The sequence below is a fragment of the Sprattus sprattus genome (assembly GCF_963457725.1).
Source record: "Sprattus sprattus genome assembly, chromosome: 5".
NCBI lineage: Eukaryota > Metazoa > Chordata > Actinopteri > Clupeiformes > Clupeidae > Sprattus > Sprattus sprattus.
In genome coordinates this window covers 46201796-46269650 of record NC_137924.1, presented here as the reverse complement: position 1 = coordinate 46269650, position 67855 = coordinate 46201796, and the positions used below count along the sequence as shown (strand labels likewise).

At 42.4% G+C, this 67855-nt stretch overlaps 1 protein-coding gene across 1 annotated transcript; it reads left to right on the top strand.

Annotated features, from left to right (window-relative positions):
* Window positions 1-24531: 24531 nt before the first annotated feature.
* On the top strand, window positions 24532-47814 carry LOC308366246 (protein NLRC3-like; the record flags this gene model as incomplete). The annotated part of the gene is made up of 8 exons (XM_080839881.1): window positions 24532-24539; window positions 24634-24750; window positions 25681-25797; window positions 34710-34824; window positions 38492-38690; window positions 44189-46112; window positions 47376-47473; window positions 47690-47814. 8 exons carry the CDS (start codon window positions 24532-24534, stop codon window positions 47812-47814), a joined length of 2703 nt encoding a protein of 900 aa, XP_080696007.1.
* Window positions 47815-67855: the final 20041 nt, after the last annotated feature.

Here is a 67855-nt window from a genome sequence, read left to right as displayed (position 1 = left end):
TTATAGTAATCCAAGAAGCGTATCGGAACATTAGGTTCTGATACGATGTTGATCATTATTTTTCTCCATGTATTGCTCTTGCTGTTTTTATTGATTTTATGTAAAGCACTTTGAACTACAACCCTTGTACGAAATGTGCTTCATTAATAAACTCTTACTTACTTACTTGCTGTCTTTGGCTGTGTGTGTTTGTGTGTGTGTGTGTGTATTAGAGCATGAAACGGACAGAATTTTTCTGTCCGAGCCCGGCCCACATCCGACAGAGTAGAAACCGAGCACGGGCCAAGTCCAACAGTCATTTAAAAAATTGTTTTCCGAACCCGAACGGATCCCGATGGAATCAATTTCTCAACTGTTCATACTAATGCCACATTTACGTATGTTTTTAATGAATAGCCTGGCTTTATTAAACTGGGCCAACAACAGATAAATGCTCGCTCACACAAGCAAGCGCTGTTGAACGCAGAAGCGTGCACAAGAAGGCCAATAAGCATATTTATATATAATGATTCACATTGCAAGAACGTGTTGTAAAATGGTGCGGCTCCTTTAAGAGGAGCACGTACAGGGTTGGTGACGTAGAGCTAGAGAGAACGTGATAGCCTACTTATGAATAGTTTTTATGTAGTAACCAAACTGTATGTGCTGTAACAGTGTTAACCAGTTTGTGAAGAGTAAATCAACAGAAAGAATACAGTGGCCATTCATTTACGCCGACCTTTGTTATAAAACTGTCTACATCCAACCATCAAGGTTTAATCGATGTTGTTGTGGAGAACGAGGATTGCATCAATCATATCTCATTAAAACTTCACACTTCTTACATTGGACATATCCACCAGCCTAATTAGAATCTGCATCGTCTACCAAGCAGAAATATCTCCATACAGTAGATTTTAAGTGTGTGTGTGTGTGTGTGTGTGTGTGTTTGTGTGTGTGTGTGTGTGTGTGTATCATATACCCAACAGCCTAATTATAATCTGTATCGACTACTAAGCAGACATGCTGTGGCAGGCTGCGTACTGAGGAACTGTGGTGACCAGCTGACAGAAGTTTTTACAGACATTTGGAACCACTCTCTAGTCCTTTCACGGCTCCAGTTTGGCTACAAAGAGAACAGGTCTACAGAGGATGCAGTGTGTGTGTGTGGTGTGTGTGTGTGTGTGTGTGTGTGTGTGTGTGTGTGTGAGTGCAGGTACGCCACTCTCTACGACACTCACAACAGGATCCCTGTGTACTCTGCCTACCTGTTCACTAGAGTGAGTGTGTGTGTGTGTGTGTGTGTACTCTGTCTACAAGTTCACTGGATACGCACCGTTGGATAGAAAAGACACCTTGCTGGAGCACCAGGAGCAGGAGCGCCAGGAGCAGGAACGCCAGGAGCAGGAACGCCAGGAGCAGGAGCGCCAGGAGCAGGAATGCCAGGAGCAGGAACGCCAGGAGCAGGAACGCCAGGAGCAGGAGCGCCAGGAGCAGGAACGCCAGGAGCAGGAGCGCCAGGAGCAGGAACGCCAGGAGCAGGAGCGGCAGGAGCAGGAACGCCGGCGGCTGCACGAGCACGAGGGAGCTGGAGAGGCAAAGAGATGAAGAGAGACGCAGGGAGATCGAGAGGAGAGAGGAGAGGAGGAGGAGGAGGGAGAGAGGGAGAGAGAGAGGAGAGGAGAGGAGAGGAGAGGAGAGGAGGAGGAGAGAGAGAGGGTGATGTGATGGGTAGAAGCGAAAAGAGGAGAGATGAAGAGAGACGCAGGGAGATCGAGAGGAGAGAGGTGAGGAGGAGGAGGAGGAGAGAGAGAGAGGGGTGGTGTGATGGGAGAGGAGAGGAGGAGGGAGAGAGAGAGGAGAGAAGTGAGGAGGAGGAGGAGGGAGAGAGAGAGGGGTGGTGTGATGGGTAGAAGCGAAAAGAAAAGAGGAGAGATGAAGAGAGACGAGAGGAGATCCCGAGGAGAGAGGAGAGGAGGAGGAGGAGGGAGAGAGAGAGGGGTGGTGTGATGGGAGAGGAGAGAGGTGAGGAGGAGAAGGGAGAGAGAGAGGAGAGAGGTGAGGAGGAGGAGGGAGAGAGAGAGGGGTGGTGTGATTGGAGAGGAGAGTGGTGAGGATGGGAGAGGAGAGGAGAGGAGGAGAGAGAGAGAGAGGGGTGGTGTGATGGGTAGAATCGAAAAGAGGAGAGATGAAGAAAGACGCAGGGAGATCGAGAGGAGAGAGGTGAGGAGGAGGAGGAGAGAGAGAGGGGTGGTGTGATGGGAGAGGAGAGAGTTGAGGAGGAGGAGGGAGAGAGAGAGGGGTGGTGTGATGGGAGAGGAGAGTGGTGAGGATGGGAGAGGAGAGGATCAGGTGGGTTTACTTTGCTCTCTGTCACTTATTTAGAATGTAAATGTGTGTGTGTGTGTGTGTGTGTGTGTGTGTGTGTGTGTGTGTGTGTGTGTTCATTAGCTCAATTAGAAAAGGCGTTTTGTGATGTGTGTGTATGTGTGTGTGTGTGTGTGTGTGTGTGTGTGTGTGTGTGTGTGAGTGTGTTCATTAGCTCAATTAGAAAAGGCGTTTTGTGATGTGTGTGTATGTGTGTGTGTGTGTGTGTGTGTGTGTGTGTTTGTGCACGTATTTGTCTATTTGTGTATGTGTGTGTGTAAGAGGTTGGATACCAAATACACATTTCTTTTGTCTGAGCTGTGATAATGTGATTACAGGCGGCAAACTGTCATCATGGAGGAAGGAGAGTTTAAAACAATACAAAACGAAGGGAAACTCTGCCTACCTGTACACTAGAGTGTGTGTCTATTTGTGTGTGTGTGTGTGTGTGTCTGTGTTAGAGGTTGGATACCAAAAATAAGTTCATGTCCTAGCTGTGATTCCAGGCAGGCCTACCAAACAACAACAAAGAAACTGAAAGATCAATTTTTACGTCGTTATATATTTTGCAGAAAAAGTCTGAGAACTTGATTAGATATGTGATATTATTAGATTTATTAGAAAGATGAACTTAGGTCTTCTTTTAACTTTAATTGAACGATTAATGAAAGGGAGCCCTGCATTTAAATAGGCTAATAGGCTACTAAGTACAAGGAAAAAGTGAGATGGACTCTTAAGTTAGACTTCTAATGTAGGCCTATGATTAATGCAAACTCAGACGTACAGCAGGTCGTTGTTGATGAATGAAAGGGAGCCCTGCATTTAAATAGGCTAATAGGCTACTAAGTACAAGGAAAAAGTGAGATGGACTCTTAAGTTAGACTTCTAATGTAGGCCTATGATTAATGCAAACTCAGACGTACAGCAGGTCGTTGTTGATGAATGAAAGGGAGCCCTGCATTTGCGACATTGGCGTGTGTGCTTCCCAGAATGCCTTGCGTGTGTGAATGTTATGTGTAAAATGTGTAGTTAGCAACATGGATATTAGTTAGGCTACTAGTTAGCGTGTGGTAATGGATGTAATCGTTACTGTAGTGTCTCTATTAGTAGCCTAACTCTCATGTGTTTACCCGATGTGTTTAAGTGAGATCACCCTTGTGGTGTGTTGCATCCGCATTAGGTAGTACCCTGTGTTTCTCAATAATTCTTACAATGATCATCAATATTCATCATAGAAATGATGGAACGTCTAAAGATTACGTAGGACACTGCGCCTGATTATCATCAGCTAATTTGTCCGTCATAGACCCAACCCGCCCGCCCGCAACTGCAACTGTTTAGAAAGAGTGATAATCATGGAACGTCTGACTCTCTGCTGCCCTCTTTTGTCTCCAGTCTGAACTGCAGCTTGATGATGAACACTGAGGCAAAGGCAGGCAGGCCAGTGGGTGGACATCAGGCTGTGAATGAGGACTACAAAAACTCCAGAGGTTACCAGAGGGGACACCTGTGTGTGTGTGTGTGTGTGTGTGTGTGTGTGTGTGTGTGCGCGCGCGCAGGTATGCGTGATTACACACCACCAAAGGGTCCCTGACCAGAGATGAAGAATGACGATGGATGGAAGGAGATTAACACACACACACACACACACACACACACACACACACACACACACACACACACACACACACACACACACATACAGGATGGGGCAAACATCAGGCTCAGGACCAATCAGACTCCACCTTCACCCCCACACCTGTGATCAGGACCAATCAGACTCCACCCCCACACCTGTGATCAGGACCAATCAGGCTCCACCTTCACCCCCACACCTGTGATCAGGACCAATCAGACTCCACCTTCACCCCCACACCTGTGATCAGGACCAATCAGACTCCACCTTCACCCCCACACCTGTGATCAGGACCAATCAGACTCCACCCCCACACCTGTGATCAGGACCAATCAGACTCCACCTTCACCCCCACACCTGTGATCAGGACCAATCAGACTCCACCTTCACCCCCACACCTGTGATCAGGACCAATCAGACTCCACCTTCACCCCCACACCTGTGATCAGGACCAATCAGACTCCACCCCCACACCTGTGATCAGGACCAATCAGACTCCACCTTCACCCCCACACCTGTGATCAGGACCAATCAGACTCCACCTTCACCCCCACACCTGTGATCAGGACCAATCAGACTCCACCCCCACACCTGTGATCAGGACCAATCAGACTCCACCCCCACACCTGTGATCAGGACCAATCAGACTCCACCCCCACACCTGTGATCAGGACCAATCAGACTCCACCCCCACACCTGTGATCAGGACCAATCAGACTCCACCCCCACACCTGTGATCAGGACCAATCAGACTCCACCTTCACCCCCACACCTGTGATCAGGACCAATCAGACTCCACCCCCACACCTGTGATCAGGACCAATCAGACTCCACCCCCACACCTGTGATCAGGACCAATCAGACTCCACCCCCACACCTGTGATCAGGACCAATCAGACTCCACCTTCAACCCCACACCTGTGATCAGCACCAATCAGACTCCACCCCCACACCTGTGATCAGGACCAATCAGACTCCACCTTCACCCCCACACCTGTGATCAGGACCAATGAGACTCCACCCCCACACCTGTGATCAGGACCAATCAGACTCCACCCCCACACCTGTGATCAGGACCAATCAGACTCCACCCCCACACCTGTGATCAAGGGTTAGGGTTAGGGTTACCCTAACCCTAACCCTTACATGACACTTACCTCTGCACACAGGCCTCTCTGATTGACCTTACATGACACTCGTCTCTGCACACAAATCAATGGAACTTTTTGCAAAGGCCTTGAGTTTGACACATGTGCCCTAACCCCTTAAACACACACACACAGACACACACTCACCCTGTGATGATGGTGATGATGAATATGGTGATGATGATGATGAAGGTTATGAAGACGATAATGAAGATGATGATGAAGACGACGAGGGGGATAGTGATAAAGGTGATGAAGAGGATAAAGATGTCGATGATGAAGATGCTGAGGAAGACGACGAGGGGGATAGTGATAAAGGAAATGAAGAGGATAAAGATGTCGATGATGAAGATGCTGATGAAGACAGCGAGGGGGATAGTGATAAAGGTGATGAAGAGGATAAAAATGTCTATGATGAAGATGCTGAGGAAGAGCTTGATGATGAAGATGAATCTGGATGAGAACGAAGCAGGTGAAGGTGACTCTGATGACTCAGAAGAAGTCCCACCAGCTTAAAAGGCTCCAGCCAAGTCCGCTGCCAAGGCAGCCCCTGCTAGAGAAGAGACGGGGGGGAAGACCACAGCGGTGACGAGGCAGATGACCCAGACGACAGTGCGCACACACACACACACACACACACACACACACACACACACACACACACACACACACACGCACACACACGCACACACACACACACACACACACAGACACACACACACACACACACACACACACACACACACACACACACACAGACACACACACACACACACACACACACACACACACACACACACACACACACGTGAGGCTGATGAAAGATGAATCATTTTCTAGAATCAGGAGGGTTTTTACAGTTAATGAGAATGGTTTTATGAGTTGTGTATAGTGTACAAATGACACACAGTGTGTGTGTGTGTGTGTGTGTGTGTGTGTGTGTGTGTGTGTGTGTGTGTTTAGTGTATACATGACCATGATACATGGTGTAATGAATCCCATGGCTTTATGAATTGTATAGAGTTTTCCAAAACAGTGTACAAAGGCACCAAATAAATATGTAAATAACGTCAAATGGGAAATGACTGCCCTCTTGTGTCCACACACTGAACTACAGCTTGCCAAGGATAGATAGGCCAAAGGGGTGTGTGTGTGTGTGTGTGTGTGTCATAAAAGTGAGTGGACAAAGCTAAGCTCAGGTTGTGTGTTTGTGTGTGTGTCATAAAAGTGAGTGGACAAAGCTAAGCTCAGGTTGTGTGTTTGTGTGTGTGTGTGTGTGTGTGTGTGTGTGTGTGTGTGTGTGTGTGTGTGTTTGTGTGTGTGTGTGTGTGTGTGTGTGTGTGTGAAGCTATTTTAAGATGGACAGTGACTCACCTGTGAGCTTCTCACGCACGGGCACACACACACACACACACACACACACACACACACACACACACACATGCAAGCACAAAGCTTTTTTCCAAGGAATTTGAGTGGGTGTACACACACATCCTGTTACATCCACCCACTTGTGGGCTTCATAAGTAATCTGTTCTCACACACACGCACACGCATTCCAGCCATGAATTCCAGCCATGTGTTTATTTCCTTCTAGCAACTTCGTTCCAGAGAATTGTCCCAGTTAAACCACAGAACAGACACGACACACACAGCTCACATACAAACACAGCCACATGATTTATGTACTAGAGTCATTTTCATTCTAGGTATAGATTTGAGAAAAATGGATCTTGACAAGGGAAAAAGGAAAATGTGCCTAGAAAGTGACTAGAAAGTGAATCTGACAACAACGCTCAATGATCAGAATGATCGACATCAATCAACCAAAGTCAGCAAGATGTAGTCACCACTGCCAGACCAACACCTAACAGCATTAATATCTGCAAGTTTAACCCAGAGAGAATACAAGACAGAAAAAGCTGACTTACCCACTGACGACTTCATGCTACGGTCAAAGCTAATTCCAAAAAACATCATTGTGCCACCGTCTCAGGTTTCAGCTTCATGTCTAAACACTCCTGACAAGAGACAGAATACTTCTACTGCTAGATAAGCCTTTTGGTACTTTGCTTGACTCATAATTACATTGGAATTATTGCAAAAGCCTCAGATGCAATACCTTTACCACAAAAACATATTAGTCTGAATTGTTAAAAGTAAATTAAGAAAGATAACATTTACAATAACTTCCAATGTTCTGTTTGTACATTATGTATATGTTTGTGTGTGTGTGTGTGTGTGTGTGTGTGTGTGTGTGTGTGTGTGTGTGTGTTTTTGATGTGTTCATGATTGCTACACACTTCACACCCACAAACATGTAAAGCAAAGAGTTTCCTTCAGGTGGTTTGGCTAGAAGCATTTGCTAAGAAAGGCCCGACCCAGAACATTCTGGGAGAACAGGTTCAGCCATGTTAGTCACGCTAACCTACTACACATGACTCTTGGTGCCTGTTTGTATTGTCTTCAACCTAATGTTTAAGTGTCCAAAAACATATTTAACGCCTTATTTATTCTCAGGGAGAGACTGCAAATGCTGATTAGAAGGATCTTTAATAACTGTTACGACCCCCTGCGCCCCTGCAGACATTGCAGTGGCCATGCATGACCTGCAGGCAACTGTGGGGAACGTAACGCCCACAACGGGTTAATAGCTTGATGATCCACACCTGGGGAGGCGTGGGAGTGTGTGTGTGCGTGTATTTATGTGTGTGTCCGCAGGACGTCATTGTTGTTATGGGCCTGGTATTTGTGTCTCTGTGTTATTGATTGTTTACCTACAGTATGTTTCTAGTCACCTTGGGGTCTCACTGTAATCACCAGTGATTAGCTGCAGGTGTATCGCTCCGTCCAAGGCTGATCCGCGGTCAAATCATGTCGTTAATTTGAACCAGACTAAATTCATTAGAGCAAATGGGCGTGCCCGTCCTACGTCAGAAGGGAGAAGCGTTTTTCTCCAAAACCATGATTTTCTGACCGTACAATGGCTACTTAACCCAAAGAAAGAGACACTTTTTTTCTCCGCTGGCGAGCAGGAGATGATCATGACAGCTTGTAACAGTTGTAGATTTATATTTATATATTATTCTGGAACGGACAAACATCCAATATAACACTAAACACAAGAATTCAGTTTTTGGTCCCGCATTTAAAGGTGACGTCAGAGTAGAGATGCCCAGGTCTTAGAGAAAAAATATTATTCCTCTCTCTCCATCTATCTCTCTCACTCTCTCCTCTACCTCTCTCCCTCTCCCTCTCTCTCTCTCTCTCCCTCTATCTCTCCCTCTCAAGTTCAAGTTCAAGTTCAAGATTGCTTTATTAGCATGAATGTCACCTCTCCCTCTCTTTCTCCCTCACTCTCTCTCTCCCTCTCTCTCTCCCCCTAACTCTCTCTCTCTTTCTCCCTCTATCTCTCTCTCACTATCTCCCCCTCTCCCTCTCTTTGTCCCTGTCTCTTTCACTCTCTTTCTCCCTCTCTCTCCCACCTCTCTTTCTCCCTCTTTCTCCCGCTATCTCTATCTCTCTCACTCTCTTTCTCCGTCACTATTTCTTTCTCTCTCCCTCTTTTTCTTCCTCTCTCTCCCTCTATATCCCTTTCTTTCTCCCTCACTCTCTCTCTCCCACTCTCTCTCCCCTATCTCCCTCTCTCTCCCTCTCTCTCTCCCTCTCTCTCTCCATCCATCTACCCTCCTCTATCTATCTCCCTCAATCATGTATATCCTGTAGGTGTGGGTTAGACAGCTGTGTGTGTGTGTGTGTGTGTGTGTGTGTGTGTGTGTGTTTGTGTGTGTGTGTGTGTGTGTGTGTGTGTGTGTGTGTGTGTGTGTCTGTGTGTGTGTGTGTGTGTGTGTGTGTGTTTGTGTATGAGTGTGTGTGTGTGTGTGTGTGTGCGTGTTGGTGTGTGAGTGTGTGTGTGTGTGTGCGTGTTGGTGTGTGTGTGTGTGTGTGTGTGTGTGTGTTAACTTGCGGGTTCTTGTTACTTCCCTATGAGGCAGGGTTGAAACACGTGTGTGTGTGTGTGTGTGTGTGTGTGTGTGTGTGTGTGAGTGTGTGCTTGTGTTTGTGTGTGTGTGTGTGTAAGTGTGTTTGTCGGGTGTGTGTGGGCGTTGCACAAGATAACACAAAGAGACTAGATATGGAGACGTGTTGACATACGTGTTGTATGTTATGCGTGAATGCATGTGTGTCAGAGTGTGTATGTGCGCGCATGTGTGTGTGTATGTGTGTGTCAGTGTGTGTGTGTTTGTATGTGTGTGTGTGTGTGTTTGTATGTGTGTGTGTGTGTGTGTATGTGTGTGTGTGTGTGTATATGTTGTTTTGGGCATGGTATTTGTTGCTCTGTGTTATTGATTGTCTATCTCTGTGTGTGGGTGTGTGTTTGTGTGTGTGTGTGTGTGTGTGTGTGTGTGTGTGTGTGTGTGTGTGTGTGTGAGTGTGTTTGTCTGTATGAGAGACACAGTCAAATCCTAATGCTTACAACATAATGACATCCTGTTAACAGTTGTGATATTCATATATGTATGTTTTAATTTTTTGAACGGAGAGATATCAAAGATAACAATGACCACCAGCATTCTGTCTTTACATCTCCCATTTAATCTCCAACATCTGAGGAGATATGCCTAGGTCTTACAGACAAAATGTTCTTTGCTTTCTCCCCCCCGGACTTGTCATTCCACCCCAACCTGTTGTCAAAGAGGAGAGGAGAGAAGAGAACATCCTCATCAGAATAGGGGGCAGGAAATCCTTATCCTTTCAGATCCAAAATCATATCTGTGTCATCATCAGATACACACTTCTTCCTGCTTACGCACAGACATGTGTGTGTGTGTGTGTGTGTGTGTGTGTGTATATCTGTGTCATCATCAGATACACACTTCTTCCTGCTTACGCCCAGACACACAGTATGTGTGTGAGACAGACATAGAGCTCGTGAGTGTGTGTGTGTGTGTGTGTGTGTGTGTGTGAGACAGACATAGAGCTCGTGAGTGTCTGTTTGTGTGTTTGATTTTGTTTGTCATCATACTCTGGATTCATTATGACCCACGTGTGTGTTTGAACAGGGTGGTAATCTTTTTAATCTTAAACACCAGCATCTGCAGTCTCTCCCTGTGAACGAATACGGCGCGTGTGTGTGTGTGTGTGTGTGTGTGTGTGTGTGTCTCTCCCTATGAACGAATATGGCTTTAAAAATGTTTGTGGACACTTGAAATTTACTGTGACTGACGTGACTGAACCTGTTCTCCCAGAATGCCCTGAGATTTGCATAATGACGTTTTACTTTTTTTTTACCTCTTCAGCTGACGTTAAATTCGAGTGATTGAACGAGCTCCACCAGTCTTGTGCTGTGGGTTTTCAGAGCAACGTTGGAACTAGCTTTGACTATAGCGTGAAGACGTCAGTCGGTGAGTAAGTGTTATCATGTGGTGAGAGTAAAGAGTGGTGGGTCTACAACTGGAGTCGGCAAATCAGCTGATTGTAACCTTGCAGATCAAAGTAATTGATATTCAATTAATTTCAATTTTATTTATAAACAATACAATTGTCTCTAGGCACTTTACAATTTATCTCTTTACACTTTACAAGAGACAATTGTCTCTGGGCGTTTTAAGCGCAAGCACAATGGCAACAGTGTGAGTATGTGTGTGTGTGTGTGTGTGTGTGTGTGTGTGTGTGTGTGTGTGTGTGTGTGTGTGTGTGTGTGTGTGTGTGTTTGTGTTTGTGTGTGCGTGTGTGACGTGCTATTTCCGTGGTATTTATCAAACCAGATCCACGCTGGGCAATCTGTGTTTACTCCGCTCTATAGGGCCTAATTTACTAACATTGCCACCGCAGCTTAATCTGCAGTCGCACATTTACGCAGTGTTTTTGCGTATTTTTCGTGGCATTTATTTAGGAAGAGAAAATGAAGGTTCAGCGAAGAGGAGATAGATATATTGGTTCACGTTCGCTCAATCACTGAACCTGATTCAATGTGTGCGCTGTTATATTGTTGTTCTGCCCGCATTCACCTACAGAAAGATGTTTAAAATGACACGATTATAAAGAATATGCTATTGGTGGCATTAATGCATAAACTGTCTATTACGACAATATAGATGTGTACATGGCGAGATTAACTTGTTACTGCTTTAACGCCCCCTAATGGACCCGCGGGCGGGCCCGTACTGGATAAATCGCCAAAACAAATCCTGAAAATTCTATTTCTGAAAATATCATTCAAACTCCCATTTAATATTTTTTTGTGGTAATCCAACTATGTGTAAACCGAATTTCAGTTGTCTACATGCATCCGTTACAAATAAATACAATTTTAAACACACCATGACACATCCTCATTTTTTACATATGGAGCAGCCTCCTCCCATAACTAAGCCATTTAAATGTGTTTCTGCATTATCCGTACCTTAAATAACGTTATAGAACATTCATTTACCTTCAAAACATCTAAAAAAACAGACTTGAACTGCATGGTTATGTCCATAAAGTTGTTTATTCACTTGCTCACGACATTGAGAAAAAACGTTCACTTTCTTGTATGTTTCTGATGACCTCCTTATTTTCTTAGAGAATAATCTTTTTTTTCTCAACATCTTTTCAAGTTGATTATAGGTGAACTGTAGGTACATTTTAGGTGGGAGTTTTTTTCTTCACTTCCCCAGCAGACGGGTTCTGCCTGGGGAGTAAAACCCTTCTGGCAAACAACGTGAGAAAGCAGGCTGTGTAGAAAAGGAAATGTGTGATGGGGCAATCACTGAGGACGACATTGAAGTGGCAATAAGCCTACTTAGTAGCGGACGGACTCCTGGTCTGGATGGGCTGCCTTCAGAGTTCTATAAAGCCGAGGACATGTTGTTTGCCCAGGGCAAGGCTCGGCCATTGCACAGCCGTGTCGTGCTGACCCCTGCGGATTCCTCAAATGTAGGCATCTCGACTGCACAATTTCTGGTAGTGGGCGACTGCGTTCGCGCTCTCCCCTGAGGTGATGGTTTAATGACAGACTAAAGTGCCGGCTTTGACTCGGAGGGCTGGAAGGCATGCCGATGATCTCCAGCAAGGACTATTTGAAGTGTGTGGAGGCTGCAATTGAAGGAGCATTGAGGACTATCTGAAATGTGGGGAGGCTGTTAATGAAGGAATATGGAAATGGCAATCTTTGGCAAGTTGTATGTCGTCTGAAATATGGATTCCTAAACTGGAAACGGCTTGTACGTTTGTCATGGAACGCTACTTAAGTCTAAAGAAGGAATTTGTTTGCCCAGGGCGATGCGCGGCTGATGGAGGTGACTTAGTCCTCTGCGCCAGCCTCCGCCTTACCTTCAGTCTTTTATTTTGGCCAATGTTCTGTTCACAGGCAAATCTATTCAAGTGCACCCCAGCTGACTGTATCCTTCATATCCCTGCATGGCCCTGGCAAAGGCTTTGAGGTGCTTGGGGTGCATTGGCAGCCTGCCTGAAAGTTGGAGGTGCCCCCACCGTCCCGGTGCTACCTGTGGCCAGGAAGTTCCAGCGCCAGCTTGGTCTTGTACAACTCATACTTACCTGGCAGGGTCGATACAATGATCAAGAAGGTTGTTTGCCCAGGGCTATCGGAGGATATATCGTGGATTATCGAGAGAGTGGAACAAGACGACGGTCATGGTCGTGTTTGGAGAGAGGAAGAATGCTGGCCGTTTCGAGCTGCTGGAAGACCTGGAAATGGACCGACTTCAATTCAGCCGTCAGATACTCCAGAAAGAACTTGGATTTACAACCAACCAATTGGATTATATTTTGCCTTTCCTGGTAAGAAGATTTTTGAAGTAGTTTTTACAAGCCTGAAGATTTTTGAGACCTGTTGTACCAGATTCAGTCAGAAGAAGAAGGAGAGTCAATCCTTTCAGAAGATATGTTTTACACCGCTTGCAGAGAGAGATTTAAAGATTGTGCATGTCATGATGTATTCTGAAAGAGTCAAAATGGAGGACATCACCACATGGCTCGGGAGATATTGTACTGTCCTGACGGGGACTGAAGCTAAAGATATTGATGGTGTTAAAACTGGTGAGAGAAGATTTCAAGTGCGGCTCCGTAGAGTTGGAGAGGAAGTTCAGCATTTAACTAACACCATACAGCCTAGTAATCATACCATACTAACCCTAACCCTAGCTGATAACATACATTGGACTCCCACCACAGCACAGACCATTTTCACACACTGGCAGACCTACCTAAATTTACACTAGCTCCAACCACAACCCTGGCTGCGCCACCAACTGCCGCCCCCTCACCACATCTCCCACCATCAACATCCACTCCCTTAAATGACCTTGTCCTGAATCTCTCCACCTCCTTCCACCTCACACCCTCACAGCAATCACTTTTGGACAAAGGCCTCACCTTCATACCCCACACCACACGCCAGAACCAGGAGGAACTTCGAAGGGACATTCACAACTTTCACCGCCGCCTCAAACTACACGACTACTTTGGCACAGACAACTCCCACACTCCCACTCCTTTCACTTATCCTTCCACCTGGGAACCACCCTCCTCCAAACTCAACACCTCTCTCCTCAAGCACCTCAAAACCGATAGGAAAACCCTCACTTTTCACCTTAGAAGGCCCCCTCCCCTTCCCACAGTCAACAACATCACTCCATCAGAAAAACAGGCCATCAAACAACTTTGCAATAACCCAAACATCATCATCAAGCCAGCTGACAAGGGATCCAAGATTGTCATCTTGGACACCCATCAGTACCTCACCGAAGCCATTAGACAACTCAACAATATCCAACACTACCGCCCCATCTCACAGTCCACCCAACCCTCAGCACAGTCCCAGATCCGTCACCACCTTTCCACCCTCTACCACTAAGGTTACATCAATCACAAACAGAAGATTTTCCTCTCCGGCCCAGACAACCCCCGCCCACGCCAATTCTATCTCCTCCCAAAAATTCACAAGCCCCCAGAAACCTGGACCATTCCCTTCGAAGTTCCTCCTGGTAGACCCATTGTCTCTGATTGCAACAGCTCCACATACAACATATCCATATTTATTGACGCACACCTCAACCCCATTTCCACCAAACATCCCTCTTACCTCAAAGACACCTACCACTTCCTCAGTAAGATCAGGTCCATGGTAGTCCCAAACAACACCCTTCTTTTCACCTTAGATGTAGACAGTTTATACACCAACATCGACACAACCACAGGCATCCAAGCCGTCCGCACCACCTTCAGTAAACACCCAGACCCAGACAGACCAGACAACATCCTCCTACAATTACTTCAACTCTGCCTCACCCATAACGATTTCCAATTTGACAATAAACTCTTTTTACAAATTCATGGGACTGCCATGGGCCAAAGATTTGCCCCCAGTTATGCAAATATATACATGAGTGAGTGGGAGCAAGCCGCCCTCGCCAAATGCCCCCTACAACCCACATTCTATTTCCGTTTTCTTGATGACATTATAGGAGCCTGGCCACACTCACTTTCGGATTTCGACACCTTTCTAGCCACCCTCAACTCCCATCACCAACACATCACACTCAAGGCCACAATTCACCCAGAACAGGTACATTTCTTAGACACCACCATCTTCTTCTCCCCCATCTCCCCCACACACAAAGCCATTAGTTCAAAAGTTGATTTCAAACCCACAGACACACACTCCCTTTTACATAAACACAGCAACCACCCCAAACACACATTTAGCTCAATCATTAAATCACAAATTATCCGTTTTCACCGCATTTGCTCATTCCCCTCAGACCTACACCACGCCATTAGAATTCTCTTTCAAGCCCTGCATACACGCCATTATTCAAAATGCTTCCTCCGATCCATCAAGAACGAAACACTGTCCGGTCTTGCTCCCACCCACTCAAACATCCCTCACACACAACATCCCAGCCACACACAGGCCCACTCAGACACCTTTCAAGTCATCCAGCCCTCCACACCTCCCAACTCACACCTTCCATCAAACACTGATTACATCCATCACCCACACCAAATTCCTGACCCTAACCTTGACCCACATCCAATTCCTGACCCTAACCTTGACCCACACCCAATTCCTGACCCTAACCTTGACCCACACCCAATTCCTAACCCTAACCTTGACCCACACCCAATTCCTAACCCTACCCAATTCCTAACCCTAACCTTAACCCTTTCCCAATTCCTAACCCTACCCCACCCTTTCACCCCAACTCTGATCTCAACTCTAGCCCAGCCGTACTATCACACCCTATACCAGACATCCTTCCTAACCCTAACCTTGACCCCCCTACAGACACACATATCCTACCCCTCATCACCACCTTCTCAAAACACACACAACATCTACACCACAAACTGAAACACAACTTCACCACATTACAAACAACACTCCCTGCATTCCAGAACACTACAATCATTTCCGCTTATAAACGCAATAAAAACCTCAAGGACTTACTCATCAGAACCACCTTCACCCGTCATCTCAAGCCCCCCACTCCCAAAGAAAACATTTATTTCAGGCCCCAGCACTTCATCACCAACATCCACAGCCACCTTTCAGCCCCCAACAACCCCCTTAATTTAGACACCCCCAACTTAGTATACGCCATCACCTGCACCATCTGCCACATCATTTATATTGGAGAAACCAAACACACACTCCGCATACGCCTCCGACAACATCTCAGAAATATACGCAACAATAAACTCCACACACACCTAGTCACCCACTTTCAAGCACACAACATTGCACATCTCAAGACTTGTGGTCTGGAGGGGAATCCAGGCTGGTCCACAGCCCAGAGAAAAAGAGCAGAGCGGCTGTGGATTTTAAAACTGAATACTCTTTTACCCACAGGGCTGAATGAGAAGTTGAATTAAAAAATAAAAAACTTTTTTACCCCCTTGTGTCTCCCTGTCGGTTTCCTTCCCTCCCCCTGTTAGTTTCCTTTTATAACTGTAAAAGTAATTATTAACTATTTATTAATTATTGACTATTTATTATTTATTTATTTAAACACTTATACTCTGTATGGTTTTAGTTTATTAGGACTGGTATCTTCTTATTTGTTTCGTTATTGTGTTTTTATCTTGTGTGTTTTTTACTACTTATGTGTTACCTTTTACTTCTTTTACCTAGCACTTATGTATATAACTTTATTTCACCTTTGCTTTGTGTGGTTTTATAGCACTTCACCTTTTAGCACTTACTTTTTAGCACTTTTACCAGTCCTTTTATACTATTATTCTACAAGATTGTATTTATTATGTATTTGTCTTAACCCACCCTACCCCACCCCAACCCTAACCCTAGGCAACCAACTTATGTTGAGCACCAACATAATTGTTTGCTAGCGTTAGCTAGCTGATTTGACCATAGGGTATAAACATGTTCATTCATCTGACACTAGGCTAAAGTGTTAGTGAAATCCCACTAGCCACAACTAACAGAATGTAACAGCATACAGAGTACTAGTAAAATCTTAATAATTAACAGGTCGATAGCTAGCTGGTTAGACCACAGATTTCCTTTTGACACCACTAGACTAGCAAGCGTCAGCGAAATCCCGTTAGCCACTATTAGCAAACTCAACTAACTATAATGCATTGTTTTTAAAAATAAATAAAAATTAAGTGGGAAACCAAGGGGGCATTTCCCTTTGTATATTGTGGGAAGGTAATATTGGTGATAGTTGAAAACATAAAAGTTAGCATATTTTTTTATCCTGCAATTAAGCATTTGACTTAATGAAGCACTATGCTAACCGAAATAAATAATATTCATAACTTAATAACTGTAATATTCACTTCTCACTCACTCTACTCTCACTCTTACTTCATGTGTGTCCTGCCTGCTCTAACAGTGCATTAATGACACCTCCGCAACAGAGTGCGGAGCCAGTCTGCTATCTGGGATAGAACGACTCTCAGACAGAGGCACCTCATGTCTAAAGTTCAGCTGTTCCACCCTTTACAAGAACTGCGTGACTGCCTATGCTTTATACTGTTAATGAAAATATCAACATAAATTCTAAGTATATGTTCATAACTTAAAAAAACAAAATCATATATATAAACATATGTGTGTATCAATATATAATTGATTTACTCATAATCATATTCTGTCTGCTGCTGTGTTGTTGTTGTGGGACTGGTTCTCTGTAATGTGGAACTCGATCTCTCTTGCCTGGTGGAACTCATCCTCTCACGCGCACATCTTCTGTTGCAAACTTAATGGACCTTTGACCTCTCATGTGGTGATTTGCTCTCCTGTGCACACCTTCAACATCTCTTGTGTACATTCGTTTCCTGACGCGTTAGTTTGGAGTTCAAAGTTAACAACACCCATTTCAACGGGACTTTTTTATCTGTGTAACATGAGCTGGCTTGTGTGCAATGTGAGCTAGCTTGCCACAATTGCACATTTTAGAATTAAAACAGCAGGCAACGCAACAGCAGGCAACGCAATTATTGATAACTAAAGGTCTTTAGTTACGGACTAGGGATCTGTACAAGTTAAATATATTTTGACATAAAAACCAAGTTCGTGCCCTCAGACGTGCTGTTCTTCCACTTCAGGTACTCTGTGAGTTACCTGAAAGACACGTCAACGAAGTTAATCTGGTGAAAAATCAGGGCTTGTTCGATGTGCTAATTCGCCTAGGGTCCGCAGTGGGATCCGCCCCTGAGTCTATTGCTACCCTGGGTAGGTAAACGGTGTAAAAGATAAAGTGACAAGAGTTCACAGAGTTACCACCATGGAGGCATCACGAGCAAATGAATGGGGTAAGGAGGATAATTTGCTTCAACAAATTCTACTTCAAAGAATGAAGTCTAAAACTGATGTTGCGTAGTTAAAGCCTACTTGTACTATGTAGTATACCGTTAGAGTCATGTCTGCCTATGCTGACATGAATCTGCAGCTTTAGGCTACATGTGCCTACATCTGTCAGCAGAGCCTACCATTATAAAAAAAAAATTAAACCTGAAAAGGACAAGACAACTAAATGTTTTGTTAAAATGATTGGACGTCTGATAGAATGATGCCTAATTGTTGTTTTGTGTCTTCGGGTTAACACATTTAATTTTCACTATTTTCGTAGAACCATCTCTTCCGCGTGCGAAAAGCTTTTGAAAAACGTTTTAAATAGGTTTTTGTGTGTCTTGATTGCGGCAAAAATAAAAAGTAAGACTATGGAGAGATGGATGGCGATATTTACCCAGTAATATAATTTGCTCCATTCCAATCAGAAACACCTTCAAAGTGTTTCGGATTGAGCCCAAGAAGCCACCTTTGTAGTCAGCTTGATGGTAATGTGTAAATTAAAATGAAGAGTGACTTGTTGGTTTTATTTAAAAAAATCTAAATTACATAGTCATTCTGCTCTGCTGAGTTAAATTATTAATATGTCCCCATCATAGGACAGACAACTGCAGCTTTAGGTTGTTTGAACCTTTGAGCTTGTAGACCTCTCACTATGCCAGGAGAACAAGCTCACCTGATAAGGACAGAAAAAGTAATCAATTCACAGATTTATCTTTTCACAAGCAGCCCCGCACACACGGGTACTCACATACATGCTCAAACTATGATCATATAAAACTATGATATTGTTTTGGACCTTGATCCCACTTTCCCCCAACTGTCATACCTTTTGGCAAAGTAAGCATATTAACTGTGTCTTTCTCTTATCTCCAGATAAAGACGTTTCTCTTGGCTGACCTTCAGATGCCTGTACATGACTGCAGTCACTCTGGTCTCTGAAACAATGTCAGGGCAGGGTGAGAGAAGCACTGCATCTGAGATGAGTCACTCCAAGAAGCATTCTGACACTGAAAGGTGAGATGTAGTCTAGAGTTGGGCACAGAATGGTTTTCTCTCCATCAGCAACATCTGTGCACCCCTATGCAATATAATAGTAACTGTACAAGCTTATAAAACAGCTTTAAGTACCGTCCATACAGGCCCCCAGACCTGCATAAACACACACATATTAATAAGGTATGGCCCAAATGGGTCAAATACAAGACCCACTCTTGGCCTTTTTCCTTACTTGGAGGATATTCAGTACAGGAAGCTCTGTTGCATCATATGTTATACTGGGTTAAGCCAAGACATTATAGGATTTTATGTAATTGGCACTGAATTCTCAGAGCTTAAACAGAGCATCGGCTTGACCAAACAATAAAGTAGCTTGTCGCTCCCATAACTGTTATTTCACAGCATTATAGTCACTGAGTTAAGACCACTGAACAACTCGACATTCTTCCATTTACTGTTCTTAACTCTTTGGTGACTGCCCCAAAATTGTCATTTTTTTGTGACTTTTTGTAAATCTTGGATATCTCTGCAGAAATTGCCTATCACACCATATATTATAAATCATTTTAAAGGGTGATGAATGTAGAATCAATTTAGAATAGATGTAACAAATATTTTTACTCAATTTAAATTATTAGAAAAGAATTTATGCTAATTTTCTGTATCTTGTTGAAACACCAATTTATTTGCCTAAATAGAAATAGAACATGACACTATAGAACTGATGGAACTGCAAAATAGCTATTCTACTGTTAATTTGTATCATTATCTATCTGCAACAGATATTGATGTTTCCTGCTCTGATTGGCTGTTGCATGTTTGTTATTGTGTGAGCATAAATGTGACCAGGCACGCGAAAAGGGGGAACAAGTCGGCTCAGACGATTTCGAGAAAAACACATTTGAAGTTTTTTTTTTCAAAATTAGTGATTTTCGGTTTTTTGCAGAATGTGCAAGTTGAAGTCATGAAGAAGCCACTCCATGTTTCAGATAACAGTATTGGTTACCTTAAAAGTATACATTTTGTCGTTGAAGTTGGTACAGTTTGGTTAAATTCTCCTTCACTCTCGTGGCGCTTGGGGGGGTGTTACCTAATTTCCATATGAACTGCTGGATCGCGCTTGTTATTTTTTTCGACCAATCAGCTGCACGTTACAAGCAATACACATGGCTACTTATACAGCATCATACTCCTCTACTCTTATCTAGATGGCAATCTGAATCTGAGAACATGCGTAGTCTCCAGCTGACCTTAGAAGAATCTTTCGGCCTCGCAGCAGAGGAGCTTGAGCGTGACATATCAGACGCTATCTCTACGGTAACTTTGACTGCAAATGCAACGCGAGAAGAAAGGAGAACTCTCTCCTCGGGAGATATTCGTGTAGCAACAAACTTTCTCCAGAGCCTATGTACAAGTTACGGAGTGATTCTCTAGCAGTTGAGAGAGAGTGGCAGGACATGCGAATCATTGGACATCTTGAGGCAAACAGACGTTCAGTAGTTACTTCGGAGATGACTACACATCCACCAAAAAGCCATCAGCAGACGTAAAGGAAAGGGAATTATTAACCCCGAAGTTAAAAACATGTAATCTACTTCGGCAGAGGAGCATTTTACTCCCCTGCAATCTCTACGTTCAGAGACAGACAGCAGGAAAGGTTAACAAACAGAATGAAATAGCTACACATTACACACGTTATGCTTTAATTAAACTCACGTTGTATGAGACACCAACAGAGGCTCAACAGACAAGTCTTACCATTGAAGATCTTTTTGTACATTAATTCACGTTCTGAAAACTATCCAACCAGCGAGGTTTATCTACGTTGTTGAGGAGAGCGAGAGTTGCATCAATCATATTTCATAAAAACTTCACACTTCTTACATGGGACATATCCACCAGCCTAATTACAATCTGCATTGTCTACTTAGCAGAAATATCTCCATACAGTAGATTTCCCTTCGTTTAGTATAATTTTAAACTTTCCAGATGACTGTATTGCCCCCGTACGTCAAGTGAAACGTGTCCAGAAACAAGGCTCCTTTGTCTGGATAGCCAGAGCTAGCATAACTGCCATTCAAATCCAATGGTAATGCTACCTAGCTAGGTATGCTAACTGTCGGTATCCATCGTTAACTCGTTAATCGTTAACCATCATGTCACTGGCTTTAATTTGGGAATGGCATGTTAGTAGTACATTTAGTAGTACATTTAATATCAGTACACTTGATTCATTACGGCTGATGTGTTACTTATGTTACTTATTAGCAGCTAGCTACCTAGCCACTATGTGTTCCAACTTCCAATGTGTTTTCAGTTAGTGTTAGCGGCAAGCTACATACAGTCAGGTGACGGTGTCTGTTAGCATGACCCATGATGTGAAACTTATTTGTTTCCCTTTTCAGAATTGGCAAAAACAACCTGACTAATATTATGACTATTAGCTTTAAACCTACACTTTTAGAATATGTGAATAACTCAAAATGTCTCTGGGGAGACTTGTGGCTGGTTTAGCCATGCCTGGTCACATATATGCTCATATAGGGGACTGATGGAACTGGAAATATTGCTATTCTGTTGTTGTAAGACATTGTATCTGCAACTCATTTAGGATGTGTACTGTGTCTGTCTCACTGAGATCCAAGCAATTGACATGTGCCCCCCCTCCCCCTCTTCCTGCTAGAATCCTTTGTGTCCTGGCATCAACCCCCTCCCCCCATAGGTGAACCCCTCACTGTCTCCCCCCTTCCTCTCACCTAAAGGGTGCGGCCCTCCCCTCTCCTTTTGTACTGTAACCTGAGTGAAATGTATAAATGCCAACACATTCTGCTATCAGGTAGGTCTTTCTCGAAGCAGCAGCTAAGAGGGGGACTCCACGCTGAATTAAACCTACAGAAACCTGACTTTGTCCTCCGGTGCCTTCATCAACTTAAGCGTGCTTATTAATATTCTGTCAGAACATTTAAACAACATGAGCAACATTGAACAACAATTATTTTATATGCCACATTGACATTTTTTCAGGTTACTTCAACAAACAAACAAGGCATGGAAGGTCAAGAGTGACTCATTTGTGGTAGCCCTTACTGTGCCAAACTTGAAAACTACAAAGCTATTTACGAGAAATAACAACACAAATGCAAGTATAGAAATATATAATCATTTATTTTGGTTGATCAAGATAAAAAACAAAAAAGAACTATGAGACAGAAGTGATAGCATTGTATAAAATAATTTGTATCGCGATCTAAATAAGGGACATATGACACGAACGAATCCATGAATGACACGTCATCCCACGTGGACCCAAAACACTGGAAATACATAGGCTATTTTCACGAAAACGTCTTATAACTTCCAATAACCTCTTCCAAATAATAATATAATGTTCAAACGTTTAGTGCTACTAAAAATATATGTATATATTGATGTCGCAAAAAAGCGGAAATAGTAGTGTAAGGATAAACAGCGTGTCATTTAGGAGTCAACATAGGCGCATCTCACCTCAATTCTTGATCAGAATCACAATCATTCATTAACAGATTGTCAAGACAGCCAACGTCTCTCAGTATAGTGGCAATTAAGATAGGCCTTAAGTGAGAAGGAGCGCGACGTCTTTTTAAAAAAAATTGAATATTTCTGTTAACTATTGGTTTCATTTTCACTCTTCATTAAATGTTTTGCTGCTAACATGTGAAAGAGGAAGAGAGACCCATTCTACTGGGCAGATTTACTGTGCACGTTACTAACTTCCATGAGAAAGAATGCATCCTAATGTATCAGGGTTTTTCCTGGGTCAAAATGGCTCTTCGGTGCTCCAAAAATAAAATTTGTGCGCTACGTGAGCACAGTCTGTGTTACCTATCTCCTTTTAACAGACATCTATGCCTTTTTTTACCATTTCATAAATAATGGAGGCTATGCTTGAGAATATCATTTTGCTTTCACTTTAAATCAAAATAGATAGGCTAATAGATTGACAATAGTCCAAGCCCCATTGTGCTATCATGTATGGTTCAAAGATTATCAAGGTTTGCCTCTTTACATATATGCAAGCTACTTAAATCTATATCAATAGAATCTAGAACTAAACAGTGGTCTATTATCTATTATCACTATTCATTTTTATTATACAAACCTACATACCATTCTTTTCACCAAAGGAGGGTGCGTTGAGAATCGATAATCAAAATGTTGTCAGCATTTTAAGTGGAAATTTCATTAGTACAGGTGTAGGCTATTCGTGCACGTCGGGCTGGCCCTCGTAGCAGAACGACAGTTTACAATGATCATATTAATATTATTATATTCGTGATGCAACACAAACGAGCTGAGTTTTCATTTAAAAACCAATGCTGTTGTCTGCCTCTCCCGAGGCCCCGCGTTCTACTGGTACTTGTCAAACGGGTAGACAAATCAAGTAATAGCCTTCACCTGCGTAAGTTCTCAACATAGCAGATATTTTAATACATTGAAAGCCATGAATACTGAAAATGGAATGTTATGCTCAAAATCACCGCCGACTGATGAAGTCAGGATGCATACGCAGGTTGAGTAATTGAGCGATTGTCAGATGGCCGCTCTGTCCATTCGCGTATTGATCAGACAAGAAGACACGCTTATCAACTCGATTACTATTGATCAAAGCAGAACGAGGGTTCGGCTATAGCCTACTTGTAACATACTATTCAGAACATATTTGCTGACATGCATTGCATACGTGATGAATTGCTTACAAATCTGCTTAAAACAACTAGTGAAGGTGTTTTAGAATAATATTAATGCCATATACAATAAGCGACTTAATTTAAGCGACTAAACACCACTAATTAATATTAGCTGTCTCATGCCAGCATTGCGCTAAATAATTAATCTACCGTAATTCAATTTTTAACTAAGGTAGCCTATTGAACTGCAAAATGTTGATCGCGACCTGTTTACAAATCTGGTTAAGAAGATATATATGAGCAGTTATTTATAGATAATAATTATTTCTCAGGCATGTAATGGCTTACAGCTACCTGTAGCATCTAAACGTACAGAGTAAGGGAGGTTGACTGCTAAATTGGCAGCCACCAGTCTTTGGATAGCTTTCATAAGTCAGTTATTGTATATGGCATTAATATTATTCTAACCATCACACATAGGATGTATAGGTTCACACACACTGCTTAATTAAAACTCTAAGCCTACTATCAAAGTATAATTTTTTTAAGATAATGTAGGCAACTGCTAGCTAGCTAGATAATGTATGCAACTGCTCGCTCGCTGCTTTATCAAATTCAAAGTAAGTCTTCTCTAAACTGGCAAGTTTGGAGCAGCCTCTGTTCAATGATTAGTGATTGGCTGAGGTGGTGGGAGGCGGAGTCTGCTGCTGCTGTCTTGAATTCGATGAGGGCTCGGTGAGGGCTCAAAACACCATTAAGCTGAATTGGATGACATTTAGTTTATTTGCCGACTTTGTTTTGCCTTAGGCACTCAGGATGTATCATAGGCGCTAGGGAAAACGTCTTTTCTCTCTATGCAGGAAAAACCCTGTGTATAGACCGCTTCCGAGTGTTATCTGCAGGGTTGCAGGAATGTGCAGGTAACGGCAGTTCGTTGCCCTTTGAAATGAGGGCCCTATGTCTTAACCCACTACAACACACTATGGCTCTCACATGGTTCTTTCTGTTCCTTAGTGTCACAGAGAAGAGACCAGTGTCCCCTACACAGAGCTGTGTGTCCATAAAGAGTGATGCATCAAAAGACGGCAACCTACCCAACTTCAGAGAGGGAGAGCTGCCCTCTGAGCAAAGGTATGTTGATCTACTCCTACTATTTCATCGTGCGGTGTTGTACTCCTTACTATTAGCTTTTAATATCACACATTAATATATGTTACAAAGTGTTCTTACAGCATTGCTTTAATTGAAGGTACCCTAAATAGGTCATTTTAGGGGCTGGCAACAAAGGGTTAAGGGTCGTTCATATTTGTAACCTATTTTTAAAGTAACACTATGTAACAATTCTACCGTAAAATAACAGCTTGAAAACAATTGTGCCGCTACGATTACTTTTAATATGGAGAATGGCCTCTCCGCAATTGCCATCGGGGGTCTGTATGGACATTTCTGCGGTCTGTACGTTTTTGAAGCCGCCCGGTCCTTTATGTCTGATCATGCGCGACTAGGATCGGGTAGCGAATTCTATTCAGAGCTAGCCATCTTTCTGCTGGATTAGTAAGTAGTTTATTTGCTGTCCTGCTTTGTCTTGTCTTGCACTTGCTTGATGTTTGACTGTGTTAGCAAAGTTGTTGACTTGCTAGTTTGTCATAAATGAGGAAAGCAAATTTCAATTGGTTTCGCCGCTAGGGGGAGCTCCAAGCCAAAAACTCCTTAGTGCTGCTTTAAGAAACGGAATAATTCCATAAAATATTGGTTTCATTTTCACTGTTCATTAAATGTTTTGCTGCTAACATGTGAAAGACAAAGGGAGACACATTCTACCTAGCAGAGTTACTGTGCACGTTACTAACTTCCAAGCTGGACAAATTGCACCCCTATGTTTAGATTGCTTCCGAGTGTTAACTGCAGGGCTGCAGAAATGTGACAGAACCAACGTATAAACCAAGGTTAATAGTCGCCAAATGACTGTAACGCACAGCTCATTGCCCTATGAAATGAGGGCCCTATGTCTTAACCCACCTAACACACTATGGCTCTCAAATGGTTCTTTCTGTTCCTTAGTGTCACAAAGAAGAGACCAGTGTCCCCTAAACAGAGCTGTGTGTCCATGAAGAGTGATGCATCAAAAGACGGCAACCTACCCAACTTCAGAGAGGGAGAGCTGCCCTCTGAGCAAAGGTATGTTGATCTACTCCTACTATCTCATCCCCCCATTAATGTATGTTCTACTGGTCATATTCTGACTGCATGTTCAATACAACAGAAACACAAAGACTTGGAATGAACTATCCAATGAATTTCTTCATCACATCACTAAGTGTTGTACAGTGTATCATTTAAGGCTTGCTTATGTCTGTAACCTATTTGTAAAATTTAAAAAGAGTGTCAGCTTGAGAAAATAATAAAGTCACTTGTTGCTGCCATACATTTTTAAAGCAGCTGCATTGGTGAGACACTCTGAAATCACCAGAACAGGGTCAACGGTGTAGCATTTCAGAAAAGTGTTTTCAGAGCAACTGAAGCTCCTTTACTCAACTCACTCAACAGAACAGACTGCCTCTACCTGTGGAGTGGGACTAGGGATGGGTATCGTTTTTTTATTCTTCTGATACCGGTACTTAACCGATACTTTTAAAACGATACCGGTGCCTAAACTTAGCCTGAACCGATACTTAAAAAAAAAGCTCAAAACGACGGTTGACGACATTAGAGAAAGACTTTTTTTATTGCAATTTTCTTTCTTCAAATTGAACAATATATTAACTGTTTAAGGTATACTATAAATAAATAGAAAACATTTGACTTCAAACTACAGCTTCAAACCTTTTAACTTCAAACTATGAAAAATTGACTGTTAACAGTTTACAGTAAACTTAAATAATAGAAAACAAATACAAAACACACACACTCTGATCATTTTCTGATTTGTTTATACCTATCTTTGCTACCTTGTTTATACTTTATCCTGTTATTTGAATCCACTGGATACGTGAATTTGTACTGCCCCTTTAAAAGACTAGGTGTAGTTTAGCTGGCATCTCCGTTTAGTCTTCAGTCCGCGGTTCCTGATCTGCCTTTGACTCTTGCCTTCTCTCCCCCCTTTACACGCAATTGTTTTGTTTTATTTGCTGCACCTCGCGTTGTTGTTTTTGTGAAAAATACAGACACACTTTTGACCATTTACCTTTCAGCATTTACTCTGTTAAATTGATGGCTAGCTCTGTGTGAGGGACCGACCGGTCACCCCACGTTTTTTGGGGATGTGGCGACTGGAAGGGGTGGTTAAGGGTTGAAGAACAGTGCAGGAGATGGTGGTTGTCATAAAAATATATATATTTATTTACACAGGGCTTTAAACCCCAACACCGTGCCCACAAAATAAACAAACAAAAACATTCAGGCCATACGCCGCGGAACTCAAATGCGTGGCACCCTGGGCACCTGCTTGGCCGATTAGGCCCAAAATAATGGCACCTTTTCAAGGCCCAAAGCCAGGCTCCAAACTAGGCCCAGGCACTAAGCCCGATGCTAGGTACATTGCTAGCCACCCAGAAAATAAACACATGAACTAAACACATTTAACAAGGCAAAGAAACTAGACATGAAAACAAGGCACAAAGACAATGTACAAAAACAGTATCCACACATCTAAATACGAAACCAACTTCACCTCACATCAGGGAAGTGGTTTCTTTGTTCAAACCTTTCACGGCCTCTCATGCCTGTCTCTTTTCATATGAAATGAGGCACCCTTCAAATAGGGCACAGCCACATTGTCTTGATTAGGTCCAACATTGGCATCAGGTGAGCCAGGAACCCACCATTATGGGGGAGGAGTCCAACAGTCTTAAAGGGCACCAATCCTTTTTGCCACGGTGAGGAGGGGGAGAATTCACACACATTCTCACACTCTGTTTTTGCTTGCTCTGTGAAATGCGGCCTGCTCTTCCCTGTCATAAGACTGTTGCTATGTAATCACCAATGAGCGAGAGCAACACAGGCCAAAGTTTACATTGGGAGATGGGGCAGTTTTAAATGTGCCAGACGAAATCTGCCTAGCAACCCAAAAAATTATTCATACAGATTGTACTCAGACAGATATACGCCACTAACGTTACTGCTAGCTAGCCCCTACCGTTAGATATCGCTAGTTTTGTAGTTTTGGATCCAGCCTCCGTGTTTCATGTTGCAGCCTGTTGCAGTCCTGTTGAAAAGACAACATTTTACGTAGGTTTTATTCATTTAGCTGCATGATTTCTTGCTGTTATTTAATTAAATCGGCTCAGGCACTGAAAGGAAGCACTGAAATCTGCGTTGCATGTCAGTCCAGGTAGGTACCGGTTGTATTGGAACCGGTGCCACACTGCAAGCGGCTCTCCTTCTTATATAGACATCCGTAGCTTTGAAGGGGAACGTTCTTCTACAATGTCAGTTGGTGAATTATTTGTTGGAGGTTACATGCCGTATGTGAGTCATTGGTCCCTAATTTGTTAGATGCGAACCGCAGGTTGTGATGTAATTTGGTCAGCTATTAGCTGGGATTCCAGCAGAACTCATTTGTGTATTTTAGGCACATTTATGAAAAATCCTAATCAAGAGCAGAGTCCTGAACAGCTGAAATCCTAATCAAGAGCAGAGTCCTGAACAGCTGAACAGCTGATATCCTAATCAAGAGCAGAGTCCTGAACAGCTGAAATCCGAATCAAGAGCAGAGTCCTGAACAGCTGAAATCCTAAACAAGAGCAGAGTCCTGAACAGCTGAAGTCCGAATCAAGAGCAGAGTCCTGAACAGCTGAAATCCGAATCAAGAGCAGAGTCCTGAACAGCTGAAATCCGAATCAAGTGCAGAGTCCTGAACAACTGAAATCCTAAACAAGAGCAGAGTCCTGAACAGCTGAAATCCTAAACAAGAGCAGAGTCCTGAACAGCTGTGGGTTCAAAACTAAGCGTCCTCATTGCAACTTTACTGGATGCTTCATAAAATCGACTGTGATTAAATGCAAAATAAACTTGTTATTATATAACCTATGCGAATCGAGAGTTAAGCCACCCCATTCTAGCGAATGACCAAGTTCATACAGGAAACGGGAGAGACGCCCCTAATTAGTGACAACACAACCTATCCAATCTCCTTCGCTCTCATACGCCCGCGCTAGTTTAAATCCTCCGGACCCCAGGCTCACTCAGCTCTTGAGTATGACGCCGCTTATTCGCTGGAAAGGTGTGGATGGCGGGGAACACACGGTCTTACCGTAGCCTGAAACCCATTTCACAGAAAGACTCCTGTTTTAATATGCAAACAGCACCTGGTAAAAAGGACTTATTTATGTACACTTCTGTAACTTTATATTTAACGGGAACACCACGCAAAGAGAGCTCATGCCTGGACAAAGATTTGCTACGCGTTGAGAACACTTGCCGTCCACACCGAGGCTTATAGGATAGCCTCCACACTGTAAGACATTTTCCTCATCGATGGATACGAATCGTGATTTGGATACGTTTGGATATTCGAAGGATTGTGTATTTCAATGGATTGCCAACCTGAAGCGGAGCTGTACGTCTTAATCGCAACTATGTAAGTCCTAACACCGTTGAATCCCTACTGCGAGCAGGCCGCAATCACGGAAGCTGGTGGGTAAACCATTATTTCTTGCCGATGGTATCGGGAAACCGGGGACTTGGAGATTGAAATGAAAGACTGTTCTAATAATGCTGGATTGTTAGGCCACTTGCTGTGCTGTTACATTAACTCGGAACATCTTAAGTGCTGTGCTGTGATGTGTCGTGCATGGGCTACTGTCGGATGTTGTGCCGTCTATTGAGCGCTTTGAACTTGACGCGTTTACACGCAAGGATGAGTTTAGAGGAAGTAAATAACAGCAAAGGGATTAACGATGTTAATTTTTTTCAAAGAATCGGAAATCGCAACTTGCTCAATATAATGGAATGAAGCAGGGAATCAACGGGCTCTTCTGGAGAATTACACCTCAAATTGTGTCTGACGTTAAGGAGCATTTAGTAAATACTCTACGTTATGCAAAGAGACTTAGAAACTCAAATTGCTTTGATGGAAATACCTATGCCAGATCTTGGATATGAAGCAACAAATAGGCTTGCACAGGAAACAAAGGAAAATGATACATTTGAGAATAACGTGAAGCAATGGTTGACTGAGGCTAGTTAAAAAGGGATGATAAAAATGTTGATATGCTAGTGTCCATGACTCATTCAGACATAAGACCCGAAGATAGTGTATCAATGTTTCAAGTAAAGGGTCCAAACATAGGCTGCTCTTCTGTCCAGTCAAGGGATTCCAGAGTTCTTCTGTATGTTTAAAGGCTAAAGCTAAATGGCTTCACTTACAGTCTGCAGCTGCTTGAAAAATAAATAAATAAAAATAATAATTAAAATAAATGCATGAGCTTGCGCTGAAGAAGATGCTCTTCAATAGAAAGTAAGCTGAAAAGGAGAAAGCTGAAAAGGAGAAAGGAACAGCTAGAGGTCGAGGCCAAGTGGGCAGCTGCTACAGCTGAATTATCTGTGTCTGGAATGGGGTGCAGTGGCGAAGATGGAGAGGACGAGGATAATGGAGAGGATGCCATGGAACGCCTATCTTCATGCTCATTTGAAGTCACAAACATCAAGTTGTTTAACTCAATTTTCTGCAATCGGTGTACGACCTAAAGGAAGGCTGCACAGTCTACAAGCCCAGTCTTCCCTAAAGGCTAGTAATCCTTGTCTTCAGTGTCTTCTGTGCCATCTCTCACAGGTCTGACATGCGGGGGAATGCCCTCGGACCCAGACCTACCAACGCTCCACCAGCTGGACTACAACCATCGATCTCACTAGGTTGGCCTTTCCACGTGCATGAGTCTGAAGTGCAGGGAGACGGCCCTGGATCCAGACTCGACAACGCTTCAACAGCAGGATTTCTGCCACTGATCTCTCAAGGGAGTACACGTATGCAATCACCGTTGCACCATCATTCTTCTCTTGACAATTTTCAACACGCCACTCTGTACGATCTTATGCAACAGCAAAACAACATCACTGATCAGTTAGTTCAGAACCAAGCCTTAGCCTCTCTTCCTCCACGAACTATCCCAGAGTTTGATGGTGATCCACTTAAATATGCTGCCTTTATCAGAGCCTTTGAGCAAGCTATTGAAAAGAAACAACAGATAAACAAGAGTGTCTTTATTATCTCGAGCAATACACCAGAGGGCAACCAAGAGAACTGGTTCGGAGTTGCTATAACATGGCTCGTGGGCAGGGCTATGAGCGAGCAAAAAATGTTTTGAAGGAACACTTGGGAATGAAGTGAGAATTGCTGTAGCTTTCATAGAGAGGGTGATGAAGTGGCCATCATGAGGGTTGACGACGCTAATGCTCTACAGTCATTTTCCATCCTTTTAAGGGACTGTTGTAATGTTATGGAATGTTTCAGCATAATGGAGGAGATGAATGTGCCAACCAGCTCTTGAGTATGACGCCGCTTATTTGCTTGCTTTCTCTTGTCGCTCATCGCCTAACCCGGAAGATTTCCCGGTACGGGCTCGCCGAGCAGTGGCTTGCGCTCAAACAACCAACGATCGCCGACTGGCCCGTGCCAAGATCCTGGAGGACCTCTTCCATCGTGGGATTTCCCCCCCACCAGCGATGTCCCATGAGGAGCTGTTCCGTTTTCATGTCCTCCTCTGATCCTTCTTTCCCCTCCTCTCCACATCAACCAACGCAGAGGGAAGCCAAGGCGAAAAGGAAGCACTCCACCCCAGCAGCGAAGCCTGGAACCAAGCAGAGCGGAAGAACCGGAGGACCTCGTCCTTCAAGCCATACTGGACATGAAGGAATCCCTCGTCTCTCTTAACAGCAGCATCTCCACCCTGGAAAGCACTTCAGTCCCCGCGACCGCAGCTGCTCCAAGCGCTTTAGTGCCGCTTCCGGAAACCAGCGGATATCAGCCTCGCAGGGCTATGCGTCAGCTCTGCCAATGGCCGCTCAGGAGCCTTCATTCCCTCTGCAGCAGCCGTTACACACGCGCTTCGCAGCCAGATAATCGCAGGTAATGATGTCAATCTTGTTAAGATTTGTTGTGCCTGAAGAAATACACTCCTCAATGTCAGGTTACTTCTTAATGACAAAGATGAAGTCCTGCAGCAATTCACAAAATAACAATATGAGCTACAACCAGTAGCCGAATTTCTACATGCACATATCTAACATAAATATCAGCAGGAACTTAATAATGATGATAAAAATTATAAATGATAATGATAACAAAGAACGATAATGGACTTACATGAATTATGTTAACATGCTTTATCCAACCTTTGTAACAGGAACTTCTGTAATGTCTACCATGCTTTGCTTCTACACTTCTTCTTCAATCTGGCGGACTCCTAACTTACGAGCCAGTCAGTGTCTTTACTGGGATATTACCCAAGATGATGATGAAGTTGCTAATGATTCTGTCCCTTATCTTCCATATCTCGCCTCCCGCCGTCTGCTGCCCCCGATGAGCCCCGGTCCTCACACCGGACGACAAGCCATGACCAGAGCCTGGTTCTCTGAAAAACTGAAGTCCATTTGCCAGCTTGCGGCTTGGATCCTAAAGCATACACGCCTCATTCCTTCAGGATCCGAGCTGCCACAACTGCTGCGCCTAAAGTACCGGCTGCCACCCTTAAAGAAATGGGCTGCTGGTCATCTGCAGCTTATGAAAGATATGTCAGACCTAACGCCAATGGCCAAAAGCTTATGAGTAATTGCTCAGGTGGTGCTGGGACCCCTTAACCTGTTGTTTATTCTTCACATTGTTGCTCTTTTTGGGGGGCGTCTCTCCAGCTTGCTTGTCATTGATCAGGCATTCATCTATTCTATTCTTCTTTCTATTATCACATTCACTGGTAGGTCATTAGCAACCTCCGTCTTCGACCTGAGGTACACACATTGTCACTAGTTATCGACACTGGTAAACATATTGCAGCAGCACAGCACACATGTCTGGCGTCCATCTGCTATGTTGGGGATTTTCGTTAATTCCTGCTTGTATTTATTGTGGCAGCAATTTACAGTGTAAATTGTTTTTAAGCAGCAGTTGCAATTTGCAGCTTTATCTTGCAGCAGCAGTTGCAATGTTGCAGCTTTATCTTGCAGCAGCAGCTTGAGCAGATCTAGGGCGCCATGACCAAACATACTACCTTGTACTTACATTAATAAAATCTTTACTTATTCTGAGAGTTTCCTGTCTGAAATTACCAAGTTCATACAGGAAACGGGAGAGACGCCCCTAATTAGTGACAACACAACCTATCCAATCACCTTCGCTCTCATACGCCCGCGCTAGTTTATATCCTCCGGTCCCCAGGCTCACTCAGCTCTTGAGTATGACGCCGCTTATTTGCTCCCTCATCCTCCCCAGCTCCACCTGTCTAGATCTGCTTATAGTTAAAGGTTTTTTTTCGTTAATTCCTGCTTGTATTTATTGTGGCAGCAATTTACAGTGTAAATTGTTTTTAAGCAGCAGTTGCAATTTTGCAGCTTTATCTTGCAGCAGCAGTTGCAATGTTGCAGCTTTATCTTGCAGCAGCAGCTTGAGCAGATCTAGGGCGCCAAACATACTACCTTGTACTTACATTAATAAAATCTTTCACTTATTCTGAGAGTTTCCTGTCTGAAATACATTTCTTGTTCGACTTATGCGAATTTCATGCGTTTCCAGTACAGTGAATACTGTAATAATGATCAGAGAGCTATAAGTTAAATAATTAACTTAAAACATTGAAATATTTACCTTAACCACTTGGACATTTATCGGTAAGTTTACATTTTTCAGAGAGAGTAACAAACAGACAAACAGTTGTCCAGAGACAGAAACATCATTCAATTAAAAAATAAAGAATAATAATTGCTGAATAATTGTAGATGTATGTATTGCATTTTTAGTTTTTCTGATCCCTCAGTAATTTTGCACAATATAAAATGTTATCCTCTCTACTCTCCAGTAAACCGCTGAAGAAGCACAGCAATGAGCAGAAGGAAACTCATGAGGATTTATCCTCCATCTTCTCTGTAAGACCAAAACTATTTCATGTTGGTGTAATAATGATTTTAGACAATATGCTGGGGGTAAATGTGTACATTCCTCTTGCGGCACTGATACATGTGAAAGAGTCTGTCTTTTGATCCAAGTTCAGGTTTGCAGATATTCAGGAACTCAACTCGGGAAAGTGTCCAACAGTTGAAATACGTTTATTCCAGCGTTACAGGACAATCCGAACGCATGTTGCACGAACGGTTCTTTCAACATACTAACATGAGTTCACTTGTTTTATACAGTAAGTTACAGGTAGTGGGTGTGTCTAGAGGTAGGGTCTATCTGAGTGGATGATTGCTAATTAGGACTTTGACCTTGATTTAATCACACTGAATGAATACCTTGATTAAATCCCATTGATTACAAAAGGGTCAGGAGGCCAGCTTGATCACGTTAAATAGACTGATATCTAACAACTCCCCCCTATGATCATCGATCAATCTTACATCATGATCACAATAAAACCTAATAAAACCATATTGAACATTATCAGACATAGTGATCAAAACAATCCAACATTGTTACAAAATGTCAACAAACATGTGTTCCCATAGTGTAGTGGTAAAAGTTTTTAAAACAGAACACATGTTCTTATAGTGTAGTGGTTAAATCTAACAACCCCCCTATGATCATCGATCAATGTTACATCACGATTAAACATAATCAAACATTGTTCTAGTACAAACACACATGTCTTCATAGTTTAGTGTAGTGGTTTCAATGTATATTCCTATAGTGTAGTGGTATTAATGCACATTGAAAAACTTGATAGTTGCATACTGAAATCTCTGTTGACTATGGACAAGGCTCCTGCGGCGTCATTCGCAATCTTGTCCATAATTGAGGCTACTTCTCTGACCTCATCCATCACCACGGTAATACCATAGTTTAGAATGACGGCTGCAAAGAAGCGTTGGGCTAGGGTAGCAATCTGCACACCCAACATGAATGTTCTCCTTTGGCATGGGCATATGCGTGTGCAGGGGTGCAGGTGGTGGCTGTCGCATAAGGAGGAAGCATTTGGAATGCCGGACATCACCATCAGGATCATGGTCGCCATCCACTCGATATGCCTTGGCGACGTTGTTCTCATGCTGATGGCTGATGTAGTCAAAAAATAAAAATCTCGTAGTAAAAAATATCTCGTAGTCAAGTTCATAATTAAGTCAGCATCTAAAATTCCCATCCAATCATCATATCATTGCTAAAAGTAATGACATGATTAACAAAAAGGCATGACTTAAATTATCCGTAATCATACGTTTTTTCTTTGCGGCCCGCCAGAGGTGGTTGTTCTGGAGGCATGCGCTCTATGGGGTTGGTGAATTTGTCCAATTTGGTTTCCCCCTTCACCATGACTGCAGTTTGGGAAAGTGACAGTGCTCTGTGTGTTGTCTTACACTTCAAATTCTTCCTGTCACATGGCTGTAGTCGTTGTCTCTCCACTGGCGGTATCTGCACTTCTCCAGTGTTTGATGGACAGTCTTGACTCTCAACAATTATCAGGTTGTTAGGATTGAAGCCTTGGCCCTCCAAACCTACAGTTCTCTTTATGACTTCCTCAGCTTCGCCTGCATCTTCCACTGACTCCGGTGCTATGTGTGTTCCCACGTCTGGAATCAATGACTCCTCAGATTCCTGTGCCTTTTCTTGCACCGAACCTAGACCATCTTTATCATTAGGCACACACACATCATCTTTGTCAAGCTGCTGGCTTTCAGCCACCGTAAGAGACCGTAAGGAGGGCAGACTTAGTTTCCCGGAATCGCGGACAGAATGGTCTGTCTCTGATGATCCGTCAACTTCGCAAACCTTCTGAATATATCTTCATCATCATTGCTCTCCTCATCACCCTCTTTGTGATGGTTATAGCGAGCTGTATATCTGCCACGTTTCTGAGTGTTGCACTGTTTCGCCCAGTGGCCATGTTTTCCACATTTATGGCATGTATCATATGATCTGTCTCTGGGTTCATACTGTGGTTTGCATTGTTGCTGTTGTTTAGGCTTTTGTGCATTTAAAAGTCTCAACATGCACTCCTGTTCCAAATTCGAATCCCAGGTGTTGACGCATCTGAGTTTGTGTTCGACATCCCGTTCCATCCTTCTTGCCACGTTGATAAGCATTTCGAAAGTAAACGTGGTATCCTCCCATGTAGGTGTGGTCAGCTTGACAGCCTGTTTCACCTCTGGATTAAGACTGTGCAACAGATTAGCCTTGAGATTAGCCTCTGTCAAACCACTCATGCCTGAGTGTCTTAAAAAGGTTTCAATGAATCTTTGTGAAAAGTCATCAACAGCCTCATTAGTCCTTTGTTTGCAGGCGGCTATCTTGGCCCAATCAGTGGTGGCGTTAGGGGAACTTTGGATGTAATCACGTAATGCCTGCCACCCCTCATCCATCTTCTGTTGACTGTCTCCTAGGCCTCTTTCAACAGCCCGCCTTATTTTGCTTGATTCAGAGGCATTGAGTACTGTACACATCATTGCCACGCCATCTAAAGGATGGAGTTGGTAGATGTTTCGCAGACGGTTGATTTTGGACCATGCCTCCATGCCCGCCTTACGAGGATGCTTTATGTCTCTAGACCAGTGATCAATGTCCTGAGGTTTTGCCGGTTTATATCCATACGTCACATTTCCACCGGCATGCCTGGTCGTTAAAGGTCTCAGCTTGATTGGATTATCCGAGTCCATTGCGTCGTCACTGTCCTCACACACGTCGCTGTCTGTGTGGGGAGCCATTGCTGATTGCAACAGTCTTCGTGTTTCAGACTCGCCAGGTAGCGTCAGTTGATCAGAAGCATTAATCCCAGCCTGGATCATTAAAAGCTTCTCCGCCTTCCGCGATCTCACATCTTCCGCTAAAGCCCTGACTTTATTTCTTTCAACAACCAGTTGTCGGCCATTCTCAGCCTTTTCGGCCTTCAACTTTGAGAGTTCCGCAGAAAGTTTCTTTTTTTCATCAGCTTTTTGCCTACGTGTAACTTGACTCAGAATTATGATGGCATATGGCAATTTGTTTTTATCCGACACTCGCTGCATCTTTCCCCACGCGCGCTTTGCATCGTCAATGGGCCATACATTGTCACTGTCGGACTCAATGTCATATTTGGTTTCTAACTTCTTTTGTAGCACATCTACCTTCAGATGGTCATTAATAAAACCTTTTACTGATGTAATTATGGTTTCTTCATCAATTTCAGGGACAGCACGTCCACCCCTTCTATTTGTGGGTTTCTGTTTTCCAATCATTTTGGCTTTTGCCAACGGATGAAAGCTACTTGATTCTCCTGAGGAATCTCAATGTCAACAGATGGTCGTTTGTGATTTCAGTCGTAATTCTTAAATTAAACGGCTGATTTCGACAAATTATTCCTACTTAATACACAACGTCTCTATTAATGCAATCAAACCCAGTTATCTCATCCATCACAGTCTCACACACTGTAAAACACGGGAAAACTGCGATTTAATTCTACAAGACCTTTAAGTATTAATTAAGTTATTTGTCAAAAATCACTAAACAACAAGCTTTAACACAATAAAACAGCTGAAGCCTTCTCTTCACTGAGTTAAAATAAACAATCTCTCACTTGCAAATATTTTCGGTTTAGGCCTACTCTGCGTTCAACCCTCACAAGTGAATACTGGAAGCTATTTGCGCCAGGACTCTAATTTCTGTCCCGCAAAAACCCGAAGTGCATACAATTAAAAATGAAATGTACCACTTACTCATAAATGATCTGTTTCGGAAAAACCAGGTTCACTTATGGGCCCAAACTTTACAAGTAGTCCTTTTATCTGTTAAATGGATCTGACGAACACAGCTTTTTCCGTTCTTTTTTCAGCAAAGGGAAGATGAAAATATTCCTTCTTGTCCTTCTTGAAACTGGGTGCAAACACCAACTGAAAGAGTCTGTCTTTTGATCCAAGTTCAGGTTTGCAGATATTCAGGAACTCAACTCGGGAAAGTGTCCAACAGTAGAAATACGTTTATTCCAGCGTTACAGGACAATCCGAACGCATGTTGCACGAACGGTTCTTTCAACATACTAACATGAGTTCACTTGTTTTATACAGTAAGTTACAGGTAGTGGGTGTGTCTAGAGGTAGGGTCTATCTGAGTGGATGATTGCTAATTAGGACTTTGACCTTGATTTAATCACACTGAATGAATACCTTGATTAAATCCCATTGATTACAAAAGGGTCAGGAGGCCAGCTTGATCACGTTAAATAGACTGATATCTAACACATGCCAGCAAAGCGAAGTTCTGTATTACATTCATTTCTGTTTAAGGCAGGGGGTTGTGTCGTAGACGATTGAATTGGGGGAAGCAAGCGCAAAAAGTTGTGAAAAGTTTAATCCTATGCAGGAGCGAATTTCTGTAGCAGTGAATTTAACCTAACCCCAACTCTAGATTGTTTGTCGTTGTCTCTGACAGTTGCCGGATTATGGCAGTGTTTGGTCTTTTAATTTGCTAAAAATAAAAGCTTGGAGGGCCTTGTAAAGGGTTAATTCTTGCTTACTTCAACAAAATGACAGTTCTGATAAAGCCAAGTGAATGGATAGCCTACTAGCTGGCTAGTTTGGTCTGTTACACTATCTCCACCACCTATTTAAAGCGACTCGAGTGTTTCGCTTTGCTGGCTTGTGTCAGTTAGGGTTTCACTCGCTTTCAACTGTTTGCAATATGAATGAATGAATGATTTGAATTAAATTGTTCCTGTTTATAAATTTGCTTTTTTATTTGCTCTGTGTTTTGTCAAAGGATCTCAAGAAAAAAGTAATGGCATTTATGAAGCATGAGTTGGAATGGTTTGAGAAACTTCTGAAAAAAGAAACTACGAAATACTATGACAGCGGAGACGACAATGACAGTGCCAGAGAGGGGGCTCTTGACATCGCATTGCACTTCCTGAAGAAGATGAACCACAATGACCTTGCAGATGCTCTGGAGAGTAGTGGATGTAAGTAATGACCTTGCAGATACTCTGGAGTGTAGTGGATGTAAGAAATCTATGTAATATGAAGTCAGAGGCAAGAAATGCGATTATTTTTCAACTCAAGTAACTCAATAACAGATTACCGTAATTTTCCAACTACTAACCACGGTTTAGAAATTGCACTCGGTACATTTCTACAGCCCTTTGGTGAATACTCGGGTTATGGGAATGTATTTTTTCCACATTGTAGTTAATAATTGGCACAATGTGTCTGCGTCAGGAAAAGCATGAATGGGACTGTCTTTCTCTCTCCCTCTTTCACATACAGTACTGTGCAAAAGTTTTAGGCAGGTGTGAAAAAATGCTATGAACTAAGAATGCTTTGAAAAATGTAAACAATAAATGTTTATTTTGTATCCATTTACATGGTAAGACTGAGCACAGCAACAAGACACAACGTAGTTATACTGCATCAGCAGGGTCTCTCCCAGACAAAGATTTCAAAGCAGACAGGGGTTTCAAAATGTGCAGTTCAAGCTCTTTTGAAGAAGACGTTGAGGATCGTAGATGCAGTGGTCAGCCAAGGAAACTTAATGCAGCTGATGAAAAACACATCAAGCTTATTTACCTTCGAAATCGGAAGATTTCAAGCAGTGGCAACAGCTCAGAACTGGCAAAAACCAGTGGTACCCAGGTACAGACATTTACTGTCCAGGGAAGTCTGGCCAGAAGTGGTCTTCATGGAAGAGTTGCAGCCAAAAAGCTCTACCCCGACAAGGAAACAAGGCCAAGTGACTGAACTACGCACGAAAACATAGAAACTGGGGTGCAGAAACATGGCAGAAGGTGCTCTGGACTGATGAGTCAAAATTAGAAATATTTGGCTGTAGAAGAAGGCAGTTTGTTCGCCGAAGGGCTGGAGAGAGGTACAATAATGAGAGTCTGCAGGCAACAGTGAAGCATGGTGGAGGTTCCTTTCCAGTTTGGGGCTGCTTTTCTGCAAGTGGAGTTGGAAATTTGGTCAGGATGAATGGTGTCCTCAATGCTGAGAAATACAGGCAGATACTAATCCATCATGAAATACCATCAGGGAGGCGTATGATTGGCACCAAATGTATTCTGCAGCAGGAACATAACCCCAAACATACAGCCAATGACATTAACAACTATCTTCAGCTTAAAGAAGAACAGAAAGTCCTGCAAGTGATGGTATGACCCCACAGAGCCCTGATCTCTACATCATCGAGTCTGTCTGGGTTTACATGAAGAGACAGAAGAATTTTAGGAAGCCTACATCCACAGAAGATCTGTGGTTAGTTCTCCAAGATGTTTGGAACAATTTACCAGCCGAGTTCCTTCAAAAACTGTGCAAGTGTATCTGGAAGAATTGATGCTATTTTGAAGGCAAAGGGTGGTCACACCAAATATTGATTTAATTTAGAATTTTCTTCTGTTCCTTCACTGCATTTTGTTAATTTATGAAGAATTGATGAAAATAAACTGTTAACACTTCCATTTTTGAAAGCATTCTTAGTTTACAGCATTTTTTCACACCTGCCTAAAACTTTTGCACAGTACTGTACAAATCCCATTTATACATCAGGTAAAAACAACATGGGTTTGAGGGATCGGGCGGTCACCCCACGTTACTGGGGATGGTGGTGAGGTTGGGGAAAACACAGTGCAAGAAATGCTAGCGTCTTATGAAAATATATATATTTATCTACAAGGGGTCACTATATATCCATCCCACACATGTATGTGCCCACAAAACAGACATATCATACATGCAAACAGTACCCACAGTAACCCAAGTAACCTGCTTGGCCGATTTAGCCCAAATACCAGCATCTTCTAGGCCAAAGCTAGGCCCCAAACCTAGGTACTATAAACAAAGAAAAGAAAACAAGCACAATAAACAAGGCACACCAACAAAGCACAGCACTACAACAAGGCACAAAGAGACAGTGTCCACACAACTAGACCCAGCTTTCCACTTAACCTCACATCAGGAAGTGTCAAACCTTCTTGCTTCTCCATAGTTCCATAGTTCTCTCTCTCCATGCTTGCATGACACACCGGTCACACGTACGCGTTGGAATGCGTTGATGCATCAGGGTTAACGGATCCCCATTCACTTTGAATGGGGTGTCGTCATCCTTTGCTGAACTGAATTGTGGCTCCGTTCAGTTTGGCAAAGGATGACGTCACCCCATTCGAAGTGAATGGGGATCCGTTAACCCTGACCCATCAACGCATTCCAACGCGTACGTGTGACCGGTGTGTGAAGCACCCTTTACATATGCCAGCCACTTGGGCTCAATTAGTCCAATTAACTACTCTGGGGTTCTACCATTATCGTGGGGTGCCCGGACCAAACCATACTGGTGGGGAGTCCACCCCATAATAGGGCCACAGTGAGAAGGGGAGGGAATTCCACCTTCTCACAATGGGATTGAACACATTTACATTCAGTCCTTCCTTAACGTAACAGGATATTTAGGGAGTATGCTGTTCTTGGCGAATCCTTGATGAAACGCCAAAGTTGTTTCCTTGAAGGTCTAATAGATTTTTGTTCTTGTTCTCAATATGCCTCTAAATCTCTGCAAGTTTTTGTCCTAGAGTCATAAAAAGAACATCCACAGAAACCTTTAAGGTCCTACATATATGCCAATTTTGCATCAATGTGTTTTAGTTTGAGAAAATATACAAAAACATCCAGGCATGTCAGATTACCTAAAAACGTCTAACAGGCCCTAGACCTTTAAGGGTTAAAGTTAGCAGGTTCACTCGGGAAGGTGGCTTAGAGAAAGAATCAGTTTATTCCGACGCATAGCACAGTAATCTCGGATCGCACAGTCAGGGGAATTCTCTTCAGTTTTTGCAGTTCTTATTGGGTAGAATTATCATATAAAACAATGGCATAACCATTAGCTTATGCTCCACCAATTACCAAAGGTGAGCCGAAGTTAACCATAGCTAGTTGTTAAATAAGCAACACATTATAGTCAATCTTTTTTGTGTTTAAGCATATTGGTGGCAAGCTCTTTTTTATTGCAAGACAAGACAACAGTTAGTTACAAAGACTGACTGCTTTTAAACTGTGTTGCGGAGAAAAGAGCGACTCCCTTGCAATTTCGCAGTCTGAAGACGAGAGGCCAAATGCGCATAAGTTTCTTTATTGCAGGCTCTAAGCTTACAACAGAAAATGTTCCATGGATGATCTTAACTTATGAACGGTGTTCGGTTACTCCCACCTTTCTTTTGTTTAGTTGACCCTATACGGCCAATTAGATCTAACTCCGCTATCAGACTTACACTCAATCAGAGCGTATTACCTGTTTGGCACCAAATCCATTTCCTGGGATGCTCGTTGCAGAGTGAAGCCTCATTATTTAAGGCCTTATCTAGCAGCCTCACCAAACCATTTGTGTGGATTTAGCAAAAAACTATTCATTTTTCCTTTGGGACGATTTCTTTGGAATCAGGAAGTGTTAAAATGTAATGCTTAAAACTACAAACCTCCGGTTAACTCCCATACTCTGGTTGCGATTCCCACTGCAAGAGGGAGTGTTTATGGTACTAAGTCGCCAGGGGATCAATTAACGATTAGACTCAACACAACACTATAACACTAAATAAACGCTGAATAAATGGTTTTCACTGTGAGTGGGTGTGAGGTATTTGTGTGTGCGTATGCAGGGAGGGAGTATCATTTTTGCTTGAAATGCCTATTCCTAGTTCTTACAACAGTTAACCCTTTGGAGGCCCACTCCCACCGGTGTGGGATGTTTTTTTGTTTGTTTTTTTGTTGTGAGTGTTAATTCTGGCAGCTATTTTAAATGTTGTCTTAGTCTTTAGACGAAAATGCATATTAGTTTCAATCACATTTAATAATTTTCATCCTTCTCAATTTTGGTCTAGTTTTCGTCGACGATAGCACAATTGTCTCGGAACGTAACGGAAAGGTAACAGCGTTTAATAGAAACACAGCCTGCAAACCGAGCACACTGAAACACAAAAAATACCATTTAACTAAACCTAAACATTGAGTCACACTCAAGAACAGAACAACAAGACAACACACACTAAGATAACGACCAGGAAATACTAATTAAACACATAGACAAACTAAGAACACACACTGAGGAGCAAACAAGCAACAGAGTCTAACTCTGGAAAAACAGCGCAAGGGCGCAGAACTGAAACTACATGGCACTCAGCCGGATGAGATAGTCACGGGAAGACCTGGGGTCGTAAGCACTGCACTCTGGGCACGGAACTTGTGGGCTAGAACCCAGCAGACAAAGACAGTCCGGCTAACGGAAGACTTCAATCGATAATTATTAGCTACCAAGCTGACACCCTCGACTGACCCTTTGAAGTTGACTTAACGTTTGCTAATATATGCCAATAACTAGTTAACATTAGCTAATTATCATTGACAGTTACTAGCTAATTGACCGTGGCATACATTGCAGGGTTGTACGCTTTCAGGTTACTTTTGAAGTTTGTTGTGTTCTTCCCACCTATTTTGAAGTTTCAAGTTGCAATTAAAGAGTGTCCAGATATTTAATCTTCTTTTACTTCCAGAGTGCTTGAACTTGAGCCATCATATAACGTTTGTTTGGGCATCACTTGCATGTCTTGGCATCTCAGGAAGTGGAGGAGGGATACAAGACCAGGCAACATTCAATCGATGATATTAAGGATACTGCACTAGGTGCATGCAAGTTTAAAAAAATAATGAATTACATTTTTAATTGTCTGTTAGTCCACCACTGACATTCTCGTTTCGTCTCATTTCGTCAACGAAGTAAAAATATATTTATTAACAGTTTTTATTTTCAACTTCATCGCGTCAACTTAAAAAAGGTTGTTAACGCATATTTCTTGTCAAACTTTTCGTTAACACTGCTTGTTGTCAATATGCCTTTAAAGCTCTGCAAGTTTTTGTCCTAGAAAAAGAACACCCACAGAAACCTTGAACTTTTAACATTACTTTTAACATATAAACAGTTCGAAACAAAATATATAAATAATCACTTTGTAAGGAGAATAGAACTAATCCTGTGCACATTTCAGTTTTTTGGTGATGTTTCAGCTCCTAAGAACCCACCCATTATTAAATGACAGCTATTTATATGGTAAGACCATGGTAATTCAGTTATCACTATTGGGTCATGATGGGGCAAGAAAACCTGTATGGGGTAGAGGGCCACAAAGACATTCCAGGGCCATTACAAAATGCCCATTGCCTTTGACAGAGGTGTCCCAGGTTGTTTACACCTAGCTCATCAATATGCATTGAGCAGGGACACACAAAATTTAATTGAATTGCATAAAATACTGTAATGCGGTTCATAAATGATGAAGTTAATAATAGAGGAAAATACGGTAAACGTGTTTTATATTCAATGTCTTGCTCATAATATTTCTCTGGTATATATACTCCATTTATAGAGTTTCAGATGGTGCCATAATGCTCCAATTAACATATTGATTTTAAATATATTCATTAGGTCCCATTGAAATGTATCAGCATAAGCTGAAATCACATCTGGAGAACAACTACAAATGTGTATCTGAAGGCATAGCAGTGCCAGGGGACGGTAAACTCCTTGAAAATATTTACACAGACCTCTACATCACAGAGGGTGGAATTGGTGCGGTCAATGAAGAACATGAAGTGAGACAAATAGAGAAAGCAGCTCGAGGTCCAGGAACACAAGAGAAACTGATTGAGTGCAACAATATCTTCCAACCATTACCTGGACAAGACAAGCCCATTAGAACCGTGCTTACAAAGGGAGTCGCCGGCGTGGGAAAATCCATTTCTGTTCAGAAGTTCATTCTGGACTGGGTGAAGGGAATCGCAAATCAAGACATTGAGTTGATTTTTCCACTTCCCTTCCGGGAACTGAATTTGAAGAAAGACAAATACAGTTTCATGGACATTCTCCATCAATTTTTCCCTGACATGAAAGGATTGATGTTAACCAAAAATAAGAAGTCCAAAGTCCTGTTTGTGTTTGATGGCCTGGATGAATATCGTCATCCTCTTGATTTCCAGAAAAATGAGATCTGGTCTGACATGACCACTGCAACCTCAGTGGATGTTCTTCTAACAAACCTCATCAAGGGTAATCTGCTTCCCTCTGCTCTCATTTGGATAACTACCAGGCCAGCAGCAGCCAGTTGCATCCCTCCTGACTGTATTGACCAGGTGGCAGAGATTCGTGGGTTTAATGACACACAGAAAGAAGAGTACTTCAGAAAGAGAATCACAGATGTGAAACTGGCAGACAGAGTCATAGAACACATCAGACACAAAGAATCAAAGAGCCTCTACATCATGTGCCATATCCCAGTCTTCTGTTGGATTGCAGCCACTGTTCTTCAAAGAATATTGGCCGAAACAGAGGCTACAGCGGTCAAGGAGGCTAAAGAAGCTAAAGAGGTTACAGAGGTCAAAGAGGCTACAGAGGAAACAGAGATCAACGAGGCTAAAGAAGCTAAAGAGGCTACAGAGGTCAAAGAGGGTACAAAGAAAACAGCCAGTACTGACAGCAAACAGCAAACCTTGAAGACACTGACACAAATGTACTCACACTTTTTGATCTTTCAGACCAGACGAAATACTGAGAAGTATGGTGAGACATATGATATGGACACAAAGTGGGATGAAAAGAGCATTATGGCTCTGGGACATCTGGCTTTTCAAAACTTGTTACAAAACCATCTGATCTTCTGTGAAAGCGACCTGACAGAGTGTGGCATTACTGTAAAGGATGCATCTGTGTACTCCGGAATGTGCACACAGATTTTTAAAGAGGACTCTGGGGTGTTTCTTGGCACTGCATTCTGCTTTGTACATCTGAGCATTCAGGAGTTTTTTGCAGCTTTATATGCACACATGTGTATCTACAAACACCAAAGAAATGTTTTTGACAACCAGGACACATCATCGGAGAAAGAAAGTAACACAGTGATTGGATTGCTCAAGAATGCAGTGGACAAGGCTTTGGAAAGTGACAGTGGACACTTAGACCTTTTTCTCCGCTTTCTTCTGGGTCTCTCACTGGAGTCCAATCAGAAGCTCTTACACGGTTTACTGACACAGGCAGACATCTCACAGAGCAAAGAGGAAATAGTCAGATACATCAAGGAGAAGTTCAAAGAGAAAACTTCTGCCGAGAGATCCATTAATCTGTTCCACTGTCTAAATGAGCTGAATGACAAATCTCTGGTGGAGGAGATCCAAAACCACTTGAGGTCTGGAAGTCTCTCTTGCGCCCAGCTCTCCCCCGCTCAGTGGTCAGCTCTGGTATTTGTGTTGCTGACATCAGAAGAGCAGATGGAAGAGTTTGACCTTAAAATGTTTGTCAGGTCAGATGAATGTCTTAACAGACTCCTGCCAGTGGTCGAAACAGCCACAAAAGCATTGTGAGTAGAATCACTTGCTCACACTGCTGAGCATTACAGCATCTTAATTATCACTCAAACTCTACACCTGAATGTATGTTTAATGAAAAAATATGAAATAGGGGATACAAAATCAAATGACACTGATGTAACAATATAGTTTGGAAGGAGAACAGGAGCAATGTTAAGTCAGTGCTTCAAACTAATGTTGATTATGCTTTGGGAGAGTATAACCAATAACATACCAATAACACACATACACTCACACACAAACACACACACACCCACATATACAGTATATATCAGAGGCTTTCCCACTGTTAATGTTTCCCCACACAGATATTTTATTCAATACAAAAGCTTAATATTGTGTGGTACTAGTGTAATGTTGGTGTTGGTCCAATGTATTTTTATTATTTTGACTTCAGGTTGTCTGACTGTGAATTAACAGAGAAGAGTTGCCATGATCTAGCCACAGTTCTCAGATCAGATCGGTCCACTCTAAGAGAACTGGATCTGAGTAAAAATCAAATACAGGATTCAGGAGTGAAGCAGCTGACTGCTGGACTGGAGGATACACACTGTAAACTGGAGAAACTGAAGTAAGCCCATCTCTTTTAGAATTACATGCAGCTTGGTATTTTCTCATGTTAAGTCAGACTCAGACTAGAGCTCACGCCAAATGTCTTGACAGTAAAAAGGTCAGGGAAAGAGAAACTAATGGAAACTTGTGGCAAACAAGCCATTCCAGCCAGCAGAGAGTGTAACAGGCACTATTAAAAACACCTAATAACAGTCAATATTTGAAACTATCTGCCATATATTAAGCCCCGCCTTTGTGCTGAAAGCCTCATGCTACATCAGCACTAATGACATAGATGAATACATCCAACAACAGCATTTAAACTCTTTAGTTTAATCCGTGTTCTGGGTTCAGTTGGTTTGTCCCGTTTTTTTTCCCTGAATGCAACTAAGAAATCATCTTCTAATAAAGTAAATAATTTGTTTGATGAGCAAAACTGTGTAATGAGTTATGAACACAAAGTTCCTTACTCTTCTATAACATGCATGTCATAATGCATTAGCATGGCATAGACAGACAGACAGAGATCAGGTAAAGCCATCAAATATATCTCCATAGTGCTTCAGTAGAGAAGATTACGCTGTTGTAATCAAAACTTCTTACACTTTCTCTCTCTCTCTCTCTCCCTCCTTCTTTCCCAACAGGCTTAATAACAGCAGTATAACGGAAAAAGGCTGTGCTGCTCTGACATCAGCTCTCAGATCAAACCCCTCACACCTGATTGAGCTGAATCTGAGTGGGAATAAACTAGGAGACTCAGGAGTGAAGCACATCTCTACTCTCCTGGAGAATCCACACTGTACACTACAGACACTGCTGTAAGTAAAACAATTTACAATAAACAAAGAATATGGGTCTTTTTCCCTTCCAATTATTTAACAGGAATACTTGAGGGCCTCTTCTTTCAGTAATTAAATAATCATCAGCCATTTATGAATCCATCATGACATCTCACTTCTCTCTAGACTGTCAGACTGTAGTGTAACAGGAAAAGGATACATTGCTCTGACTTCAGCTCTGAAATCTAACCCCTCACACCTGTTGGAGCTGGATCTGAGAGGGAACGACCCTGGAGACTCTGGAGTGAAGCTCCTCAGTGACTTACAGAAGGAACCAGCCTGTAAACTAAAGATCAGGTGACAACATTTGGCCTAATACACCTAATGATAATGTTGTGCATTTGTCTTGTCATGGTGAAATGTAAGATGCTTAAGATATACTGTAACTAATTGAAGCTATTGCAACCAATACCCAGACTTTCCACAACTTTCCACAGATGTGGACACTTTAATCCCCTTTAAACCATCTCAAAGTCTAATTTGCTTTGGTAAGATTATAATAATATCTTATAGGGACAGAGGAGGTCTGAAGCATAATGTGTTCCATGTAGTACTTTCTACACCTCTGGATACAGAGTGCATTGTTTTAGTTCAAAAATGCATAATGTTTACTATGTTTGACTGTACCCGTGTTTCCATGCATTAAAAGGCCTGCCAACATTTATGCATTTTGCGTATTTGGCACACATTTTGATATCAAAGTACGCTGGTACGAGTTGATGCCCTCAAAGTACGCAAAACACTCAATAATGCATTAACAGGTTTAACCTTCAAAGTCTGTCTGTGTTAAGTCGCCAAGGTGTACATGGGCAGCTGCAGCAGAGCAAGAAGCAGAAGAGGAGTTTGATTTGACCAATCACAGACCCCCTGCCATACTATCGTTACTATCCTCTGTATGACCCTCGAAATCAGAGAGTACTAGGTTACTCTGCAGTCAGTGGAATCAACCGCTGTTTAGGTGTCAGTTAGCGATTTTTCATTCATACTTACCGAACTCTCCCTTCTCTCCAACATCTGGCCAATTCTTCAAGTGAGGACATTAAAACAAGTTAAAAATCACTGAAAGGTGAACTAATGAGAAATGCAGAGATAAGACGTAAAATTAATTAAATTTAAACCATGCAGTCTTCATGTTCGCCATTGACTTAAAATGGCAAATATAACTAGGTGTCTTGGCTGTGTTACAAATGGTTTGAAGTTATGCTTTCTTGGTGTTTTGATATTACTAATTTCAGACAAATTCTTGTATTATGCATTAAAAGTAACAAATTCAAATTATTATAAAATTCACTGGATTATTGATTACTGTCAACCACTGTTCTGACTCCTGACAGTGAGTTTTCCCCTAGTGGCGGTTTGAATTACTGCAGCTTTATTACTTCAGCTTTAATTGCCAGAAACTTCCAGTGTTTGTTTGAGTTTACATGTGCTCCTCCACAAAGAGTTGTTAGCTGAGCTTGGAGTGGAACCAACAGTAAGTTTTGAATGTTACAGTTTATTTTAGTTGCTATATATCCTTGTGATGTTTTAGGTGATGATCAGGACACTGTCTACAATACAGCTCACGTATTCTCAGGACAGAATAGTAAAATGTTGTCCATTCAAGGCAGTTGAACAACTGTGAACAGCACGCGGAAACACTCCAAGATGAGCGGCAGTGATCAAGAGGAACGTTTGTCTCAGCTGAGAACAAGGTCTCAAGTCTCAGCTTCACACAAGTCCTCCAGAGTGTCAAACCGGACATCTGTCAGCGCAGCTGCGACAAGGGCCAGAGCGAAGGCTGAAGCAGCAAAAATTAAAGTATCCTTTGCAGAAAAGGAGGCAGTCATGATGAAGGCAAAGGCTTCGATAGAGGCAAATCTTCATGTGTTAAAACAAGAATAAGAAGCTACTGCAGCATCAAAAGAGGCAGCTGTATTTGAAGAAGCAGCCGCAGTGCTTGAACAAAGAGAAATCGAGTTTCTTGGTGAGTTAGAAGATTTAGCACTTGATGATCCAATGAAACGCACCAAAGACTATGTGGAAACGCAGCCATTTGACACGCATGCTCCACAGGAGCTTCAAGAAGCTAGTCCGCCGCCACCAATAGTTCATTGTGAAACAGTGAATGCTAAACCGTCTAGCAACAATGCATCAGAGTCGCTCTATGAGTCCTTTTTGGAGGAAAATGGGCACAGATCTGCTACCGCTGAACGTCATGGTCCTCCTCCTGACCAAAAGGTATTTTTGCCAAAGCAGAAATATTCTCCTGAAACAAAGAGGAAAGGCCCAGCAGCTACCCCTCCAGCATCTCACTCAGAGCGGGGTGACAAACACTCACCTTCAACATCCCAAACTCATGACTTAGCCAAGTATCTTATGAGAAAAGAGATGGTGAGCTCTGGACTCCTTGCCTTTGATGAATGCCCGGAAAATGACTGGGCATGGAAAGCCTCTTTCCTCGCAGCCATAAGAGAGCTCAACCTAACTGAGCAGGAAGAACTCAACCTATTGATCAAGTGGCTTGGGCCCGAATCATCACCTCAAGCCATGCGCATAAGGTCAGAGCATGTGAATAATCCGAGAGCAGGTGTTTATATGCTATGGGAGCGCTAGTCCAGAGGTGATTGAAAATGCTCTACTGAAAAAACTAGACACCTTCCCAGCTATCACTAACAAAGACACACACAAGCTCAGAGAGCTAGGTGACTTGTTAAAAGAGCTACAAGCTGCAAAAGCTGAAGGATTCTTGCCTGGACTCATGTATCTAGACACGGCTAGAGGTGTGAATCCAATCGCTGAAAAACGTCCATTCTCACTGCGGGAACGCTGGATCATGCATGGATCTAGATACAAGGAGCATAATCGTGTGCCTTTCCCACCATTCACCTTTTTTGTTGATTTTGTATGTTCCCAAGCTAAGACCCGCAACGATCCCAGTTTTGCCTTTAACCTTTCCTTTACCCCCAGTCTAGGCAAGGCTGAAAGAGAACAAAGGCACTTCCAAAAGTCGGCTGTAACAGTTAGGAAAACTGATGTCACTGCCACAGTTAGTGCACCTCAGGATAGCACAGCTGGGAAGAACAAACCAGACAAAGAATGTCCAATACATAACAAACCACACCCGCTGTCAAAATGTCGTGGGTTCAGAGGAAAACATCTTGATGAGAGGAAAGCCTTCTTAAAGGAGAATTCGATCTGCTTTCGATGTTGCGCCAGCACCGAGCACATGGCTAAAGATTGCAAGATCACGCTTAAATGTGTTGAGTGTGAAAGTTATAAACACACTGCAGCAATGCATCCTGGTCCAGCTCCATGGTCCTCTGGTGGGCAGGCCGGAAACTCACCTGGGAACAAGCAAAGCGGGGAGAGTGAAGATGCAGCTCCTGCAGTTGCACCCCCTACAGTGAACAGCAAATGCACAGTGATATGCGGCGATGCCCCCCGGCCCAGATCTTGTTCTAAAATCTGCTTGGTCACGGTGTACCATGCTGATCAGCCAAGTAAGTCTCACAGAGTTTATGCAGTGCTCGATGACCAGAGCAATCGCTCTTTAGTGAAATCAGAGTTCTTTGATCTATTGGACATTAACAGCAGCGCATCCCCCTACACTCTCAAAACATGCTCTGGCAAAGTGGAGACTGCAGGGAGGAAGGCAAGTAACATCATTGTGGAATCGCTTGACCGAAAAACCAAGGTAACACTTCCCACCTTGCTGGAGTGTAACAACCTGCCAGACGACCGATCAGAGATCCCAAGTCCTGAGTGCACCAAATACTTTCCTCACCTTGGATCAGTGGCTGATAAGATCCCTCCGCTTGACACCAACGCACCCATTCTGCTGCTGCTAGGTAGGGATATTTTGAGCTTGCACAAGGTCCGTGAACAGCGTAATGGACCTCTCAACACGCCGTACGCTCAGCGCTTGGACCTTGGCTGGGTCATAGTGGGGGAGCTATGCTTAGGTGGCACTCACAAGACTGAGGAAGCCAATGCTTACAAGACGTGTGTCCTTCAAAACGGACGCTCATCCTTCCTTAAGCCATGCACTAACAACATCTATATAAAGGAGAGGCCTAGAGGTCCGATCAAGTGCAGTCCTCAAACACCGTCATACACTGAGGGGATCTTTCAAGAAACATGCAGTGATGGTCTAGGTGAAAGTGTGTTTCAGAAAACTCCCAAGGATGACAAACTAGCCATGGCAGTGGATGACAAGGAGTTTTTGAGGATAATGGACAAGGAAGTGTATATGGACAATGAAAACCACTGGGTGGCGCCGTTACCTTTTCGCTTACCTCGTAAGCCCCTTCCGAATAACAGAGAGCAGGCCTCCCAGCGACTTCTTTCTCTCCAACGCTCATTCAGAAGGAGACCTGATATGAAACAGCACTTTTTCGACTTCATGCAGAAGGTCATTGACAACCACCAGGCAGAGGTTATGGCCATCATGAATGCTCGTCCGCTGGTTCCAATCTCCCATGATGCCGAGGTACCTGAAATGCTCTCACCCGCCACTCTGCTCACCCAAAAGGCGAGTGTTACTCCTGCTCCCCAGGGAAACTTTGAACTGGATCACCTCTCCAAGGTACAATGGCGCCAGGTCCAGAGCTTGGCAGATTCCTTCTGGAAAAGATGGAGATCGGAGTACCTAGCAACACTTCAGCCACGGAGGAAATGGACTTCAGAGAAGCCTGACCTCCAGGAAGGCGACATCGTTTTGATAAAGGACAGTCAAGCAAAACGTAACGAGTGGCCTCTTGGACGCATAGTTAAGGCCATTGCTAGCTCGGACAGCAAAGTTCGTAAGGTTGTGGTCAAGACTCTTAGCCAAGGGGTAATAAAGGAGTGCCTAAGACCCATTAGTGAAATCGTTGTACTTATGTCTCAGAAGAAAGAGTAAATAGTGGTATTACTAAAGTATACCAAGCGGGGAGTGTTCTGACTCCTGACAGTGAGTTTTCCCCTAGTGGCGGTTTAATTTACTGCAGCTTTATTACTTCAGCTTTAATTGCCAGAAACTTCCAGTGTTTGTTTGGGTTTACATGTGCTCCTCCACAAAGAGTTGTTAGCTGAGCTTGGAGTGGAACCAACAGTAAGTTTTGAATGTTACAGTTTATTTTAGTTGCTATATATCCTTGTGATGTTTTAGGTGATGCTCAGGACACTTATTTTAAGTTGTAAAATGTGTTTATGCTAATCGCGATGCTAATCATTAGCATGCTAGTCAAATAGCTATGTTTGAGTCCATTGTCATGGCTTATAGCCTCAGTCATGCTACAATTTATGTGTGAACAGTATTAACATTTAGTGACATTATGTTACTTACCTGTGTGGACATAGGCTACTGTAAGAAATATATTTAAGTTAACAAGTTTAGATAACAGCAAGTTATACCTACCTGATTTAAAACCTGAAAAGGAAGAGAAATGTAAAAGGAATGTAGACATTGCTGTGGCAAGTATTTTATTTCAGTTGTGACATTGTGTATACTGTATATTCATTGTGTTGCAGTTTTACAAAAAAGCAGAAATACTAAGTACCAGAAGATTTCAGTAAACAGTCAACCTGGAATCAAGCCTACTGAGTCGTTTCTTGTTAGCTATCTGTCTACAATACAGCTCACGTATTCTCAAGAAAGAATAACCACTATTAACTCTGATCCTCAATTCTGATTTGCAACACATTCACTACTAGCTATTTAAAAGTTGTATAAAGTAGGGATGGGCAATTTAAACAAAAATATTACACCCCCTCCTCACATATATTACAAATGCTCATCTTGTCTTGAACACTTGTTGAAAGTACAACAAAAATCTCTCTTTTAACCCTTTCATTTCCCCCTCCTGTGAGCCTTGTAGGAAGATTGTAGAAGCAGACAGTTAATGGACAATTGTTATCAACATAAACATATTCTTCCTCTCTCTACAGGTTGTTGAAGAGTGATGCTGCAGAGGAAGCCTGTGTTTATCTGACTTCAGTTCTAGGTAGAAACCCCTTACTCCTGACAGAGCTGGATCTGAGTGGGAAGAAACCAGGAGACTCAGGAATGAAGCAGTTCTGTGCTCTACTGGGGGATTCACACTGCACACTGAAGACACTTAAGTGAGTTTTTTAACTTGATAATTTTTACTTGAGTACTTTAGCTTAATTTATTGTTACTGTATTTACAGGTTTTTCCTTTTCATTAACATTGCTGTTATGAATTAACACAACATCATTCAGGGTTCCCACAGACATGGAAATTATGGAAAGGCAGGGAATTTTTAAATCTCAGTGCGGGAAGATGGAGTGAGGGGAGAAAACTGATTTTATCCAATCATGTTTCGTTCTCTGTGAAATCTCAGTCTGAGTTCCGCCCTCCAAAGCCTTCACCGCACCCTCAGTAGTGTAGTCACGATGGGCCTGGGTGCAAGATTTTATGACAGCTAGTTAACGCTAGTTAATTCAATTCAATTTTATTTATATAGCGCCATAACAATACAATTGCCTCTAGGCACTTTATAGAGCCCAGAGCCTGAACCCCCTTAGTGCAAGCACAATGGCAACAGGGGCAAGGAACAACTCCCTGTTAGGCAGGAAGAAACCTTAAGCAGAACCATGGCACATAAGGAGGGACCCATCTGCTTGAGGTCGGCCAGGTGGATAGGAAGGGGGGAAGGGGGAGGGTTGTGTGGCAGAAGGGGAAGAGAAACAACAGGGGTTGTACACAGCCAGCATTTGGTCGATGTATATAGTATATACATACATTCGGTGGTAAATACATGATACAGGCAAGACCAGTTTAGTGGGTATAAACTGTACTCATAGGGTTACTGTTAAGGGGTAAGGGATGTAGGGACAAAGAAACATTTCAGTGGTGGCAATAGTGTATATTTTATATTCAATTCAATTCAATTCAATTCAATTTTATTTGCAGTCCTCAAACACCATCATACACTGAGGGGATCTCAATACAATTGCCTCTAGGCGCTTAACAGAGCCCAGAGCCTAAACCCCCTTAGTGCATGCACAACGGCAACAGGGGCAAGGAAAAACTCCCTGTTTGGCAGGAAGAAACCTTAAGCAGAACCACGGCACATAAGGGGGGACCCATCTGCTTGAGGTCGGCCGGGTGGAGACAGGAAGGTGGGACGGGGGGAAAGGGGGAAGGGGAAGGGTTGTGTGGCAGAAGGGGAAAGGAAGCAACAGGGGTTATACACAGCCAGCATTTAGTCACTGGATATAATAAGTATACAGACATCTGGTGGTAAATACATGATACAGGCAAGACCAGATTACTGTGCCAATAGGCTTACTGTTAGAGGGGTAGGGGATGTAGGGATGAAGAAACATTTCAGTGGTGGCAATAATGTATATTGTAAATAAATGCTGGCATAGGGTATTGGGTAGAGTAGATGTACGGCAATGCAGTGGCGGTGGGTGCGACACGCCTGGCTCCGGGGAGGCAGTGGACCTTGCAGGGGCCGCTTGTCGAAGGGGGGATGTGGACATCTCGGACCATGGAGCTGCCGATGACCAGAGTGGTGGTTGTCACATCCAGCGGGAGAAGTCGTCGAGGACTGTGACTGTGTTGAGGGCCGTGGATGGGGAGCAGGGCGGCGTGGGCGATGCTGGTGTTGCTCTAGAGCCGGTCTGCAGGGGCGTTTCGGGGCGGGCTGAGGAGGGGAGTCATCAGGCCCAGGGGGCTCCTCCTGATCCATCTAACAAACAGGAAATGACGAATCAATCTGCAGGTCTGTCAGTCAGGAATCAGCACAAACAAACACACAGGTGAAACATTTCACCAACCAGGGACATGTCACCTGTGTGTCGGTTTGCCTGTTGCATGTTGCGGTACTTAGATATGTTTAGTTTTGCTGGCATTGAGCATTTTGATTTCTGTTGTGTTCTGTTTAACGGGGCCGTACATGCATCCACTCGGCAAACAGGAAACACATATGATGTTGCGGTATTTAATTGCAAGTAATATTTTAATTTTGATTTTTATTCAACATTATTTGGGTTTGGATATGTCTGGGTGGCTGGTAGATATGTTTAGTTTTGCTGGCATTGAGCATTTTGATTTCTGTTGTGTTCTGTTTGCCGGGGCCGTACATGCATCCACTCGGCAAACAGGAAACACATATGATGTTGCGGTACTTAATTGCAAGTAATTGAAGTATAAGCTGTTATGCCGGGGCCGTACATGCATCCACTCAGCAAACAGGGTACACTTTTAGCTAGCGCAGCAGGTGATGGGTTTGTTGACGCAGTTACTTTTGGCTGTATAATTCGTTACATTGAAGTATGAGCTGTTATGCCGGGGCCGTACATGCATCCACTCAGCAAACAGGACACACTTTTGGCTAGCGCAGCAGGTGATGGGTTTGTTGACGCAAATTACTTTTGGCTATAAGATGCACTAAAGAGGAATGTCTTGGCTGTATTGTTCGTTACATTGAAGTATAAGCTGTTATGCCGGGGCCGTACATGCATCCACTCAGCAAACAGGATACACTTTAAGCTAGCGCAGCAGGTGATGGGTTTGTTGACGCAGTTACTTTTGGCTGTATAATTCGTTACATTGAAGTATGAAATGTTATGCCGGGGCCGTACATGCATCCACTCAGCAAACAGGACACACTTTTGGCTAGCGCAGCAGGTGATGGGTTTGTTAACGCAATTACTTTTGGCTATAAGATACACTAAAGAGGAATGTCTTAAGCTTTGATTTGAATATAGGGACAGTGTCTGCATCTCGGATGGAGGCAGGGAGGTTGTTCCAGAGGAGGGGTGCTCAGTAGCTGAAGGCTCTGCCTCCTATTGTGGTTTTTGAAATTCTTGGAATTACCAGGAGGCCTGCACTCTGGGAACGGAGCAGCCTTGAAGGGCAATAGGGGACGATTAATTCCTTGAGGTAGTTTGGAGCCAGGTCGTTTAGGGCTTTATATGTTGGCAGGAGTACTTTGAAATCGATTCTACTTTTGACGGGGAGCCAATGCAACGAGGCGAGTACCAGTGAGATGTGTTCATATTTTTTAGTTCTGGTGAGTGTACGAGCAGCAGCGTTCTGTATAAGTTGAAGGCTCTTTATTGTGTTAATGCTGCATCCGGATGGGAGAGCATTACAGTAATCGAGACGGGAAGTCGTAAATGCATGAATTAGTTTTTCTGCATCTTGGAGGGATAGGACCTTTCTAATTTTGGCAATATTGCGTAAATGAAAAAATGATGTCTTTGAGATCTGTTTTATGTGTGAGTCAAGTAGGAGGTCTTGGTTGATAGTTACGCCAAGGTTTTTGATGATAGTGTTGGGTGTTGGGAAGCCATTGAGTGTGGGTAGATGGGTAGATAGTGTAGTTCTCAGTTGATCGGGGCCTACAAGCATAAACTCATTTTTTTCAGAGTTGAGGAGCAGAAAGTTGTTAGTCATCCAAGATTTTACATCATGGAGGCAAGCTTCTATCTTGGGTAGATGTACAATTTCATCAGGTTTCATTGATAGGTAGAGTTGGGTGTCGTCAGCATAGCAATGGAAGTTAATGCCATGTTTCCTTATGACAGCACCTAAGGGTAGCATATAAAGGGAAAAAAGCAGTGGTCCAAGGACAGAGCCTTGTGGGACACTGTAGTTTACTCTGGTGTGATTTGACGATTTCTCATGGACATGAACAAATTGATGGCGATCAGAGTGGTAAGATCTAAACCAAGATAGGGCACAGCCTTTGATGCCAACGTGATGTTCAAGTCTCTGTAACAGGATCAGATGATCTATAGTGTCGAAAGCAGCACTAAGGTCTAGGAGAACTAGTATTGAGGTGCACCCATGATCAGATGCGATTAATAGGTAATTTAAGACTTTGACTAAGGCCGTTTCAGTGCTGTGGTGGGCCCTAAAACCGGATTGGAGGGTTTCTTCAATTTTTTTTTGTTGTAGGAAAGAAGTAAGTCGCTTAGCAACTAGTTTTTCAAGTATTTTTGACAAAAAAGGGAGGTTAGATATGGGTCTATAGTTAGCGAGATTATCGGGATCAAGGTTAGGTTTTTTAAGGGATGGTTTTATCACTGCTATTTTGAAAGATTGTGGGACGTAGCCTGAGATAAGTGAATTATTCATTACATTGAGTAATGTCTCACTTATTAAGGGAAGTGCATGTTTAAGTAATTTTGTGGGGATAGGATCTAGTAGGCACGTCGATGATTTAGATGAAAGGATCAAGGAGTTTAATTCAGGGAGGTCGGTGGGTGTGAAGAATTCAAGGATAGCACCCGGTTGAAGGGTGTTGCCATGGCGCATGTTGGAAGGGGTGTAGGGTCACAGAGGGGGAGGAAACTTTTGATTTGATCTCTTATTTTGAGGATTTTATTATTGAAAAAGGTCATGAAATCATTACCACTAAAGATTATGGGAACCGAATGTTCGATTGTGTTATGGTTTTTTGTTAGCCTAGAAATAGTGTTAAATAAGAACGTTGGGTTGTTTTTATTACTTTCAATCAATGAAGAATAGTTAGCTGATTTCACCTCAGAGAGTACTCGTTTACATCTTAGAAGACTATCCTTCCACGCCAGGAGGAATACCTCAAGTTTGGTGGAGTACCATTTTTTTCTAGTTTTCGTGTGGTTCGTTTGAGTGCACGAGTCTGATCAGTGTACCATGGGGCTAGTTTTTTCAGTTTTCTTAATCTCTTTTTCAGTGGTGCAACAGCGTTGAGGGTTGAGTGCAACGCATGTGTGACGCCTTCAGTTAGTAGGTCGATATAAGGTGGGGAAGTGCATATGCCATTTACTTTGCCAGCTGTAGGAGCTGAGGTGAGGGCGACGGGTAGTTTTGATATAAATTCAGCAGTAGTCCTGTCGGATAGACAGCGGCTGTAGAAGTGGGTAATTTCCGATGTTAGACGGAGTTCTAATTTCATGTTGAATGTAATTAGGTGGTGATCTGAAAAGGTAGTATTTTGGGGTAGAGCTATAGGGTGGTCAATTTCTAGGCCATGCGTTAATACAAGTTCAATGGTGTGATTATGGTAGTGAGTTGGTGTGTTTACATGCTGTGAGAACCCGATAGAGTCTATCAGTGATTGGAATGCAATTGTAAGGCTATTATTTTCATTATCCATATGGATATTAAAATCTCCCACTATCAGAATTTTATCCGAATTAACGATCAGGGCGGATAGGAAATCGGAAAATTCGGATAAAAATTCAGTGTAGGGACCTGGTAGTCTATATAGTGTCACAAGAGTGACCGGGTTAGTGGCTTTTGAGTTCGGATGCATAAGATGAAGTACGAGGACTTCAAATGATACAAATTTGAATTTAGGTCTTGGGGAAATATATAGATTAGCGAGGGAAATTGTAGCAACTCCACCTCCACGTCCAGTGCTGCGGGGGATGTGGCAGTTAACATGGCTTGGAGGGGTAGATTCGTTTAAGGCTATGAATTCATCTGGTTTTAGCCAGGTTTCAGTTAGGAAAAGTATTTGGATGTTGTTGTCTGTTATCAGCTCATTTATTAGTGCGCCTTTTGATGTTAGGGACCGAATGTTAATAAGGCCCAGTTTTAGTGTTGTGCAAGTTTCTTTTTGTGCTGATACGGTTTGTATCTTTATTAGGTTATCCTGATTAATGCTTCTTTTAGTGTGAGTTGCGCTGGGTTTATATATTCTGGGTATAGATACCGTTTGTATGTGGTTTAATATGGGCAGAGAATGTACTGGTGCAGCAGGAGTTGGTGTGGGGTAATAGGTCTGCCTTCCAGTTCTAGTTATTGGTTGTCAGTAGGACGTTTGGTCTAGGTGGTGTTTTAAGTTTTGAGAAAGGAGGCTAGCACCCTCTTTAGAGGGGTGGATGCCATCCTTCTGTAGTAGCCCAGGCTTCCTCCAAAAAGTGGGCCAGTTATTTATAAAATCTACGTTATTGTGTGAGCACCATACTACTAGCCAGTTATTAAGTGCCGATAGTCTACTGTACATTTCGTCGCCGGGGTTGATAGGCATAGGGCCAGAACACACTACAGAGTCGGCCATTTGTGTTGCGGTAGCGAATAACGATATAAAATTTAGCTCGGTGGTTACCGATTGCCGTAGGCGGACATTGTTTACGCCTGTGTGAATAATTATTTTAGAGAATCTCCGATCAGCGATTCGTTTTAAGTGGGATTCGATGTAATTTGCTCTAGCTCCCGGTATCACTGTTTGTAACGGGGTGTCGAGTTGAATATGCCTCAGGGTGGAGTCACCAATAACGAGAGCTTTATCATCAGTATCGGTGGTATTAAGGGGAAAAAAACGGTTTGAAGTTAGGATGGGATACGGGTGTGATACAGGCTTTGAATGTCTTCTACTACTTCCTCGTTTTACGTTAACCCAATTATCGAGGGGTATGAGTTGCGTTGTTAACACGGGCGAGCTAGAAGTAGCGTCGGTAAATGTTAGATCTGCATGCTGAATTTCGCTAGGTTGAGCTAACGAAGTAATACAGTCTATGTTGAGGAGAAGCGACTCAAGTAGAGATATCTTCTCATCGATACTTGCCAGTAGCCTACACTTGGTGCAAGTATTGTGGCCATTGAAAGTTTTTGGAGAATAGCTAAACATATTACACATTGGGCAGCGGACAGGGGTCGAACAAGACGCCATGGCCAGCTAAGCGTTAGCTGAGAGGGACAGGAAATAGGGGGGGGAGAGAGAGAATTCTCAGGTTCGATGTAATGTGAAAGGTAGTGGTAGTGAGCGCAGTCACTGGGATACTTAGCAGTACAAAGCAGGTAAGCGTTCCGGGGCTAGACAGCACGACTCGGTAGCAAAGCCTAGCAAGCAGGAAGTAGCGTCCGGAGCTTCTGAGAATTGGGTCCGTCTATATATGCTAGCATAGGGTATGGGGTAGAGGAAGTGTACGGCAATGCGGTGGCGGTGGGTGCAATTGGCCGAGAGTTTCTACAGGTAGACCAGGTGGAGAGACTACAGCAGCGTCTCATGGCGGAGATAGTCTAGATTAGGAGGGAAAGAAAAGGAAGAGAGTGACTGGGTAGAGTTCAGCTGTCCATATGCGTAGATGAGGAGTGGTGGGGGTGAGGAGCAATGTTTCCACCTCCATCAGCAATTGGAACATGCTGTAAGGGAGAGAGTTACTATCGTAGCATTCCCTACCTCCATACCCACACCTAAAAAAAACACAAAGATGTTTGTTATCGATATAAATAGTGTTTAATTAATTAACCTCACAGGAAATCTCATTTTGGTTGTCAGACACATCGTGGTGATCAAATAGTTGTATTTCTAGTTGAGCGTAATCAAAACATCAGAGCCAAGCCTTCTCTATTTTTGATACAACGTGACAGTAATACTAACCATCTTAGACAGGGCAACAATGTGATAATGATCAAAACCAGCTTAAGTAGTCAGACAATTTTCAGGGGAGGTTCTGTTCACCCAAACAATGTTTTGCTGATGTTGACAAATATGATTTAAAGTCTAGGATTTAAGTAGGTCTTTTGTGGTCCTTTTTGTCTGAAAATCTAAGCAGCAAATACAATTCTCCAGGAGTGACACCCTTGTCACACTCTAATTGTTGTTTCTTATTGTAGGCTATTCACATTTTTGCCAGCACATTTTGTTCTGTGCAGATATGAAACATGTTTTAGTTGGTTTTGATCAATATCGATTTCAAAGCAAGCCAGTCTGATGCACAATCCTGTTGTGAGGTTGCTATTGTAGGCTACACTATGGAAGGTAGGTTTGGATACTATCTATTCTCTATTCAATCTATTAATCTATTCTTGCCAAGGAATACTGTCCAGAGACAGAGAGTCTGTAAGTGACATAGGGGCATCCTTACAAAACTCGCAGAACATCATACTGCTAGACTTTTCATATTCAAGCCACTTTAAATCCCTAAGCCAGTCAGGATTCAATTTTCCCCAGTCAATTCAGTCAATATGAATGACCGATGTTTATGAAACGATTAATCAAATTTCAAATACGATTATGCATCCCTTCTATAATGAAAACAATTATTATCAAGACAAAGTGATTATTTTGCCACATTACATTTCGCACAGATGCTCTAATTTTTTTGTGTGTTACATGAACCCCTCCCTTAAAGCCCAAGGTCACTAGCCAGGCTGTGGCATGTTTAGTTCAGCTCAAGCCAAGATGAAAGAAAAACTAGTAATGCCACTGCTTCAATGGTTTATTATTCATGACGAAACGTACTGTTACATTCGTTACCAAGCAAGAGATATAGTAAATGCTACAGGACTAATCTACAGGGCAAATAACTAACGACAGTTAGCTATGTTAGTGAGTACTGTGTAAGATAAAGTACAACATTTGCATATGTTATAGTTAGCCACTGTGTTTGCATTATCCTCTTTACCCCTGTTTTTTCCTGCCACAAAAATCTATATCATATCTGGCCCAACCGTATTTTTTCAAACCAAAGCTTTAAAACAAGCTTTAGTTTCTTCTCACATCTACGTTTGCTAAGCAAACCAGTCGGAGAGTTTTGATTCCATGCAAATAATAATAATTGAGTTTTTTTTTTTACAATGTTACGATGTAACGCAAACATATTGCCAGGTAATGCAGAAGTATTGCATTGGAACACAAAAATAGTGTGATGTAATACAAAAGTATTGGCGAGGGAATGCATAAATTCCTCATTAGGAAAATAAATCATCACTGTGACCCTTAGGGGGCTCCGTACGTTCATGTCACATCCAAACATGAAAACATAAACTAGCTTTTTGGCAGTGCACCATTAATCAGTGTAGGCCAACGTCATTGTTCAGTTCTATTCTTTTCAGCTGAATATGAAAAACACTGCGTAGTGCATTGTATTCACATAAATTAACTAAAAATGATTTTAAACACTTGTTTGAACATATACGTCTATTTATCATTTCTTACATGTAACAACACAAAACAAGTTATATATATTATAATATAATCATAATGTGCATTGATCATAATATTGCTCAAAACTTTGAATTATATTTAGCTCTCAAATTTTGTAAACCCATTACTATCAATTTCCACTGAAAACATTTCCTGCCATTTTCCAAAAATTGGTCGTGAAAGCAAAACAAACTTCTCGAAAACTTCTGCAGACCACGCGGACAAAGACGCTTCAAAGTTACGTGTAAATAACATTTTAAGGCGTGGCCAATAACCACTCAACAGCCAAGATCCTTTGATGTCAATGTCCAAACTTAACCAAACTTGCTTCACAAAATCAGTTCAACCTTCTTTGGACGCATGTCAAACTTAGTGAAATACAGTCCATAGGGGGCACTGACACATGTCAATATCTAAATAACTGCTTAATGCAAAAATCTGAAATTTGGTATACTGATAGTAATTTTATACCTCAGTAATGGAGACCTCAGCCAGGCAGTGGCAGTTTATTTTTTTCCAATGATGGGCATCAAGCATGGCTTCACCAACCAGATTCACCAGCTTCTCTAACTAGAGATAATCTCAGTTTAGGTATCCTATGTTAGACAAGAGAGGAAGTATTACACAGATATCTGCTTAACCCTACTTCTAATTCTAAGAAACATAAAGTATATGTCACTTCATAGCCCGGACCTGCACCAGCCACGCCCCTTTTGGTTTCCACCCGCTCACCTGCACCGCGTTCACACTCACTAGAATACTAATTACCCACACCTGTCACTTTCCCTACTTATACCTCGCACTCCCTTCACTCTGTGTCTGGTATCGCACTATACGGATTACCTTTAAGTTCCTGCTTGCCTGATGTTTGATGAGTATCACCTTAGTTCACATTCGAGTTTGCCTTTCTTCTGTTCATAGCCTTAGTTATAGTTCTATTCATGGCCTTGCCGAGTGTGACTCGTGTTTTGTTTCCCGCTGCGGTGTTGAAGTAGATAGTTTAGTTCAGTTAAAGAGTTAGACTGTTTTGTTTCTTTCTGTGCCTCCAGTGCCAGTTTCCTGAGTTTCATTCAGTACTTCGAGGCTGTGCCCCTCCGTGGGTTTGGCCTACGTGCAAGAGAATCTGTTTCCTCGTCATCTGTGTTCCCTACAACCTGTGATCTGTCTCGTGTGTCCCTGGCTGTTCCATTTGCAATAAACTCTGTTTCTCAATTACCATTTCTGTGTCGGTCCGTTCTGTGACAGTATATGAGTAGAATGATAAGACATCAATATATATGAATCGTAAGACTGGAATCTCTCTCAATACTGAAAGAGTCTGCCATTCCTGGTGAATCTCTGATGAGTCGCCAAAATTGTTTCCTTGCTTCAAGTTAGTTGATAGTGAGTAAGAGAATTCCGAAAGGTGATTTAGCAAAATAATCTGCTTAGTTTTATGCTCTAGCATTTAACACAGTAATCTCAGATTGTACAGTTACAGTTCACAAGAATAATCTCCATGGTTAACTTCCGCCTTTCTTTGCTGCCGTCTCCTTTTGCCGCTGTCTTCTGAATGGTAACATAATTTTGTAGCTCTTAGGGCTACAGAATGATCATACTAAACAAAGTTATAAAAGATTACCCACAAGTGTTTAAATGTCTAAATTCCAGTCAATTTCAATTAGGATCAATTTCCACAGCTTACAGTTTCCACCATTAAAGAAATAATAATTTCAAAGTTGTGCTTTGATGAAATTTGAAGGTTTGACCCATATGATTCTACGGCCAACATATTCTGACTTAAAGGTTCAAACCTAACAAACCTTGATATATGCAAACACTACGACATTTTTTGGGCACACGCCAGCATTCTTTGGGCAGATGCCAATTCCGTTGGCACCATTTGCTGACATTACTTTAAGTTAATGTCGTCTTTCACCCTTCAAGTGCATGGCGTACCTGGGGTCTGGCAGCAAGCCCCCCACCTTTCCGTTTTCCACTAAGCTTATGATCTCTGTCCGCTCTCACCGTAGAAAAAAGCCAGGTAAAACAGCATACACAAAATGATGCCAGACTCCAAAACATTAATTAATTAAATATTTGTATTTAAAAAAATCTAACTTTCTGCCCTCTACAGGCTTATTGACAGCAGTATAACAGCAGAAGGCTGTGCTGTTCTGACTTCAGCTCTCAGATCAAACCCCTCACACCTGATAGAGCTGAATCTGAGTGGGAATAAACTAGGAGACTCAGGAGTTAAGCAGATCTGTCATTTGCTGAAGAATCAAAAATCTAAACTACAGAGACTGCTGTAAGTAAACTGACAAATAGTCAAAAGCATACTAGACCGTCCATTAAAGGCATAATTGAAGGACAAGAAATTCCATCTGTAGAATCTTTTGAAGACATGTTTGTTGCAGCATCAATGAAAAACTCCTCTATTTTCTTTAGACTTTCAGACTGTAGTGTAACAGGAGATGGTTACGCAGCTCTGACTTCAGCTCTTCAGCACTCACACCTGGTGGAGCTGGACCTGAGAGGGAACGACCCTGGAGACTCAGGAGTGAAGCTCCTCACTAACTTGCATAAATTACTAAAAGAAAACAAAAACGAACAAAAAAATCTGTTTAGGATCTTACTTAATCGTCAGCATTGTAAACTTGAGACACTGAGGTGAGAGAATTTGACAAAACATGCTAAAATGACTTTTGAATGTTTTTCTATGGTACTCATGTGGATATGTCTGCAATATGAAGTGGTTACTAAATCCTCACTGATTTACATAATTTACTTAATGTTAAAAAAACTTAAAACCCTTTGGTGAGAACTTCACAAAAGAGCATTACATCTCTATGTGACCAGCATTCTGTTCAACTTTTGATTGCTGAATGTGATTTGTTAAAATGATTCTATATGATGCATCAATCTATCTCTTGAGAAGAAGAGAGATGAGTCATATCTTATTTATTATAGTGTTAAAAGGGCTACAGAACACTGATTTCTACACCAAATTGACAAGGTTAAAGTTAATCAGTTTAATCTCAGTTATTCCAGTGTAGAGTTAGTCATGTTCATTGTAAACTAATCTGGGAACACCCCAGACTATATATATATAATTTATTATATAAACAAAAGCATCCGAAATATAAACTGGAGATATTGAAGTGAGAACATTTTATAATTCATAATCTCCTAATGTTTTCTGTGCTCTGTTCAGCTTCACAATGAAATACATTTAGTTTGTCATCATAACTGCACACAAATAATCCATATTATAACATCAGCTTATTCCTCCTCTCTCTACAGGTTGTTGAAGAGTGATGCTGCAGAGGAAGCCTGTGCTTATCTGACTTCAGTTCTAGGTACAAACCCCTTACTCCTGAAAGAGCTGGATCTGAGTGGGAAGAAACCAGGAGATTCAGGAGTGAAGCAGTTCTGTGCTCTACTGGAGGATTCACACTGCAAACTGAAGATATTTAAGTTAGTGTTTTTTTTTCATCAGGATGTTTTGGGGGGGTTTTACATTTAAGAATAAAAAATATTCTAAATGCGATACGAGAAGACAACTTTCCCTTGTGATTAATTGTTATGTTATTATAGTGACCATTCATCCAAAAAAAGGTGTCCCTTTGTTAGTTATGTTGTTGGAATTAACTGAGGGTTCTTTGACGCTTGTTGTGTAACAAAGGGGAGATCCAAAGAGGTCCAGGTAAAGTTTCCACAATGTGATGGGTTTATTATTATATATGGATGTTACAATTTGTGGTTGAAATGAAATGGATCACGGCAGAAAGCTTTAAATAGAATACAAAGAGCTGCCAGGCCTATCCTCAACTACCAAGCAAGCAAGGTGAAAAGCTGTGTGCTCCCAGTCAGCCGCCTCTCAAATAGGTCACTCTTTACTTGATGGCCTTTTATTAAATGAATACTGAACTGGATCCTACAGTAATGATGGACAAAATAGCATTACTGCACTGTTAGAGCAGGAACTGGTATTCATATGCATTAGATGATGAAACAAACACATAACGTATTAGCATGAAAGAGCACTGGATATTAGTCCTGTATTATATATTACTACTAGTGCAGTGATACATTAACCCAGATATGTTTTAAATATTTACTTTCAACATTCACTAGTATTTACGTTATGTTTCCTTACCGGGTTATTTAACCAATAACATTTTACCCATATTTTCCTCACCATGGACAGCTGAATATTCAGAATAGTCTCAGGTGATACATATATTCTACCATTTCATCATTTGACTGTACACTTAGTTGTGTTTTTTTTCCATCTGTCCTCTCTCACACATGTATCTGCTGCCTGTATGTAAAAACTGTATTTAGTTTCCTGCTCTCTCTCTCTCCAGGCTTAATGACAGCTGTATAACAGAAGATGGCTGTGCTGCTCTGATTTCAGCTCTCAAATCAAACCCCTCACACCTGATAGAGCTGAATCTGAGTGGGAATAAACTAGGAGACTCAGGAGTGAACCTCATCTCTGCTCTACTGGAGAATCCACACTGTAAACTACAGAGACTGCTGTGGGTAAACTGACAGAGTGTATGATGCACAAATGCATCTAAAAAAAAGAATATTGTGGAAAGGTTCATTTTTTTAGTAATTTTATTAAAAAAGTGACACCTTGGTATATCTCATAAATCATTACACATAGATGGGCATGTTTCAAGCCTTTTCCGTTTAAATCTTGATGATTTCTGCTCTTGGTTTGGTACAGGAAGAAATTGATTGTGTGCTTGTTTGTTTCTCTCTCTCTCTCTCCCTGTTTCTCTCTCTCTTTCTCCTTCTCTATCTCCAGTGTAAGTAGTATAGGAGAAGAAGGCTGCACTGCTGTTCTGTATTCTTACTCCTTTTGTTAGTCACCTCTGTCAGCTGAATCACATTAATGCTCTTTTTACAGCTCAATACAATGCAGCCGGTACAACACAGCCAGAATAAGGTTGTCTCTGCGTTGACCAATAGAACAAAAAAAGCTTTACTTTATCTTGCTCTCTCCCTACAGGCTTGATTTCAGCTGTATAACAGCAGAAGGCTGTGCTGCTCTGACTTCAGCTCTCAGATCAAACCCCTCACACCTGATAGAGCTGAATCTAAGTGGGAATAAACTAGGAGACTCAGGAGTGAAGCAAATCTCTTCTCTACTGGAGAATCCACACTGTAAACTACAGAGACTGCTGTAAGTAAAAAGACAAAGAGTCATTGGCGCCGGAACCATAGAGGCCGCGGGGCCAATGGCCCCCCCAGTTTTCGGGATTTTTTTTTTCAAATTTGTATTTGTTGCACACGTCATTCCTAAGCCATTCATTGACGTTACATTGCTGCTAACCTGAAGGTAGTCATAGTGGGGGGGCCATTAGAAGTGCCAGGCCCACATTTCGTATAGTATTTTGAAAGAATCAACGTTTCATTAATTAACAGGACTATCATCTCGGGGGCGTTAAGTCATGATCGCATACCCAAGAATTTGCAGCAAGTAAG